The 72089-nt window shown below is 38.1% G+C and overlaps 1 protein-coding gene across 2 annotated transcripts; it reads left to right on the top strand.

The window, feature by feature from the left end:
• Window positions 1-12790: 12790 nt before the first annotated feature.
• On the top strand, window positions 12791-37186 carry lrrc38b (leucine rich repeat containing 38b). Of its 2 annotated transcripts, XM_036152033.1 has the most exons (3): window positions 12791-13178; window positions 13705-14342; window positions 36756-37186. In XM_036152033.1, the coding sequence occupies exons 1-3, from the start codon at window positions 13123-13125 to the stop codon at window positions 37001-37003; spliced, it is 942 nt and encodes a 313-aa protein (XP_036007926.1). In that variant the 5' UTR covers window positions 12791-13122; the 3' UTR covers window positions 37004-37186. The 2 variants fall into 2 exon arrangements, with proteins under 2 accessions (XP_036007926.1, XP_036007925.1); XM_036152032.1 differs by having other exon boundaries at window positions 12791-14342.
• The last annotated feature ends 34903 nt before the right edge of the window (window positions 37187-72089 follow it).

Consider the following 72089-nt stretch of genomic DNA (forward strand, 5'->3'; position numbering starts at 1 on the left):
CCTTGCCAAAAGTTGAGTTATTGCATCTCTCCTGATTGAGCTTTACCGGAGAAACAGATGTTTTGTTAATCTTAACGTCATGGGTCAGACCATCTGTGTGTCCTGAAGTATCGTCTGCTGTCATGAGCTGCACTTCTATACACACAGTCTCCAACATACTAACACGAGCCAGACTGGGGGCAAAGACAGAGACTTCCCTTGGAAAGCCATTTACATTGCCCTTTTCACTCACACTGTCCTGCACAGCCGGAGGGCTGATGGGTGTTAGAGGCTGTCCTTGGGTTCTGCTCTTCCTCCAAATCCATTGTGCTTGTATCTCAGTGAAAGTGTGTGTGTAGCACAGAGACAGAGATGATGAATGACTGATAATGATGTCACTCTTGACCTCTGAGCTTTGGTTCAAAAATTAAAAGGATTGCACTGATAAATACAGTAAGGGAGATGAGCGAGAGATTAAGTGTGTGTCAGGTGTGTGTGTATGTGTGTGTAAGTGGGAGGTTACCAAACACACATTTTAATCACATTGTGCCAAATGTAATGAGCAGTGAGATGATAATTCCTACCATGTCCTCGCTTAAAGCTCCCTGTGAGTGAGGTCAAGCTGCAGTCAAATTATCTGGTTTTAGTACCTGTTAAGTCCGACTCCAAATCAACATCTGCTACTTTTTAGCATCGGAATTATATTTTTCATACTTTTCCTTAATATTTAACATACAGTATTGTAGTACTAGGGAGTTTTCTGTAGACTTAAAAATAAATTTGTCTTCCTTCTGCATTTCATTCTCTTAATATTATCTATGTAATGCCTCTTCACAACATACACACTTTTTTATAATTTACTTTGCAAGACAAATCAAATTCATTTTAATGTATATAGACTAAATTTTTGTGAAAATTCTATTAGTATTTATACATTTTATTTTGATTTAATTCAGTTGTACAGTGCCTTAAACAAATACACATTTTTCACATTTTATCTGATTACAATAACAAACATCTAAAAGTTTTTAATTTGGATTTTTTTATGACACAAGACAAACAAAAGGTCAACAACAGAGTGCAGTTATAAGGGGAGGGTAGTAACACAGGGAACAAGAGAGCCAAATATAAATACCTCTTAAATACCAAAATAAAGCTGAACACACAGATCATGACAAGAATAGCTCAAGCCTGGAATAGCAGAACTAAAGACATCTGGAGGACCAGGAGAGTTAATAAAAAATAAATACAACCATTTCCAATTTAAGACTTAAATCACAGAATTAGAAAGTCAATTTGAAAAGCATTTTGTAATTGCACATTTTAAATTGAATTATAGAGAAAATGTACATTTATTCATTATTAAATGTATTTTCAAATCCTATTTCTAAATGGACATTTAATATCCAGAGTTCATAAATCTGATTATAAATTCCTTTCCTGATCAAACATTTAAAAAGTGAATTTCTTTTTCCATTTCCTTTTTCACCTTGCATTCTCTTTTCACTTTACCCTCTGCATTTAGCTTTTCTATGACCCTTCTGGTCCCTGTGTCTTCTCTTAACGGTTTCCCTTTTCCGTTTAGCTTTTGGGTGACCCTTCTGGCGTACATGGAACAATTTTGGTGCGTGCACGGTAGCTGTCGTGTTGTGATCCGAGTGTGGCTGGCTAACCAATGAGAGAGCTGGCTACATCCGAGGAGCAGCTGTGATTGGTTTAAGTTGGTTTTCAGTGTGCTCAGGGACCAGAAAGGTCACCCAAAAGCTAAATGGAAAAGGGAAACCGTGTAAAGTTAGATCTTGATATGAAGTTTGATTAGTTAGAGCTTTATGGAAAGTTAAAATACTGATTTGAACTCAATAGGAAAAAGGTATGAATAGCAATGCTGGCACCTTAATACCTTGCTGATTACATACACTTTTCCCATACATTATTTAATCAGTAGGTTTCTTTCCATAAGACAAGACAATTTGATCTATAAAGCACTTTCCAGTAACAAGATGATTAATAAGTCCTTAAATTGTTATTAGCTAAATTAAATCCTTCCAATCACAAATGTGTTAGTAAAAAAAATTAACAATAGGGATGCTATGCACTTTACAAAAATCCTGTGTGAAGCCTCATTTTCCAGGTAGAACACAATTTTCTAATCTAATCAGCTGTTTGAACATTTTTGGGTTACTGTGATGCCATTTAGTCCCCCGTTAGTTCAACGTAGGTTGCGTTTCTTGGTCGTTGTAAACCGTTGCTGTCATCTTTGAATGCAGCCATGGCCAGTATGCCCGGTGTCATATGACAGATCCAAGGGATTTTAAACAAAATACAGTGGATGATACTCTGGGAATGACAGCAGGCCGGCTAACATGGTACACACCGAGGCTAAATCAAGTGGCTACAGGGTTACACTATACAAATGTAGGCAAGACAGGGCACAGCTAAACCCCAGTTGACACATAAACACTTCCCAATAGCGCAGCTGACGGAGAAGCTTTTAAGATCCTGGGAGGAAATTGAAACCTTCTGTGAGATCAGCCGACTACCTCATTCGCCCTGGCAGCTGGCATGGCCACAGAGGTGTGCGCTGGAAGTTGAGTTGGGGGAGAGTTGTGGTTTGACAGGTTGCAATCTCAGTCCAGAGGGAAACAGCTTGAACGGAAAGAAACAGCGACAAATTTCTAAATCACAGTTTTTTTCCCCCCAGTGTATGAAGCTACAGCTTCAAACAAAATTGCATCTTCCATTTTTACTCCTGATCGTTCTTAAGTCACGATTTTGCACTTCCTCTTCGCCCCTTATTTTTGCTGTGTTTCCTCGCTTTCTCACCTGCTTGCTCTCACGCTGCGATGTGACACAGTTAGGAGGACATGGTAAATCAGAGCTCTCACCCGTAGTACTGAAGGTCGTTTCTCTTGTTTTCATATGGCGGCTTTTCTTCACACTATTTTAATTCTGCAGCGTTTGCATCACCTTAAAATAGCTTACTGCCAAGAGACGAGGAATAAAGTTCTTTTATGTATTGGTGGTAAAGAATGAGGGTATACCTGTGTCTTTGGGGTTAAAAACAAGTTTTAGAATTAATTCTTTATAATAATTTATAATACTTGACATGTTGAGTCTGAATGCTGTTGCCAGATGTCCTATTTTTAAGCGGCGGTGTGTATTTTTGTTCTCATGACGTCAGATTAAGATAATTATTATCTTTAGAATATTTATTATTTAAAACCATAAAATTAATGAAGAGTGCGATTTCTTTTTACTATGACTGTTTCAGCCCAGTGAGATGACAGATATCTCAGAACATGTGTAGGATGCATTATTTTCATGTTCAAAAGTCCCCAAGAATTGGCGATTTATTCAAAATCATTATCCAGATTTTAGATCCCCCCCCCTTTTACTTCTTTAAACATTAAACAGAATAATAATTACATTTAAAAATGGAATGAGAATTAATGATTATAAAACACCCTAGATCTATGTTCCCAGGAGAGAAGCTATTAAAGGCTGCATGTCAGCAATGCTTTGCACAGTTACTGTGAGTTCTAAGAGACAATACTATTTTTATATCACAACGGTGCTGCAAATGTCTCTACCTAGTGAGCGTCAATGACTGTGGGATTTTACTGTACAAAGAGAGGTTCTAAAACAATAAACAAGTCTGACTAATCTCTTCTCCCTATGGGTGACAAAATTTGCAAAAGGAGTCCTTCTAACAGAGATTAAAAAGATAATAGTGATCCCAGATTTGATCATTTGGGCACCACTTTAAAAAAACACAGCTTTATGCGAGTCCTGGGGACTCATATCCGTTAAGGACATGACATGCCAGGGATCATGGTGCTAAGCTGCTCTTTACTATAACTTTTTTTGGGATATGGGCTTTGTACCTAGTTGCACCATATTGAATTACTCTGATGCTGCACTGATTGCCTTGAGCCATTTCTTCAACTCTGTCCTTGTGTGATAGAAACATAATTCTTTACCCCATCTTCCTATCATGGCATAAGGCAAGATGCCTAGAATCCCAAATGTCAGTGAATGGCTTAGGAAATAACAGCTGCTGCTCCATCTTGAATGTCCACCACCACATGGTGAGAGGTATTGAAAGGGACACAGTGACATTTGGAACAGGGTCTTCTCAACTTCCTCTAGTCTCCTATCTCTGTTTCCACCATGCCACCAGTTGTTTCCTGCCCTGCTGTGACCATTAATCTACATACTGTTGGAGACTAGGCTTCTTACCAGGTCAAACATCGTGCTGTGTTTGACATTCATCATTTATTGATGGCCCGTTCTTTAATTGCAGTAGGAAAGAGGTTAGCTTTTCTGCTCTCCCACTGGCTGATCCACGGGGGAAGGCCCTCCCACTGATTGTGCTCACACAGCCATAGTGTTGACTTATAATGGTTGTGACATGCGGGACATTTTCATGCAGCTTAAACTTTCTACGTTTTATATAGCATAGTTTAACTCCAGTCATAATGCCTTAGAACTGTGATCAAGTCAACCGTGAATTTTAAACTTAACAGACTAATGCAGAAAGTACCAGAAGTAAAGCCCAAATTAAAATAAAATTACATGAACACATCAAAGAAGAAATAAAGAGGGGGTGGATTGTTTTGTATACCAGTCATTTGAAAGCTCACTTCATTTGGATCGTGTTCACTTTCACGACCATACATAATATGTGATAATGCAGTATTTCTCTTTGCATTAGCTGTCATGCCTGTTATGAGTGCAAATGCCGTCTCTCTAAACTGTAGACACAAATTGCAACATTTCATTTTCATGCTGGCAAACATGTTTTAGCTGTGAGACTGCATTTGTTATGCAAGTGCAATGAACTTTTCACAGCGCCCTGTGAAGATTAGTTTTCTGAACACTTCCTGTGAAACGTAAAGTAATCCTCCCATGTGGGTTTACCCTGCCACCGCAGTGCTCTTTCATTTACAACCACTCGCACAGGACAATCCGATTTCAATCTATATCAGGCATGCGATTAATTTGACTTCATTGCAGCTGCAGTTGGTCAGTTAGTTAATTTTAGCAACAAGCAGCGACTGTTTCAAAGGAAATGCTTAGTATGCAACAGATCAAAATGTAGCTGCAGAAGGCATTTTTGCAGGTGTGGATACTGCGCATATGTGAGCATGCTCCTGGTATTTTGATAAACGCAAGCTCAAAATTCATAGAATCTTACCTTAATAGATAAAGCTAAAAAGCTAAAATATTATGAAGGTTTCATCCCATGACATGACAACCTATCTTCTACAATGAGTCTACATTTAATTTTCTGTTGTGTATTTTTATATTTACATCATTAAATTAACAAGAAAAAAATAAAAGAATTTTTCTTCTACATGTTTGCTCATTCCTTGTAGTACTTTAAATTTGGCAAGGATGTTCTTTAAGTCCTTCTTCATAATGGTAACCTGCGAGACAACCTGAGAACACACAAAAAAGGTAAATCGAGACTGATGCTGTTTCGCCGTTGACAAGGTCACGTGACCTTCAAGCAGGTTACACGTTTTCTGCTATGAACACCTATAGCTGAGAGTCATTGCTACAGACTGTAAAATCAATTTGTGCACACAGCTGTTAAAAAAACACTCTGTTCATTCCTCATGTTGACACAAATGATTTCCCCTAGGCTTTCAGGGGAAAATAACAACAAAGTAGGCTGAAGGAAGTTTTACCAATTATGGTGGGTTTATCTGTAAAACATGGATTATAAACAACGATACAGTAAATAGATTTTTGTCAGAGTAATTCGTCCCTGAATTACTGCAGCAGGGACATCCAGTGCTGCCTGGGAGATGCTTTCATGTTTCAGTTACTGAAACTCAACATTACTTGAAGGTATCCAACAAAGTTTAGATTGAAAGGTATAACTTTAAAACATCAAATCTACTATATATATATATATATATATATATATATATATATATATATATATATATATATATATATATATATATATATATATTTCATAAAAAGACATTATAACTATCATTAGCCAAACTTAGTCTTTGTCTGACACAAAACCAGCACTAGTCTAATAGACAAAATTAATGATGATTATAAATATGCGTCTGTTACAAGGAACTATTTTACCCATTTAGGAATTTAATGGGGTATAATGATTTAAATGCAGATCATTTCAAGTCAGTTTATTTATATTGCACTGCAAGTATAATCATAATGCACATTACAAGAAAGGCAAGTCGGATGAATTTCCAATTATATAGAATTACGTAATAAATCAAAACCATAGATTTTGAGACACAGTCTGATTTTATGTGTAACACACAGCACAACCTACTACAAAAGCATTAATTAACAACTATTGAGGAATCCCAACCAATTCCAATGACTCCTTGCTTGACAGCAATCCCTCCTCATTACATCACCATGTCACCAGGTGACTATATGAACCCATTCAAGTGCTGAGTAAAGGCATAGATGAAATCAATGCATGGATGTGGCAAAATTCTCTACAGTTGAATAAAAACATAAGTAATAATTATTGGACCAATGGAGGAGCCCTCAAGAGTTAGCCCACAGCTCAGCTACTTCAGCTAGTAACCACTGATCCGGTCTGAAATATGGGTGTAGTGATGGACTCAGACCGGAACATTTACAGGATGTTTGTCTGTCCAGTTAATGTCTTAACAGGATTAAAAAAAAAAAAAAAAAAAAAAAAAAAACTAATCCATGTGTTTATCTTTAGTAGAATTGATTACTGCAACAGTGTTTTCACAGGTCTGCTAAAAAAGTCGATCAGACAGCTGCAGCTGATCCAGAACGCTGCTGCCCGCATCCTCACTAAGACTAAGAAAGTAGAGCACATCACCCCAGTTCTAAAGTCCTTACACTGGCTCCCTGTAACTCAGAGAATAGACTTTATAAATCACTGAATGGCTTAGCACCTTAATCCATCACAGACTTGTTATCAGTGCCTCAACCCTCCAGGTCACTAAGGTCTTCTGGCTCCAGCCTACTCTGCATACCTAGAACCAGAACTAAACATGGAGAGGTAGCATTTAGTTCTTATGCTCCACTTATCTGGAACAAACTTCCAGAGGACTGTAAAAGTGCTGAAACCCTGAGTTAATTTAAATCAAGATTAACATCCTATTTGTTTAGCGTTGCCTTTGAATATTAATGTTTATGTTTATAGTCCAACGGATCTTGACCTACTGCTACTATTCCACTGCAATGTACTTTGCTCTGCAATGTTTCCTTCTCTGTGTTCTCATCATGTACCGCACTTAGAATTGTCTTGTTATGGAAATGTGCTACACAAATAAACTTGCCTTGCATTTGAAAGCAAGTGACATAGCTGGATATCTGTACCACCAGCAAACTTGGACTTATTTTATGTGATGATTCTCTTTATCAAACTTAAAGACATAATTGTTTCATAGTATATTAATGAAATAGCCCCTAAAATTAGTTTAACATGAATAAAATCTTCCTAACATAAAACAATTTGAGTTTAGCATGGTAGATTTGAGCAGATTTTCAGCTTAAATGCATGACAGCTACAAATCTGCTTTCAACATCTATGCAGCATAAGAGATAGGGAGGGGGTTAATTCATGCATGTGTAATGCTTATCTGAGCTTGTAGAACTATTGTACAGCATGTTGCATATAGCATGTTTTTAATGTTTTTTCAGTTTCTTGAAGAATTAAATATTCAAAATCATGATAAAACATAGTAAACATTGCAGGTGTGAATTTTTGTACATGTTTAATAACTGATTATCATCCTTGGATTAATTGGCAAACTTTTTTTGGGGAAACCAGATCGAATACAGAGAGATGGCACCCATCCTGCATTTTATTCATTCTCCAAAATGCTGACAAGCCAGGTTCCAGACCAGGAAGCAGATCCATTGTTTAAAACAACTCTCTGTAGCTTCTGTACTGTTACCTACCCATTACTCCATTGAGACAGTGTCCTTCCCAAGGCCAAAATCAAATAGACTAAAAACTGATCTAAAAGGAGCAAATCATGAAGTTCTCGAAAAAAAATATAACTCCAACTGAAGGAAAAATGACATCAATGAAATATGGTTTATTGAACATAGGATCTCTCCAAAAACCTTCTTAGTTAATGACTTATGGTAATCAGATTGATTTATTTTGTTTTACAGAAGCTTGGTTGCCGGAGGATTACGTCAGCATAAATGACTCAACTCTGTCTGATTATTTAAATTTTCACATTCCCAGAAACACAAGGTGAGGAGAAGTAGAAATCAACTTTCAGTCAGAGTTATTAATTAGTCCAAGGCCAATTAATAGCTACATTATTTTGAACATTTAACCCTTCGATTCCCTCATCCAAATTGTAAAGCACTAAAAGTCACTTTTGTTTGTTGTTTTGTATCGTCCACCAGACCCTTACTCTCAGTTCTTGGATCAGTTCTCGGACTTCTTATCAGATTTAGTGTTAAATACTAACAAGGTTATTATAGTGGGGGATTTGAACATTCATTTACCACAGTAAGGGACAGTAAGGTTATGTGTAGCGTAGAGGTGCCTGGGATTACATTTTACTAGTCACTTGGTAAATCTTCTTTGAGAATGTTTCTTTCTGAATCTGACCTGGTACTGAATCCAAATGATGGAACTACCAAGACATCCATTAAAAGGGCAGTCTCAGAGTGACTGTTGGTCCAAAACCCAGCTGTTGTGAGGTCCTGGCGGGTCCAAGTTGTAAATCTTAGGTTTTAATCTGTTCAAATTCTAATATCTTGAACATGCAATTCGCTAGATATAAATCAACCCTCCTCGTAGTTCCAGTCTGTAGATTAGAATTGTCATTATCTTAATATAAGTCACACTTTTTTATAGTTTGGCCGGTCCTGCAACTTATGGTCAGGTGCGACTTACATATCAATACTAAATGGTAAATCATACTGACCACCTTGAACCAAGGAGCAAACATTACCATCTATATCCACAAGAGGGTGCTCAGGGCTTGTGAAAACTTTATGCTGCTCCACTTAAACATTTATAGAAACATTAATTTATAAACAACAAAGACTGAACATATGTCTGTATGTTGTTTCACTGTGTCAGTATGCATTCATGCAGGGGAGCATTGTGTGGTGCAGCTTGAAGGGCCCAGACCGAGACAGAACCCCATTATCGGGCTGTCCATGAAGCTAATAACAGCTGGCGCTAATTTACAGGTCTGTTGTCCGGACGGTTTACAACGTCACCAATGCACGCAAGCTTTATGTTGCTCTGAAACATCCGTGTTGTTATCTTAGCACATAGCACCGCTACACTCAGTCTAATTTCAGAGTAATTCTTACCACTTTCAACCCGTTATGCTGAAATGCGCTGAGGAGAACTTGCCAGGTTGGAGGCTTGTTATGCCAAATTACCCAAATCAACCTCCCTGGTTTGTTTCATATCATTCTGCCAGTTGTGGATGCAGCTGTGTAATTGAATAAATTGCCTTACCAGATTAGATGTTAGTTTTTAGTCTTGGATGTTGTGAAATTAATTTCAAAATAATTGTGATTCATAGTCTGGTGCAACTTATAAATGTATTGTTTTCTCTTTATGATGCACTTGAAGGTGCAAAATTCTGGACCAACGGACGTACAACTAAATAGCTGACAGCAACAGGATTCTAAAAATGTGTTGCTTGGCTTTCTTTTTCCTCTAAGGGAAGCCTGTTCTGTGGTTATGTCCTTGCAGTTGTAAAGTTATACCACAACAATGAATAAAAAAGGCCTACTACGAGTGAATGACTAATACAGGTTCAGGCATTAGTCACTTAGTGCAATCTACAGTGGCAAAATGACATGAACCAAAGAATTTGAAAGCAGCACAAACTGGATGCCAGGAATCGTGTATATTATGTCATTCAGAAGTGGATTCATGTGAAAAACATGGCCTACATTGGTGGCAACCTCTTAACAGGGTTGTCTGCACCACAGGGTATGTAGACAAAGGGATAAGATTGGAATAAGAAGCGTTTGATGGCAGGTGGACACCCTAATTCAAAGCCAGAACAAAAGCAATCGAGAAAGTCAACAAGGTAATAGTGCCCTGCTGAACTTCCCCCAGAAAAAAAAAATAGCGTGCATTAATATATATGTACATATTTGTCTTTTTATAATTTATTTTCTTCCACCTTAAGTTCACTTGTTTATGCTTGATGTTTATACACTGCAAGCACTTGAAACCAAAGTTAAAATTTGCGCACACAAACTTGGCCAGTGAAGCTGATTCTGAGTCTGAACTAAGAAGAGACAGCTGATCCCAGCAGGACTATAAAGAAAAAAGTAAAAGGCAGACATCTAAATGTTTTTTTTTTTTAAAAAAAAACACACAATCCCTTCAAACCATTAGTGTCATATTTGGTTGTTTGTAAGGCCCCAAATGTAGGGAAGCTGCTAGACTAATAGCAAAAGAGAAAGAAATGAAACTCAGAGGAACAACCTCAGAAGTCAACTGAAACTATAGGAGTGTGGCAGACAATCCAGAGAGGGATAACAGCAAACAAAATGGTTAAAAGCGATGAATGGAATGCTTCACATAAAGATTAATTAAATAAATGAATGGCATACTGTATGTGATTAGAGGGAGACCAAAGACTAACTTGAAGCATAAGAACCAGAAAACAGCACTTGGATTAAAACAGACATAAGGTCTATGGGATCATGTGAAGACAACACCAATCACTTTCTTCATAAAAGCAGCAGTGAGATAAGGACAGCAATAAAAAGAGTGAAGACAGTTAATTATATTGAATATAATTATGCTCATCATTGGTCTTACTAAAGAGCTCAGCAACGCATTCTTTTAGATACAAATCATATTGCAGAAAAAAAGTAGTTTCCTACAGTAAACAGCGCTCCATTATAAATGGAATTCTGATTGAGATAAATGAAGTTGGAATAAGAATTGTATTTGAAAAGCTGTTATGTAAGAAAAGCAAATGAAGCAGTCTAGACTTTTGTTTTAAGATTATACTCTGCCTGAGCCACTTCAGTTGGTTGCACATTTTTCATGTTTGAAAATTTAAACTGAAATAGCTGCCACTGAATTTTACCCTTTTCAGCTCTAAAGCAATTCCCCAAACTAACAAAGAGTGTTTTTTTGAAAATGTAATAAAACAAGGTCTGTAAAATGTTGTGTTCTTGAAACTCAAAAACTACTGTGCATGACATTACTTTTTCTACAGAAGATTTAATGAAAACTTGTTTTTCAATGTCCTTTCTCGCTGTTCAGTTGAAACAGCTTTGTTAAAGAAAATTAGGCAAGGAAAGTTTATTTATACAGCACCTTTCAGAAACAAGACGATTCAAAGTGCTGTACGTGAATAGAAAAACATTACAGACATAGGATAAATGAAGAATAAGCTAAATAAATCCTTGACAAGGCTTATTTCATAAATTAAAAAATACACAGAAAGACTCAATTGTTTCTATGAATAATAAGAAAAAAGCTAAGTATATTCTTGGGGACTTCTGATCTAATATAATTTTGTCCAACCATTCCAAAGCTACAAATAGAATAATTAGGATAGTTAAAGAACATTCTAAATAAAATTTTCTCTGTTCTTCAGAATTGCAATTTACAATACATTTATTTCGATGTTAAGATATTTTTAATTAGAAAAGCAGAATGGTAAAGTAATTATAATTTTTTGAGATAATTATATGATGGAATAATGCATGAGGACCATTTTTTTTTTCATAGTTGGTGCACCTAGTCTGGCGTTCTGTTAGCTTTGACATCATCCAAGGAAGACAGATCATCTGCTATTACCATTTAATGTAGAACAGATTCCTGGATCAATGTTTGCTTCTGTGCTTTTTTGTCTCTCTTGTGTCTCTGCTCTGTCTTCTCTAACCCCCAGTCGGTCGAGGGAGATGACCGTTCATACTGAGCCTGGTTCTGCTGGAGGTTTTCCTTCCCGTTAATGGGGAGTTTTCCTTTCCACTGTCGCTTCATGCTTGTTTGTTAAGAATGAGGGATTGCTGCAAAGCTATGGACAATGCAGACAACTCTCCCTGTGGCTCTACGCTCCTTCAGGAGGAGTGAATGCTGCTTATCAAGACTTGATGCAATCTGCTGGGTTTCCTTAGAGAGGAGGTTGTTTGACCAAACTGTATAAACTGATCCAATCTGTATAATCTGATTGAATTTGACTTTGGAAAGTGCATTGAGATGACATGTTTCATGAATTGGTGCTATATAAATAAAATTTAATTGAATTGAAATAATTTTAAATGTTGTACAATTGTAAGGGCGTGTATGGGAAAGAAAATAAGAAATATTAGCTTCAAATCTTGCACCATGCACCTTTAAACAAGTTAGTAATTTATTTTCAGAAGGAAAGTGATGTTAGATCACCATAGATCCAAAGTTAAAATCCAAAGCTCATTTTCTTTATCAATAAATGGTCACCCACTTTGGAAATCATGTAAAACTCGATTGAAGAAAACTGAATTCTTGATGAGAACAGGATTTGGGCCAGTATTTCTTTGAAAACACTGGCTGTATTTAGCTAATTTTAATAAATTAATTCAAAACAGCCTTTAATAAACAAATATTTACATTTGAGTCAATGTCCTCAGATAGATGTGGTCCTGAAGCTAAAGAGAATGTAAAAAAAAGTGGTTATTGAAATATTAATGCATTGTGTTGTACCAAAGAATTTCCGTCGTAAGATCTTAACCTTTTATCTTAGATTTTGTAAAAATATGGCCAATGATTTCTTCTCACTATAGGAAGTGACATCACATGTTGACAGAGACTTGATGTATCAGACACGCCCCCCTGGAAAAAGGAGAGGGGAGAGGGCATGAGATAAACCGTGGTGGATTCAGAGGCAGACATTGGATTGGCATGGCTGTGTGCAGCTCAGTAATTCAACCTACATCCACAAGGCTCGTGCCTGGACATTTGGATTGTCTCTCAAACAGCTTAGAGATGGTGGTGAACAGAACAGCGCTGAGCTGGGCTTTGTTTTTACAGCATGTTGCAGGGCACTGGGAGATAGGGAGAGAGAATTAAGAGCGAGCGGGGGCAACATCACCACACATCTGAGCGATGCTCCGTGAGCTCTGTTTTTTTCACACCGCCGGGCTTTTCTGCACAAAGACTTCGGACTAATGGACGAATGCAGCAATGCAACTCTTTGCTTGTCATGCTTGAATTACTGTTTCATATATCCTTTTTTGTCACAGCAATCATTGTCTTTGTCTATCACTGCTGCCAGACGAGCTGTGGGGTAGTGTGGCGGACACAGCTTTCTCTTCTACCCCCCTCTCCCTTGTCTGTTTCCCTCACTTCTCTTCTCTCCCAGCTCGCTCGTGTTAATTTACCTCTTCTGAGCTACGCTCCCCTCTGTGTTCTCCTCTGTTGTTCTCACTGGTTACTGTCAGGATCTCGTTGCACATTTGAATCAGACAGACCGCTGTTCTATCTTAGCAGCTTGTTACACAATCTACTAGAAAACTGTTTTCCTCTGCTGTTCTGCTGTCACACAATCCCTAAGCTCTGTCAGGTATCTCTCTTCATAACGTCAGGATGCTCATTCAAGACGATTGATCCCTTTCATTCCCTTCACTCGTCCCTCCCCCTCCCTTCTCCCAATCCTCTGCCCTCTGACCCCTGCCTTTTTGTTCTTAACCCCCATCCATTTCCTCCGTTTTGTCCTTAACCTAAACCTCCTCACCCCTAATTCATTTGACCCTCTCGACCATGTTGCCATGGGTCTACTGGCTTCAACCTATCCTCATCTTGCTGTCCTCCGTCTTTTGGACCTGGGGCGAAAACTGCCCAGCAACCTGCCTGTGCCCAGATCCTCACACTGTGGACTGTAGTGGCAGGGGGTTAACCCGTCTTCCTGAAGAGATCCCTTTGGATGTCCGGAGGCTTTTGCTGGCTGACAACTGGATACCCCGCATTCCCTCGGATTTTCTGGTTCTGTACAGTGACTTGGTCTACTTGGACCTCCGGAACAATTCCCTGTCTTACATAGAACCTGGGACCCTAAGCACTTCCTCCAGGTTGGTCTTCCTCGACCTAGGTAGCAACAATCTGACCGAAATCCCAAAGGGGACTTTTGGGGAGTCCCGGAGCTTGATCAAACTGCGACTGGGGAACAACCCGTATTTGAGCATGGTGAACGAGGACGCCTTCCTGGGCCTCACCTCTCTGCGAGAACTTGAACTGGAACGTAATGCACTATCTACCCTAAAGGTGGGCGCTTTGAGTCAGTTGCCCTCCTTGCGGGTGGTGAGACTAGAAGGCAACCCATGGGTGTGCAACTGCAACTTTACCAACCTGTTTGAATGGTTGATGGAAAATCGACACAAGCTTCCAAATGGTAAGTAATATTCTAGAATCGGTTCTCTGTTGTCGTGCACGACCCAGATAACGTGCATCTGGGTGAAACGCTCTGCCGTAATATGGTAAATCCAACGCCATCACACGTCCCCGATCTATTTATTTATTTATTTTTCCCAGTAGAAGAGGAAACCCCCCCTCCCCCTCCCTTGTTCTAATTTTGTCTGTTTTTTCCTCCACCCCCACAGCGCTTGATGTAGGAGACTCAGTGCGTAACATGAGACAATAGCACTTGTTTTTGAAAGTGACAATCGTGTTTTATTTACAAATGTAATGGTGCTATGAAATTCTCAGTATTTCCAATATAAATGAAGAAAAAAAAACAAAACGCTGCTTTGATTCTGGATGTGAGCATGCATGTGAACCAAACACTGACCTAAATATTGAGCATTCATGAGATTAATCAATTTGTGTTTCTCTTTTTTTTAACAAGATGCTTCATTAACTCACCTTTTTATGCATGCAGCAATTCAGCAGTGAGCAGATGCAAATATCTACGCATTATTATTTCTACAGAGAGAATAAAGACTGTTTTACCATCATGTGTATATTGCTTTATCCATGTGGATTTTTAGAATCACAGATTCCATCCACCAATGTGCTTTAGCCACAAGGGCTAAGTTACATAACAGGATGGACATTTTGGTATTTTTACAAAGCAGACTCAACGTGTGCACGCCTTTTTGAGAGGAACGCAGGACAAATGGAATCCCCATGTTTCCCATTAAACATTAACTGCTTTTTGGGGGAGATTTCAACATGGTTGACTAGTTTTCTGTATTCAAAAAGGTGCTGCCAGTCTTTTCCTAAATAAAGAGGAGTGATATGAAATCCTTACGTCTATGCTATTTCAGCTCAGTCCGAAATTATATAGAAGATCAAAAAAGCCATTTGTGTCCTAACACACCGTAAGGGTTTGTGTTTTGTTACAAACATTATTTTGGAGATAAATCATTTGTAGAATACAGATTAGGCCTTTCCAAATGTAACAGACAACAGTTATCTCATGAGAGTGGGGTAAGACGTGGGAGCAAAGAAGCAAAAATAAACAGATCTGACAGCTGAGCCTCACAAGAATTGTACCACGTGTGATCATTTTCACATCAGGTTACATAGATGTGATAAAATGTATTTTTTTTTTTTTTTACCTAAAGTTTATTCTGAAAACTGTGCATCTATTTGATTTAACAAAACCGATGAAGCAATGACTTGAAAGCCTAAGGTGTTATTGAGGAAAATGCCGGTTTTGTCTCACAAAGATCGGCTTTTGTTCAAAGTTTGGTCACCCTTGACCCAGATTATCCAACTCAAGAAATGTGTGCTTGTTTTTTTTAAATGTGGGAAAGAATTACAGGCATCAGATGTTAAAATTACAAAGGGAAAATAAAATGTTGGAAGAGATCAGAACAATTTTGAAACTGATAAATGTTTTGAAGATTTACAAAACTATAGGTGCATATAATCAAATGTTTTACAAACATCTAAATGTTAATGAACATGTTTTCTGAGCTAAAACTGGAACCCTGGCTAAATGCTAACTGTGGCCTTGCTAAACTTTATTTCATTATTCATCTAAAAACTGGTTCGGCAGCTCTCAGCCATTGAATACTGCTGACAACCCAAAAATATCAAACTACTTACACACAAATAGGCCATGCTGTTCTGTACTATTGATTCTGCCCTTACTCTGCTCTAAACATCGCTCACCCTTTGTCACCGAAGGAAGAAAAGTTTGAGGTTTGTACCCAAACAAAGTTTAGAATTTCTCAGGAGGCTGTGCAACTACCTTGGTAACAGGTTCTTGGTATGTTCCAACTCCAAATATTTATCAATTGCATTAAGTGGACATAAAATAAGCTTTGACACTCATACATAGGCTCTGTTTTTGATGGAATCTATCATTACTAGCAAAACATTATGCTATCCTGAAACTCATGCTATTAAGATTCAGAAATGTAAGACAAATTTAGTTTGAAATTTGGTTGAAATATGTCAGAAGGTGAGACACAATAAAAGTGCCTGATAGTGAGCTGGATCTGAAAACATGGGGAAGGTCACAAATACAGGCATCGTACTGCCAGACCTAATAAACATAATGACTAAGCTCTTAACAGTGGAAAAAAAAATAAGAGACATGGTTATACAATAACAGATGGCTACTCATTAGTGGAAGAGCTTGACTTGATAAGCTTTGCAGTGTGTATCGTCTCTAACAACCATCATAGGTCGGTGGAAGTTTGCAACATGAAATCTAGTAAAAAAGAAATCTTGGAAATGTATCTATGAGATGCCGTTTTTATTGTTGCACCATCACATCCCCTTTTTTAGTTCTAGCAGCCCCAATAAATTTTTTTTCTTATCAGATTTTACGTCATATTGGAACATTTCACATCCAGCATTATGGTGTCTTTAAAATTACCTCTCAAAGTATCTGAAGCTGGAATATTAATGATGTTCCAATGGTTTAATTGTGTTTACCATCTTAAAAGACTAAAACCAAGTTGATGGAGATGTGTGCATATATGCGAGTGGTTAGTGAGCTTCTCACTGCTGACACTTTGGGTTAGAAATTGAAAAGCTAATGCGTTGACAGAACTTAACATGACATGATATGCTTTTAAAATCAAGGCATTGCCTTTTGGTTCTTTCTTTACCATTCGTTTAGGATTCAAAGGTTTTCCATTTTACATTAGGGACTCAAGTTTGCAATTTAATGTTTTAACACTATGTGGCAACAAAAGGAGCTACCACATCTTACAGGTTCACCAGTTTGTATTTAGTGACACCATCAAGCAAGCTATTACACTTTGTAAGCTGCCGGCCTCAGCTTCAACAGAGATATTGTTATTTTCCTGTTAAAGGAGAAAAGCCAGGGAGCTTTGTGGACTGTAAGCATCATAACAAGGTTCATAACAAGCTGTTCGTTTTAATTTTATTAGAATGTGCACAGAGTTGTCTTTCAAACTAAACACTTCAGCTTATTTTGCAACAAATTATACTCAACTTATCGGTGCCATTTTAAAATCTCGCTGTTAAGCTGGTGTTAACCTGTTATTGTGAAATAAAAGCTCTTCCTACTACATTCATTTAGAAATTGATATTTAACCAATTTCTACTCTTTTTAAATAAATGAATATTCATGTTTCAGTGAAATGTTTTTTTAAAAAAAACCTCACAGCAGTTAATAGTTTTTAGCTTGTTGAATTGAAGGCTCAGATGTTCTTTCAGCTTATGCAGAAGCATAAACAGTTGAGAAGTCTAGTTTCATGTGTTTCCAGAGATTGCTTTTTAGTATCATAGTAAATTCTTAATAAACTTTTAATCAACTTTTGTGTACATTTTCCTGAAGCAAATCTAATAAAAAAAACATTACAATTCATACTGAAACTCTGGCTAAAACCAGTTAGTTTTGTCTTTGTATGAGTAACGTGTGCCATTTGGTGACATCTTAAGGAGAAGCATAGGGGAATAATTTTATTGACAGACTTTGTCTCTATTTATTTCATGTCGATTTATTTTACAGGTGATGCTATAAGATGTGTGTATTTCAGAGTCTTTCCTTTACAGTTTCCCTGAATCAGGAAAGCTGCCATAACATCTGCAGCTGATGATACCACCTGTTAGACTGGTATAAAGCTAAATCCAAATGTCAATATACAACATGCTTGACTGACCTTCATGTAGGATTTTGTTTTTGGCACCCATCGGCCAAAATGTTTTGAAAATATAAAGTAAGAACATTTTGCAAGCATTGATTAAAAATGCTCCCCACACAAGCATACAAACTTATTTTAAAGAATATTTTTATGCAATTTTCATTTCACCCTTTTTTTTTTGCAGCATGTGCATTTTTATATATTTTTTTGATTTGGCAACAATTTTTTCCGTGTATAAACAGGAGATGCTTTAGCCCTTCATTTTATCCACCCTTGACAGTGTACAACTTCAAGTACATTATTTCTACTAATAGTTCTTCATTTACATTTTTACTTTATGGGGACTTTACTAAAAATCCTTTATGTAACCACCAGGTCCATTTTAGGGACATTATTTCTGATAATTCATGAATTTACTTTTTCAAATCTGGATCAGGAGCACAATTAACAAAAATTGGAGGTTGCATGAAATCTTCAGAAAAATATTATACAATTAAATAATAATTATGATTTAGGCACTTTAATAAATATTTATTTGTGTAATTACTCAAAATACTTTGGTAGCAATATAATTCTGATCTGCAATGGTTTAGAACAATTAAGTGCAACTCAATTTTATTTATGTAGCACCAATTCACAACATGTCATCTCAAGGCACTATAACAGATTCGTTAAAAAGTTTTCTATCTAAGGAAACCCAGCAGATTGCATCTAGTCACTGACAAGAGGCATTCACTACTCCTGAAAGAGCATAGAGCCACAGTAGATAGTTGCCTTTTATTGTGCCATTGACTTAGCAGCAATCCCTCATACCAAGCAAGCATGTAGCGACAGTGGAGAGGAAAACTCCCTGTTAAAAGGAAGAAACCTCCAGCAGAACCAGGCTCAGTATGGACGGCCATCTGCCACGATGAGAAGACAGAGCAGAGACACAAAAAGAACACAAAAGCACTGATCCAGGAACGCTTTCTATGTTAGTGACAGAACATAGACAGACCATGACAGACTAACTCCATAGGTGGCTGTGTCTAGGAAAGGAAAAAGCAGTTAAACAGATAAGCTCTGAGCCAGTTTTTTGGTAAAGACGTTGAAACAGAGCACATACCTATGTCTAAGAGAGAAGCAGGATTAAACTCTGAGAGACAGGGCCAGCTGTATCATTTATAAAATGAAGTTGTTGACATTGGCACAAATGATATGTTTACAGATATATGATAGAAGCAAATTTGGACAAAATGACAATTTGTAGGTATCTAAGTCGGGATAAAGATAGGCAAAGAGGTGACCCAGGCTATTTTTATTAGGTGTTAAAGATTGATGTCTAATCCTGCATGAGAACAAAGTAGAAGCTGTGAAGTGATTGTTGTGCAGCCGGAAACTAGGCATTCTAACATCAGAATTTAAGTGTTATACTTTGATAAAAGTCTCTAAAAATACAGAATCTTGAAACTCATCTAAAGATCTTCTTCTTTCCAAAATATTTATAGCATCCTCCCTGAATGCCTGTATATAGCAGCTGCACAGTCCATGCGGTAAATCCAATTCCCATTTCATTTTTCACTTCTTGATTTCCCTAATGATTTTATCTTCACAGCACAGCATCCTTTTCTGTTTGTCACCACACTTTAAAATGATTGGTGATAGGAGGATGCTTGAAATTCAAGACCTTCAAACTGAAGACAAACAGAATAAACAGAGAGCGCGGCACCTTTTATGTAACTGTGGTTAGTTTCTTCCTTGCAGTACTGGATATAACGGTTTCTCAACAAAAAGCTGACCTTCAAGTCAATTAATCTTTTTGTGTTTCTTTCTGGGTCGTCATGTAAAAGTTTCTTTTAGCCACCAATCAGGTTCATAAATGTTTTAGCGGAGGAATGAGTGTAAACATGATCCACTGCTGTCTCCGGTGCTCTTGGGTTAAGGATGAACAAAGGCCATGTATAATTCAGACTGACACAGTTCTACAGCACATTGGCCAGGGTAATTGGAGCTACAGCTGCCTATAGGGCAGGGCAGGCCAATTTCTTATGGGAGATGGCAGATAGGGACTTAGGCCCATCATGGTGTTGCTATCATCACTAGTCATGACCCCAACAGTTTCTCTGCAAAGTAGCAGTTCATGTGACAGCTGGGGTCAGAGTCTGATTTTCCTTCACAGCCTATTGAATTGCTCCTTTGAGACCCGTTATCACGCTGCACAAACAGCTCTGAAGATATGATGCCAATGACCAGCGCTCCATGGCACAAACATTAAGCTGCAATGCTCAGTGCGACATCTCTGGCTATCTTTATCACCCATGGGCATGAGATGTGAAAATATCTGTGCCATTAACGCAACCTGACAGCTTGTTTTATCTTGGCCTAATTCAATGTTTATTTAAAGTTTGGATGTGAGAGAGCGCGCCGGCAAGGGAGAGCTGAGTAGGAAAAGGTGGACAGATTTACAGAATGAGATAGCGTCGTGTGATCCGTGCTGAAAAGCAGAGGAGAATAATATGCCGTTTTCAAAAATAAAACAAATTATTTCCAGAGAAGCCTGTGGTTATACTTTATTTTTCTTTGCTGTCTGTCAAAATTAAAACCTTACTAACGAGCATCTGTATTTGTGATTTAATCAGGATGAATTATAGCATTTGAAAACTAAACAAAAAAGTTACAAGTTTTGTACTTCTGAAAAAAGTATGCGCAGTTGGCATGCTTTGCTTTTTTTATGGTGACTTAATTGTGTATGCTTGGTATAAGGTTACTGAATCTCTCCACAGACGGAGTTCCCCGATGAATAATTCACTCTTTGCCCCGAGTCGCATTAATGCTTCTCTCTCTGTGCAGATGTTCCAAATATTACTCACTGTGTTATCCAACCCTTTGTTTTATTTTGAATGAATCTCACAATTCTTCCAATGATTTAAAAAAATTATGATTTCCTTATAACTCAATGATTGTTTTCATTGCGACTGCAATCATGTCTGAATGATTTACAGCTAAATTGGCACTGACACCTTCAGGAAGTTTAATTAGGTATCATGGTTGTATGGTCTGAATATTTAGCGACAAAGGATTCTAGGCACGCGTGTTTTAGGTGTTATCAATGTAAACTATACCAAATGAACAGAGATGTATGACAACAGTGAACTGACTGGTTCAGAGATCAATCTGGAGTGTTTGCATGGTGGTATGGGGAAGGGATTCTCAACAAGGTAGCATGGTAGATCAATCACAGCTGAGACAGGAGATAGCCTATCCTGTTGACTGGCTGCAATCCTAAATGTAATCTATCAACTCATCATGCCAAGACTGAAACGTATCTGTGTGGGCAGACAAACCTGAGAGTGTAAGGGTGTGATTTATATTACATCACTAAACAGTAGCCTGCTCCAGAGTAATAATATTTGCCACGTCAAAGGTTTAGGGGGTATTTTGAATACTGTGTCAGCATGTTAAGTACTTAAACACTTAAGAGTGCATCATCAGTTTGACAATGTTTTTCCCTTTCAACTGTGGTTAGGCTTGACGCCTATCATAGTTGTGTCAAGTCAAGAAATATGTAAAATCAGCATAAATGAAAAATGCAAGACAGCAGAAAGCATTTATGTTTACACTTAAAGAAACAATAAGCAAAATTCCACCACTAGGTGGGCTGTTGAGCGTTGGCTGCGGACCAAAACAAAATTCCCCTCCCCTTCTCACATGTCGCCTCGTATGCGCATATTTGCAATGGATTAATTCACAGCAAAACAGCCTCTCCTTTCAGAGGAACATGTCTAGTTAAGAACTAAGTAACTCATAACTGTATAATGCGGTTAGCAAAAGACCGTTTTGATCTCTTTGACCGTTTGCGCTCTCCGCCATTTTGCTGCTATGCTACACTGCTCTGATGGTGGCATTTCATGGACAGGGAGCTTTGTAAACAAGAGACTGGAAAACAACGCAGAGAGAGGGTGTATGTCATACCATATTCCATCTAATAATATACCTTTAGTTCTTCACATCCCTATTTTTTAGTCCTTTTTATCTAAAAAATAATGAAATTTATCTCATTCCTCCTTTGAGTACAACATGATTCATATCCCTCGCAGATTTAGATTTTAAGAATTTTTCTGTTTACTTGACCTGCATGTTTCCACTGATTGAAAAGGAAAAAAAAATAGATACGAGTCAAAGCATGTTCCTACAATGTGCCATGAATTTCTGTGAAAACAGGTTATTTCTGTTTTGACATTTTATAGCCGTTTTATAGTATTTCTTTACATCTTAAAGTCTATTTTATAAGAACATATTCAAAGTCATTCATACTATTGCAATTTGTGAGTCTGTGGAAAAATTCAAGGTTCTGAACTATTCCAACAAGCAGATGCTGTTCGAAAGCATCTTATTTACCCTGATTAATTGTAACTGCTGCTTTTATTAACTAAACAGATGGAAAGCTGCTTTCTGCAGTTGATGTGACAAGTCATAGGGTAAGGAAAAATATATCAGGGAGGACCAGAGGGTAAACATTGTGACTGCCCATAATCTAGGAAAGAGTTACAAGGTTATGTCTAGATGTCATAAAATTACAGTGGCCAAATTACAAACTAATCTAAAGAAAATACAAGGTTTTCTCAGGGGTTAGGGTTAGGGGGACTCAGGGGACTTTGTATGAGCCCATGAAAGGCTGATGGTTTAAGAAAAGAAAAAAAATTCAATGATCACCAACAGGTCTATCCTAAAGAACATGAGCCTTTCCAGTGGCCCTATCTCAAGATGCTCCACTGCGCCCATTGAATCCATTCAGGGAAAGGAGGGGCATTCAGCAGAACCTTCTGAGCTTATTGGGTGACGTGACACCTGGTGCCTGCCTACCAAAGCTTGGTTTTAGCCAATCATGGTATAAAATGAAAATGTCATAAGCAGCATGCGCCATGAGAAACCACAAGTTAAGCTAGTCAAGGCATGCTTATTTGGATAGTGACACTGACAAAACAATCATGACAGCAGCAGCTACGCATGCATCCTCCAGTGCTACCATGTTTATTTTGGTTCGGCTGTGGGCTCAGAACCTCTTGGTTTAGTCAGAATTGTCTGTCCCATCTTAAACCATAATACTGCAACGTGATTGGCCCAACCGCTTTCGGATCGATTTTGAATGGTCGAGGCTGAACAAGATGCCAGTCCAACAGAAATTGCACATTGCTGGGATCCATGGATCTAGACAAAGGGGGAGGCCACGTCTTCATCAAGGGCATATGAAAGCCCCCTTGGCTTTTGTCACAATTAATCCAGGCGAGGAAGACCATCGGTCTTCTGTGAGATGTTTGGTGTGACCTTAATTTGGTATAAAAAAATTAAAAATTCAATTCTAAAACCACCATCCTTATAGTGAAGCATGATAGTGTGAACATAACTCTTTGTTTTTAAGCCAATGCGACAGGGAACCTATGGAATGTAAATGGCATCATGAAAAGAAAAAGACTTGATAAATATTTTCAACACTGCTAGGTAGTCTTTGGTGAAAGATGCAACACTGTTCATTTCAGCATTAGATTGGCCCAAAAAATACAAAAAAAACATGGTCAAGATATATAGTGGTGTGCTAAATGAATTAAGAACGACTAAGAAAGATGCTCTGTTGCCTCGCTGTTAAGCGCGTAATAACTACAATGGAAACCTACGGAGTGTCATAAATGCGACAATTTCAACATCCTGCACAATTTCAAGTGTCCTGTCATGTGATGAGATATCGAACAATACATAATTCTGTTCCAGTAAGTTACATGATAGTCCTCCCCCTAACGGCATCTGATAACTGATGCAACGAACCTTGTTCAGTGTTAGCTAACAAACAAACTAACCGTCTCTGCAGGGTGGAGAGAGAAGCAGACTACACTGCCCTGTTTCTAACACAACAGCAAAATAAAATTCACTGTTATATTTATTTAACCTACCAGATGATAAAGATGATATTACTATTATTATTTTGAGGTCATGCTTACTCAAGAATTGTCTCCACCTGGTAATACTAGCTAGGCGGCTGAATACTCCAATTTTCTCCTGGTTATTACTTCTTTGTCTTTTCTTGGTTAATTTTTCTTCCCTCTTGCTGGACAAAGAGTATGGATGGTCCTCCATTTCAACAGGAACGGAGGACCATCCATTTCAGCTACTATAATCATAAATGGCGATGCAACATGGCATCTTTCATTGGGTGCATCGCCACCTACGTATTTATAAACTGCTCATTCGAAGCTATGAGAACGCTTAAATTTTTGGATGCGATTGCTTTAAACTTTGGCAGAATATGTATTTGCAATACTTGATTTTTGCTAATAAAAAGCCAACTTAGTTACACACTGTCCCTTTAAGGACTTGTAGTTCATTCCAAAAGATGCATGGTTTAACATACAAGTGGAGACATGCAAAAAGTTTGTCAGCAATTATCAGAAGTATCTGGTCGCTGTATTAGCTGTTTTTGATGTACACTACTTATTTGTTGAATGAAGATAACTTTCAATCTGCCTCAGTTATGAATAATTTTGGGCTGAACTGGAGTTCCACAACAACATGCTGTTTTGATATTAGAAGTCACTTCAGTTAAATGCAACACGAGGTGCATGGAAGGGAAATTAAAATGCTGAAACAATCAAACTGCTGGTACTGTCAAACAATCTCTCCTTGTGACATAGTCACAAAGAATTGAAATGTACTCTTTTCATTTTTAAAACTGAATTTTGGTCAACAGACATCCATTTGATGCTTTTGGACAAGTGGAAGCAAAATATCACCCTGCTTTTTTATTTTTATTTTACTATAAGACAATGCTAGCTAGGCCTAAACCTAGAACTACAGCACCCTATAGTTAAAATATTGTATTTTTGCTATACTACTGCTGCACAATGTCAGGTTCATATAAAAAGAAAATCTAACAATGTAATTCCAGAAATTAAGAGTGCATGAATTTTAGTCTTATTCTTTCAGCTGCAACCTAGTTTTATGGCAAATAAAGGCAAGTAGACAACATTTTAACCTGAACTAAGTTCTACAAACAGCTTACATTGGGGTTCGGACTCAACTACTGGCCTTCCCTCCATGTTATTATATTATTATCTATAAGTGAAATGTAAATGATGCAGCATATTTTAACAAAGACAAACTGCATGTAGAATCTGAGTTCTTGTAAAGAAAGCTTTCATAAACAATCTCTAAGAGAATGAATTTTAATTACTGGTGAATAAGTAGAGTTTATCCCAAGAATATTCATCCTCCTGGCAGACTAAGGCCATGTTCACACAGCAGGGAAATGTGACCCAGATCTAATCTCTTTACCCATATGTGACCCATATTCGTCTTTTTCATGCCGGTGTGAACAGCCCTATTCGGATCTTTTCACCCTAACAAAAAATCAGTTTTGATCCACATTTTTCAAAGCATCCACAGTCTGAGCGATCATGTCACATTTCATCCGTGTTTCACGTCACTCCCCTGACTCTCACCACACATCCACACACAGTAGTAGCAGTTAGTGCTCCATAGAAGACCTCTTCCTCTTGCTATGACGTGGTCTTAATATTGTCTGCTCTCATTGCTCAACAGCTTTCTAATAAAGTCAAGTAGAAATGCCGGCCAGTATCAGCATCTTTTAATCTTTTTCTTTTTTTAACAAAACATTATTGAACACTTCTAGAAACAATTACATTCACCATTACTTCTGTAAACAGTCCACTGCTATGTGACATCTCCCTCTGTTATCTGCGCACGCAGGTCGCTTTGCGGTCTTGAACCGTTCAGACAGAAGTCTAATGGCGGTCGCATTTACTCGTATTATGAACGACCCCCTCAAAAAAAAATCTGATTTCATCAAAAAAATCGTAAATTGAGCATCGAGACCTGCAGTGTGAACATAGCCTTAGATTTAAAATAATTTTCATTCAACAGAGAAGCTTATGTCTGATAAGGATTAAGACAAACATCTCTCAAACGATAATAGAATTATGCAAAAGGAGTATTCATGTGGGGAAATATTGTGTTTGCATTTTAATAAAAAGTAGCATGTCAAAACCTATTCATACCTTCCTTAAAGATAGAGTCCGCAAATTTTCTGAAGCTTCCCCAAATCCCTTTTTGAATAAATGCACGCATGTGCAAGGCCGTCTTACCTGCTTGTCCGCTCCTCAGGCGGATTGTGCGAAAAAAAATCTCCAAAATCCACTCTGGTCTTATTTCTGTCTACTGAGGCCTTCCTCTTCTTCTCATAAACTTGTACACGAGATCTCATGTTTTAACCTCTTTTTTTCTGAATACATAACATATTTACTACTGTTAGGATGGAAGGACAATTTCAACCAGTATAACAAAATGTGTTTCTGAACAGGATTACCATATTTAGCCTTTTTCTTAGCTGAAATAATTATAGAGGTTTGCTTTCTGAATATACAGATATAAATGCAGTATGTTTTTTTAACCAGATTTCTCTCATTTATGTGTGAGCTGCCATCAAATATCCTCTGCCCTATGGTGCAGCAGCTCTGTTGATTGTATGTCAGCCTTGCTTTTCTTTTCCTGAGATAGAGAGATATACGAGCTGCTTAAAGGTGTTCAAAGTTGGGTTTCACTTTCCGCTTTGGCTCTGTTTTTCACAGAGATTCTGCTACTCAAGTGTGACAGCCAATACCTTTCTAAGGTGTGTAATCCCTAAAGTGGTGGGTAAATAAGATGAACTCTAAGTGGAAGTGTTTTAGAGTCTGGGAATGGTCATTTTTATTTTATCTTAAGTTTTTTTTTTTTTTTGTAGAAGTCCAGGTTGTTATACATTCACATTTTAGATGAAAACTGCAATCATCCACTTAAAACCGTTAAAATACAAAATATGGAGTGATGGAGAATTCTGGTGTTATGTTTGAGCTCTCTGAGATATTTCTTCACTTTTTCCTTTCTTAACACATTGAACTATACAAGTGGGATTTTTTTGGTATTATGTAGGCGGCTCTGTTTGAACTAGGCTAGATTCAATGGTAACTGAAGTTCAAGTAACAAACTTCACAGTAGTTCATGTTAAGTTTACATTTGGACTATATGAAATCTTTTTCTGTTTTATTTCCTAAATGAATCCGACTACAACATGTATGTCATCAGCCACAAGCCCTGTATGCTTATGGTTTGATAATGTAGTCATACTAAAAGCAACTGATTGTTAAACAAACTGGCAAAAAAATTTAAAACTTAAAAAGGTGCCATGACATTGCTGTATAAAGCATTGAATGTAGTTGATATTGCTGCATATGTAAAACCTCTAAAGAATTTAATTTAAAAAATAACGTCAGCCTGTTGTTTTGTCAGGCCAAATGTCCCTCCTCTGCTGTAGAGAAACTTTTAGGTGTCGTTGAGCCACCCTAATACCGACTCCCAATGATGTTTTGCTATAAATTATTTTTTTAATAAAAAATATTATCAATTCCTTAGCATGGACAATAAATAACTTGATCACGTTTGGGTCTCATGGATTTGCACAACTCGCGCAACATAGAGCAGGCAAAAATGCCAGTCAAGGTGTGGTAAACTGAAAGACTTTTACTGTACCAAAGAAGACTAAATGCTAAAATGAAATCAAAAGATGCTTCAACAGATTATTAGTTTGAAGGTGTAAAGCAACTAATTTTTTTCTCAGGTGAGCTGTACAAGATGAACACCACTTTAAATGGGGGTGGGGGAAGAATTATTTACAGCTCAAGTGTTTCTTTCCTTGGTGCCATTTAAAACAGCAATCCCTTTGGTTGTTCATAGCTTTAAACTTTGTTCTGGAATACACATCGTTGATGGTGTATGTAAACATTTTTCAAGTTTTTCAGTTTTGTTGCTGTTACTGCAGTTTCTTTTCACAGAGAAAAAAATCTAAATGAAGTCAAGCTTGTGAAAATAAACCTCCTGATGATGTTCAGTCTATGGATCAAATGTGTCCGAGACAGGAGTGCCAAATTTAAATATGGGACGCAGTTGATGTATTTACATCTGAGCAAGTAGAAAACGCTGAGAATTTAATCACATCATTACTGGGTTTCTGGGTTCTATCTTATCTCATCAAAGTCCAAAAAACTATCGTAAAATAATTTGACTGGAACAAAAATAATAACCAAAAATATATATAATTCTAACTGGAGCTCATAGCATTGTTAATTAATCATAAAATATAGATGAGAAATGTAAAGAAGATAATTCTGGGAGAAATATGCATGTAAAGTCCACATAAAAACCCATATTTCAACTTATTGGCCCAGGAGTACTTGCTAAATCATTACCACTCACTACCATCCTCCACTGCATCAAGAAATGTAACCTAAAGCTGTATTCAATAATGAAGAAACTATGCATCACGTCTGCCCAGAAACACGACTAGGATCTCCAGGCACAAGCTTATTTAATATGAATAGACAGGGCCATGTATCACAGATGAGATATTTAGTTAGCTGTTAGAATGAGCAAATACAATACAAATAACACATGTAACGTAGGTGTTAGGCAGTGTGCGAAATACCTGTCAATATTTGGGGGGGGTCCCCATCTCCCGATTGTTGCGCAATAACGATGTAAATTTTCTCAATATGCAGTAGGCCTATAACATTACAATGTCAAAGTCAAAGTTAGCTTTAATGTCAATTCTTCACATTCACCAGACATACAAGGTCTCGAGAGGACTTTCTCATTCATCAACAGTGAAACAGATAAAGTGCACAGGCACAACAGATAAGATCAGTTCCTAATACTAAAATTTAAACATTTTTAGTATTAATTGTTGTCAACGTTACGTTATTCTTCTGTTTGGCGTGCACGTGCCTAATTTGCATCCGCGAATAGGATTGGCTGGCTCCACTTGGCATAAAAAAGAACATATTTCCCCCTGGGATCAATAAAGTATGTCTGATTCTAATTCTGATATTTGTGAATAAATGTTTTGAATTTTAAATACTGGACATGTTGAGCTTAAAAAAATTTTAGTGACCATTAGTGACAAAAAATATTTAATTTTTAATTTTTTTTGACACAATTTAAGACCCCCTTTAAATTTTGCTTTTGAGGCTTTCAGGGGGTCTCATGGGTTAATCGGGGGGGTCGAGCCCCCCCGAACCCCCCCGTATTTCGCACTCTGGTGTTAGGAATTGATTTTAATATACCACACAGAGGCACAGCTTGTAAACTTTAGATTAGCATCTGCTACCATGAACATAAAATTCTGTCCTCAAAGATTTTTGTTTTTCACCAGGACAACACCAGAAACACAAATTTGTTTCATAAGCATGGATTGTACATGCTTTACAAACCTGCCTTCACTAAACATTGGTAGCTTTCTGAAAGTGCTGGGAATATGATGAAAACAATGACAAAAAAACAAAGATCATGAGCTGTCTAGCATCTCCGACCTAGTGTTAAAAAATGTACTCTTACAAGACTTAGGGCCCTTCTTTCCTTAATTTACAAAGGTAAACTAGGGTGAATGATGCAAAGGGAACATGTGAAGATTTGGAAACACTTACTGACTTACACATTACAGAAGTTGCAATATTTCTTATTTGTCCATATACACAAACAGGCAATGCAAGAGTTAAGATGCTTAGGAGGTCAGCATTATTAATTCTGGGAATTTACTTTGTTTTATTGTGAAGTTGATTACATGGCTTAGATTAATGCTTTGGCAATAACAGGAACAACTCTGAAATATGATGATAAAAATAAAACGATGAGGACAGACAGACAGACAGACAGACAGACAGACAGACAGACAGACAGACAGACAGACAGACAGATAGATAGATAGATAGATAGATAGATAGATAGATAGATAGATAGATAGATAGATAGATAGATAGATAGATAGATAGATAGATAGATAACCTGATAAACCAGCCAGACAAGGTGGAAAACCAGATTACTAGTGCAGGAGCAAGCAGAAGCCTGACAATGCTGAGAGCAGGCTGCTTGCAGGAGGAGATGATTGGCATGTTGACTGATTTATGCAAATCACTCTATAGAGAATCAAATCCAGAAATCAGGTTTGTGGCAAAACCAGGCAAGCAACGGCAGGCAAACAGACTAATGGGTCTTGGCAAGGTCCGAGGTCGAGATAACAGTCCAGGTGGAGTCCAGAAAACAAAAGGCTCAGAGTAAAGGTTTGTCAAGGAATAAGCAAGTCAGGAAAATCTGTGGAATGTGGTTGAGGCCAAAGCGTGAGCTCAGATAAGAAAAAAAAAAAAACACTGGACATCTGCTGGCTCAAGGCTTTTAATAATCTGGCACTGCCTGTCTGCTGAAGTCCAGCAGGTTGGGGAGAGTAGGGTGATTTGGACCAGTGGGTAAATTGTGCCACCCCCTGTTTCTAGGTAACCATAAAATAAACTGGTCATATGACCACACATTTTTGAAGAGTCAGACATTTCATTCATCCTGCAAAGAGTAGAGCCTCATTGCATGAGAGGTTACTTTCATGAGGTTGCATTTCAAAGTAAAATTTTAATGATCAAGGTTTTTTGATTATTATTGTTATTTTGTCTGAACAGTTATAGACCTGTTTAAAAACATTTCACATACGTTTTAGTGCTTTGTTAAGCTACACTATGAGTCTATACAGCTACCATAATGTTAGCTGAGAACTGCTGGATAATGCATTCTTCCAAAATTGTAGGGTTGGTTTGGGTTTAGGCAGGGTGTGAAGTGGCTCCTTTACATTTATGCTGCGTCTATACCACACGCCTTTTGAGCATCAAGAGCATCGGGTTTACATGCAAAGTCTAGGATACATGTGCCTCGGGGGACATCTTGTGCATTTTGAGGCTGTCAGCACGTTTTGTGCTGCAAATTTGGTTTGACGAGCGTTAAGCAGTGCAAAAGTTGGAAAATCTGAGCTTTTGCAGCTGGATGTGGGGTGTCAACCTATCGGAGAGACTCCAACTCCGCTTTGTGATGTAGTGGGGGATTTTGCGACGGGAATCTTTTTTTTTTTACTTTGTCTGGATCACCTGATAAACGTTAACGTGGAGATGCCTACAAACCTGACACAGATGAACAGATACTCTTCAGCTGAAATGGGGCGCCTGTAGTTGGTGTCCTGGCAGGAGAGGCAGGCTCCATTGCTGGTCAGCAGGTTGTCAAATTGGGCTCGGGTGAGACATCAATAGCCTCTCCAGCTCCTGCATTAAGTGTTGAATGTCACCAAACTCAAAACGCCTCTGAATTATCTGTGAATTCAGACATGGCACATATTATATTGTTTAGTAAATAAAGCCAAACCACTCTCGATTTCGTCTGCAATTTTACAAATAGGAAAAGAACAGGGTAGCTCCTTCCAACAGGACCAACTTCACCTGACGCGGCGTCACAGCGTTGAGGTTCTAGGCAGCGCGTGAGACTTTTATGTGCACAAGCGTCCAAGTTGAGTCATTGGGCGCCTTTTTGACGCTCAAAAGGAGTTTGGTCTGGAAACAGTATTAAAGAGATGATCACCAAAAAGAGTTGCCCTCAGAAAAACTTGACATCAGCGGTAAAAAGAGGGAACGTAGAGCTATATACACACGTATCTCTCTCTCTCTCTCTCTCTCTCTCTCTCTCTCTCTCTCTCTCTCTATATATATATATATATATATATATATATATATATATATATATATATATATATATATATATATTAGTGATGTTACGTTATGTGCCGAGGCTTCGAGGCGTGTGTCGAGTAATGGAGGGGGCGTTTCCGTGAAGCGCGTATCGAGGCTTGCTTCATTTAGGGGAGGAGCCGAAAACGATGACGTCCGAAGCCTCGCTGGCCGGCTGTACCACGTGACTGCTTGGGGAAGTGGTTCAGATGTTGGCGCGGCTTCGACAGCTTTTAGAAACCCCACAGGCTCCATTCAAAATGTGGGTTGTTGTAGGCGAGTTGCGGTCAGTTGAGAGAGTGGATAGAGTTTTGATAGTTTGGATAGCAGAGTTTGGATAGTGGTTATTTAGTTTGAGACAGTTAGTTTGGTGTTTGGAGAGTTTAGGAGAGAGATAGATAGATAGGAGATCAGTGCTCTCAACTATCACGCATTGACCGTCACTGACTTCACACGGTCACACGCAAACATGGCATTTCACACGCATAAAAATCCCAATGCCCATCTGGGCAGCGGACGATAAAAACTCCGCCTTCTGCTGAGATGTTTCAGCTTCTTTCACAGCTTGTGGCCATCAGTAATTCCTGCTGCAGTTCATGTTAACAGAGCAGCAGGAAGAGCGATCAGAGTTATGAATAATTTTAGTCTTAACCAGCGGTTGAAAGTAAGCCGGTAAGGTCCTGTACTACGTACGCAGGAGGGGAGGGGGCGGGGGAAGAGAGCTGCTGCCAGATATTGCCTTCATTCAGAACCAGTGATGGCTGCACTCATAAAACAGTTCTGCTCACCAGATGCAGTTTAAAACGCTACGTCTGGTTATAAGTTGTTTTTATTAATTCTGCATTTTTTAACTACATGCACCGTATTTCTGTGCCTCAGCGCTTCGATGCGCTTCTGCCGTGCGCTTTTTTCAGGTGCGCAAAATTACGTTACTTGTAATTTGGGTGCGCGCTTTCATTTTAAAGAACTTGTAACATCAGGAGGTTGATCTCAGACCGGTCAGCTCCTATGATCACTGTATAGGAGCCCTTTACAGTTTTTATTTATGCATTTCCACCCTGTTTATCCCTCGCACGCAGCGCACCATCGGGTAAAATCCTCCCACCTCACCGCCCAGAGCGCACTGAGGAGAGCAATAGAGATTTGTCTGGTCGACTGAGATGAGAAACCAGTTGCTGTGAAAGGTGATATAGGTTATAAACTGTTACTGTCTAGAATTGCATTGAGCTGAAAAGAGAGGAGACATCAGCAGCTGGATCGTGCGTAAAGACGCAGCGGGAACCTCTGTGCGCTTCAGTGTTGCTGCTGAAGGGAAACTGTGGGACCGTATAGTACTGGGCTAATCATTGGTCACAGTACCCCAATCTGTACATACTTGCACTTATTTATTTATGCACCCCGGCATCATCTGTGCCATGTGAGCGTGTCTTTTCAAAGGTTGGAGAAGTAGTATCAAAAAAGAGAAATCATTTGAAACCAAAAACTGTGGAGAAATTATTGTTTCTTAATAAAAATGCATGAAATCATCCAAGTTACACAAGCATTAGCCTATTTACTACCCCCCCCCCCTGCCTAGTTCCACAAGCACTTTCATTGTCCTCTGCCTGATTAAGCCCGTGCCATTTTTCTAGAGTCACAGAAAAACATTATTACACAACATGCCATATCATGTCACTACTATTTTGGGAATAATTACACACAGAGAATACATTCAAACAATATTTTATTGTACACATGTGTTTACAAAATTTATGTAGACAAATGATTTCGTCCTACACCTTCTGTGAAGTCATTCCCAAGAGCCATAATATACAAAAATGATATGCATCACACGTGTTAAGATACAGCTGGCTGTGATTATACAACTTGCCAGTAGGTGGTGTTGTGTGCACATGAACCGTCAAGAAATGAACCTTTTCTCGAACCAGTTGGCTGAGTGGTTCAATGCCTCATGAGGCTTCATCTCGCCATCACTAATATATATATATATATATATATATATACACACAGTCCACAACTGAGTAATTTACATGGGAAAAAGAATTATGTTATAACATCAAATGCCCCCTTTAAAATAAAGAGCTTTGAGGAGCTCTTTTGGCACAATAGGCTTGTAGAAATGTTGATGTTGTAATATAACTATAATTAAGCCTTAAATTAGCAATTTTGGACTGAAGCTGTCTAGCCTTTATATGAAATCACAGTTTCTGGGTTTAAAATATATTTATTTTACTTTAATAATCAAACGGACAATTTGCCTTAATTGATTCTCTCCAAAGTCACAACTTACCCCGCCTTGGGGGCAAGTTGTGCCACAACACTTTTTCTTCAGAAAGCTGTTTCTTAATTCTGTATTTCATATCCAGAGTGATTGATCCCATAGATGCACCGCATCCTGAAAGATGTGTGCATATTTTAGTTGGAAGTTTACCCATGGTCTCACTTTAAAATGTCTTTTTGAATGAAAACTGGCCCGACTCGCCCCACTCTCCCCTATATATAGGCAGATTAACAGGTAAAGGGGATGAGCTTGATTGAGCTGCCAGGATGCGGATCACAGGTGCATCAGATTGTCTTGATTGCAATGGTGCAGAATGACTGTGGCAGCAAGCAGACAGACAGACAAGAACATGACATCCTGTGTTCTCCAGAGACTGATGTGGTTTGGTGTCACTAAATACTAGAACAAAATAAAATGTTGCTGTATGAAGCTATGACGGTAGAAAGATAGGGAAATTATCCACAGCAGTCCTGTACGAACATTGGCTAAAAGTCCACTTAGTGAAGAAAACACCCTCACTCAAAAATCAGCATAAGTCACACTGCAGCACCAGACTGGGGTCCAGTGTTTTGTACCATCCTGTTGTTTTTCATGCTATGAATGACAATAAACACTACATAAATGGTTGTTCCAAATGGACAACGGCCCTAAGCACTCAACCAAATTGTTTGACAAACCTTTTCTGAAGTGGCAATTAAAAATTCCTGATCTCAGAGTTGAAAAGTTGTATTTCTACTTGTTATCTAGGGAAAGCCAGATCTTAACTGGTTCTGTTAAAGAACCAGTTTGCTTTAACACCACCCCACAGCCATGTTGGAGTAACGGTATTACATGATTACAAATTTATGTACATCTAATTAATTTATTTTTGAAAGGAGTTACTCATTGTTTTGCAAAGGATTGTAGTGCATAGATACAGTGTTGCCACATAATAATTTTATTTATCCAAACATCCCTGGAAATAGATGTCTCAATTCCACCTCTTTTGAGTTTATTATTGTGGCCTGCCACTGTGGGTCCCCGAGCAAGACCCTTAGCCCCAGATTGCTCCCCGGGCGCTTTAATAGCTGCCTACTGCTCCCTAAGGGATGGCTTAAATGCAGAAGACATTTCGTTGTAATGTACAATGGTGATGGTAAATAAAGATTTTGTTTATTTCTTCAGCAGACATATAAATATTAACTAACTACCCTACAACAACAAAGGTTTAGGTTGCTTTAATACCAGACAGTAAGAAAAAAGGTTGTCAGTTTATGCAGTATATGTAAACCTCTGGTCTTAACTGTATGCATGAGGCATGTAAAAAGTGTCTGTGTTTTTGCTTTGCAATTATGTATTGGTGTCTGTTGTCTACTAATTGAATGTTAGATGAGATGTGAGAATCTATTTTGTATAAGGGGATTGGTATCACCAACTTCTATCAAGCTCCTAAAGAGTTCAGTTACAAACCTTATTAATACTGTAGTAAGTCAATCAGAGGACCATGCACACCAATTCCATAGTATCACAAATTTCCACTATGTCTTTCTCTATTGTCCCAACTTGTAGATGTTAAATGTGCATATACTATGCTCTAAAGATTAAAGATACAATTTATTCCATTGTCGTCTGATTTTTGTTGAGCTGTTTCATTAGGGCTCACCTTCCTAACACGTATATTAGACGCTGACTAGCAGCAAAACCTGTTAATGAGAAGTATTGCAAGTGAATGGATGAAGACTACTGTAAACAGTTACTTGTGTTATAACGAAGAAAGGTTTAAAGTGAAGACATATGTTTTACAAAATCTATCTATTTGCATGCACAGCAACAGTGAAAAATAGCCACCCACATTGCAAACCTTCATATCTCTGCCCACATATCTACAGCACATATCTTTCTTATAGTACAATACATGGCCAAAAGTCTTCTCCATGCTGCAAAGAGCATTCTGTTTGCAATGTTCAGAGTGCATCAATCAAAGTCTGTTAGTCTGCATTACATGTCTAATTACCACTTGTATTAATTCTAGCTCAAAGGTCAACAAAGCTGTCAGTCAAACCAGTTGAATAATTAACTTTGTAAGTGTGTGACGGTTATTCCTTTATTGTCTGTTTCCTTGACTTAAACTGACCATAATTATCATGTTTTTGTTTTTTGTTTTTTATTGATGAGTTGAAAATGGACACAAAGTAGATTAATTACAACCCTGAATGTATTAAAACCCAAAGAAAAACACACACAATTTTCATTAGCATCTTCAGGTTTCATGTTCAGGTTCCATATCACAGGTGGATTTCTTTGGAATGCACCAACCAAATTAGTATATTTTCTAGGCAGTTTTAGTTATAGTCAAACTCATTCAAAGTGCATTTTAATCACACACTGGAAAATCACAAAATGGGCTCAGTTAAAGCTACTTACCTACATAAAATCTTCAGTTTATTTCACAATATGCAACAACACATTACACTCTTCCAGTGAGAGGAAGTGTGCCTGCTGCCATGCTGTGGGTGGATGCACTGTAAACACAAAACAACATTAACTCATAATGTCAGAGGGACTTTTGATCTACCTGGCAGTTATTAAATCAGCTCCCAGTTCCAAGATAGTGAATTATTTTTCCAAAACTGAGATATTTATAACCCAAATCTGGAATCAAAGCGTTTTGCACAAACAAGAAAACTGAAACCACACATATAATTTCTTTCCTTTTCTGCTCCATGCAGATGTTAACTGCTCAAGCTGAAGTCTTAATGGCAAATATGAGCAATGCTTAAATCCAAATCTTTGCAGAGGCCATCCTTTTGATGACTATTCGGCACATCTATTGAATTAATCTGATTCCGTTTCCTGTTTTGTTTCAGGGGTGGAAGGCATGGAGTGCTCCCTTCCTATGGATGGCAGACGCGTTTCTCTGACGCAGCTTTCAAAGGACAGCTTTCGTGAGTGCCAGGCCACCTTGACTCTAACAGACCTGCTCATCATTATTTTCTCTGGCATCTCTGTGTCTGTGGTGGCCATCATGACTAGCTTCTTTTTGGCTTCCACTGTTCATTGCTTCCAGCGCTGGAGTAAAGGCACCAAGGGAGATGAAGAGGAGAGCGAGGAGTGAAAAGAATTTCGTTTTAAGGATGTATGTTGTCCTGGTACTCCAAGCTTGTTGACACTCGAGACAAGAGAGTGTGGTCAGTGCTGTCTCCTACTTGGTGAAGCTTCAGAACCCTTGGATCATGGATTGGTACAGTTGCAGTCAAAATATGGATATACATATTATACTAATAAATGACATCTCAAAGAAATGAGGCTTGTAAGTATACCACTCCATGTGCAAAAATGCTATAACAGAGATCATATTTTTGTCTGTGAAAAGTCAAAGATTTTGGCTTAGTGTCAAATAATGTAAAGAAATACGAGGCCAAGACTTGTAATGACAGAGAAGCAGATTTTGCTGGAATGCATAGCAAAGATTTTATTGTAGTGCAGTCGTTTTCGTCTCAGAAAAACCAAAAAAAATCAAACAAAATCTACTCATGCTGAACATTCAGCTTTGGAATCTGATATTCTGTAAAGGAAAAGTCAAAGTTATTGGGAATTTTAGAATCACATTCACTGGAACTTTATCCACATAAAGCAGGACACTTCACTGACCTAAAATCCATTCTAAAAGGATGTCATTATGACCAGTGACCTCAATAGTTAACTGCTTGTACCGTGATATGCTGGCATATCGTACCATTCAACAGTGTTCCTTCTGGATTACCTCATTTGCTTAAATTGAAAAGTTTTTCTCTCAAGAACCGAAAAAGGTTAATATTGTTACTCTTTCTGAATTATCCATAGACATAAATCTTAACAGGAAGGGTTTGGCCGACAGGAACAGATTCCAGTGGGTCTTCTCAAACTTTCAGCAGTATTCATTATATTACTAACTACAAATTTAGTATGTACAAAAGTAAACGGTGTGTAATCAAAAATAGAAATCAAGAGGATACTATATTCCTTAGCTTTATGACTGTAAAAAATGTAGAGAAAGATATTTCTAAAATATATACAGTATAGTCTTGAAAATTATTGAAGACAAAGGTATTGAATTGAATCTATTTAGTTACTCTGTCAAGGCACTTTAAACAGTAAACCTAATTTTGGCAGGTATCTCACGTAGACTAACACTGTCTTTGTTTGCCAAAGATTAGGTTTTGGGAGAGGAGAGCTGTCATGGGGGGTACTTTGTTGTGGATGATGTTCTCCATAGAAAGACAGAAGTAGCTTCGTCACAGAAACAAACTTGCACTTTGTAGAAACTCTTTGTACTCAAACAATTACCATCTCCAAAGATTTACAATTTCTTCCTTTCAGTCATTAGCATCTTTCAGATCAGAATTCTGTGACAAGCACGTAACCAGAGACATGGCTTTATAGCTCACTCTGCCATTCAGATCTATCAGATATAAGTTGATCTGGTGAGCTCGCTGGGGGCCATGTCCCTTCAAAACAGACAGGCAAGAACATGAAGGTGAAGGGGCCAGGTGTATAACTTGGCGGCATTCACTTGAGCAATCTGCGTTAATTGTGTGTTGAGCATTTCTCCGGTACCCAATCATTGGATTACCTCTTCATCAGGATTTACACTGCAAAAATGGAACTAAAGATAAATAAAATTTTCTTAAAATTAGTGTATCTGTTCTTGATTTGAGCAGGTAAATAAGATGATCTGCCAATAGAATAAGATGTTTGCACTTAAAATAGGTACAATTAATCGCCATCTTCTTTTTTCAAGTGCAGGATGTCGAATTATCTTAATTTAAGGGTCAAAATACTCATTCTATTGGCAGATTATATTATTTATCTGCTCAAATCAAGGATAAAAACACTATGTTTAAGAAGATTTTGCTGATTTTTAGATCCAATTTTGCAGCGTACACGCTGACCATCCAAATACATTCAGTGCTACATGTAAAAACGAAATTGGTGTGCATCATCGCAGTCAACAACTTTTTTCTCCAGATTGAATAAAAACACAAGCATCTTCACAGTATTCTGCAGCTGCCCCTTTTATCTCATGTCTGTCTCAGCTCTGTGACTATACCTTCCGAAGTGGATCATAGACAAAACCAGCAGTGGGTCACCTTTGACACACTTCCACTGAGTCACACGCTGAAAGTCTGATCTGAAAGGAGCTTCTGACCAAATCAGCAGTCTTCACACATTGCAGTGTTTAACCCTGATTTTAACAGAGGCCACTTAGCAATGTATAGCTATTTATTTTGTGAGAGACAAAAGATTGATCATTTGAAAAATGGGTTGTCTTGAGATTATCTTCAACATAGCTGCTATTGCGTTGTTGTTTTTTTAACTACATGCGCTACTTGTATTTTTTAGTTGTTTTGTGGATTATCATATAAAACAGCTGAGTTGATATACATAAAAAATCCAATTTAAACATTTTCTCAACAGGTTATGCAGTCATGATGGTATAACACACTTCTTAGCCAATAAAGCAGTGTCCAAAACACTACAGGGTTTATTTTTGGAATTTGCATTAAGTGCTTCCAAATCCTGAGAGATAAGGACTTGGAATACACAAAAGCTGATATATAATTGTTTGCTTCTCATGTTCTTGTAAATCATTAGTAATTCAGCAAACTGAGATGTAGCAAAAAAGAATGTCAACCAGTGGATATAAAAAGAGCCATTCGTATATAGTGATCATTTCTGTGCGAGCGATAAAAGATGAAAAAAGGACACACAAGGATTCTCTATCCTCTTTAGAATGAGCTCAAACCCTAAATGTGCAGCAGTCAAAAGCACATTTTGCAGAAATGACAAAATATAAATGTGGCCTTATTCATTGTTGTCGTTTTTCAACAGGCATTACAAAAGAAAATCACCATTCACAGTACACTCTTTCAAAGGATGTCTGATATCATATAACAATTGTTGTAACCTACCTGTAATTTTGATGTATGTATTCATATATGCGTCATCTATGTCCCACTTTTTAACAAAAATGACACTGTATAAATGTGATAAAATTTAAACTTTTGGATGTTGTGTATTGCCTAATCATGGTACACACTGATTTCCCATGCCGAACGAAAATCATAGAAATTGACCTTTCCCGAACCCCGGCTTCTGAAATGTCCATCAAGGTAACAGACTTGTCAGCTTTGTGAATTTTTCAGATGTAGAAGCAATGCTCCTTTTCAAAGACTAGGAGATTAAAATAGTGAAGGATAAGGCTAATTAGCTTCTTTTACCTCACTAATTTATTACATTTAAAAAATCCCCCTTTACTCACTTCGTCTACAGGAAGACGGACAACTTTTTAATCTTTCCTAAGACTGAAAAAACATGGTTCGGTCACATTCTAATAAATTATTTGGGCAGTCAGACAAGTTGAAAAGTGAATCCAATTTTAACTTAGTAACAATTGGTTACCAAAACAAAAGGCTTTGGAGGATTAATTAATGAAGACCAGCCCCAGTTGACACTATCAATACTTATAGACAAAATATAACCTGCAAGGAAATGTTGGTAAAATCAGAAGCAAGTCTGCTGCACTGCATTTGACATTATAATCAAAATCAGACTATTACTTATAGCCAGAGCAAGAGTTCTCCAAGTTCTTAGTTTAAGCAGAAAAATCTTACCATAAATCTTACCACAGCATTAAAGACTCCTAGTGAATGAAATTTCTTTCCTTAAATGGAAAATTTAATGACAGGTCAAGCAAAAAATATTATTTTATTTACTCAAATAATTTAAGTTGAATTTATTTACCCATTATAACTTTTTTTTTTTATATCCGGATGCACAAACCTATATGAAGGGATCACAGGGAGAATTTTTTATACATATCATTATTATTTGCAACTACTGTGTAGTTACTGTATATTGAAAATACTTTGTTAGATTACTTGTTAGAATGAAAATCTATTAGCATGACATTTTACTTTCTCTTACTTATTTTATTGCCAATATCAGTGGCAGTGTCTTTTAACTCCAGTCCTTAAGGCACATTGTCCCGCAGGTTTTAGATCTTTCTACCGCTTTCACACCGGTCATTCAGATGTTTCCTGTCCCACAAAATCCTGCTAATCAGCCATCAATTGAAAACAGGCGTATCAAACCAAGGAAATATCTAAAACATACAGGGCAGTAAGCCTTTAGGACGAGGATTGAAGAACACGCCATTAAAGCATGCATTGTTAAGTTACCAACTAGACAATTTTCAGATTCATGTCTATTTTTCTATTACGGCTTCCAAAATGAATCATTTACTTACATCGTTTGTCCCCTGCATAACTTTCTGGCATCGCACAGCCCTGAGAGGGAGAAAAAGTGGTGACTGCTTTTGTGTAGCTTGTCTTGCATAAAATACCAAAAGTCTTTTTTGTGATTTGTCAGACAAATGTCAGAATGGGTCAAATTGAAATTATTTTGACGGAAAAGTGAACCCCGATGCGGTTGCTGCTGAATGCATTTCCAAATGTCAAACTGACACTGTCAAACAGACTGTATGTGTAGCTGTATATTGATGTTTGGTTAAAAACTATGATAGTAATAAAATCCTTCCTTCTGTCCTCATCTGTGTTTGCTCCAAGTAAAATCCATTTACACAGTGCATACATGGAAAATCTAGGTAGCATTTGGCAAAATGTAGCACTGAAAGAGAGACAATGCATTTTGTGTTAGCTTTTTATGTTGTGTTTATTAAACTCCCTTCCAGCAGAAATCAAATTAAAAAGGATCAGTATGTTTCCTTTAACCTACTGTCTTGGACAACAGTAGGAATGACGATTTTAATAAAGTGTCAGTGGGAAAACTTGAAAAAGAACTCTGTAATATATGTGAATTTCTTGCTATTATTTTTCTGGGGTTTACACATTTTTCTTGTCTCGGCGGCAGATATCCCTCATCTCTAAATAGCACAAGTCATTTCATATCTGCACTGTGATAACAGTGCAGATATGCAAATAGCAGTAATATATTTGGAAAAGGTGCTAGGAAAAAACATTATTTTTAGAAAGAAAGTCTAATGTCAACTTGCAAAATAAGCGTCGGGAGTCTTCGTGCAAATATCCTTGATTCAATCAGATTTGATGCAATGCAGTGTAGCAAATGAATATAAGTCAACATCTGATGCCATTACATCCAAGCTTTGTAATTGGTTGTCCATTTTCTGTTTGGTAGCTCGCCTATGTACAAAACTGCACACAAATGATGGCAGATGTTTATGTGTATTTTTTTTAAGTCATTAGGATAATGCATTTCTTGATACCATCCAAGCAGGTGCCCTGTCTCATTAATGAGGGATGCTGCAACAATTTATGAAGCCATATGACGTTGTAGTCTTCTTTTCTAAAGAAGTTTAAAGTTAAGAGACTGAAGGACAAAAATAACTCTCTCCCTAAGGAGATGTAATGTTGGCTTGACACTGAGCAAAATGACAGTACTATGCTGAACAGAATCATTTATCGGAATTCCATCCAAGGAATTACAACACTGGATAAGGATTATCGTGCACGAAAGACATCATCGCACTATGCTCATGCACCACTGAAGAGAGAGCTGAGGATGGTGGTCGTGATGAGGATTCTCCTGCAACCATTTACCTCATTTGGTTGTCATGGCTACACAGCCAGAGGCTCGTGCTCTTGGACGCCGAGGCAGGAAGAGAAAGAGTGAGGGATGAGGGATGCAGGGAAGCACAACCCTGCAGAGTGGCTGCCTTGCCTCACTCTGCACATCAACTAACTAGACTTGGCAACTAAATGAGGTACATACATTTAACAATACTGTGTGTGTGTGTGTGTGTGTGTGTGTGTGTGTGTGTGTGTGTGTGTGTGTGTGTGTGTGTGTGTGTGTGCTTTTCCAAGAGAGGATTACATTTCCATTTTCAAACATGAATTAACTCTGGTTAACAAGAGATGGCTCCTGCCACGGATGAGATGCTGTGGCAGGGTCTTAACCAGGCTGTTCAGGTTAAAAAAAAAAAAACTAAAAACTAAAGTGTGGCTAAATTAGGATAAATACACAAAGAAAACTGGCTCATAATTCCTCCACGGTGCTGCAAAAGACAGTGTTTTGCTAAAGTTTGATGGCATTTTTTGTTGTTAAGAGTGGTACAGCCATGGGGTCAGGTTCCTATGGAAAGCTTTTTCCTCCCAATATTTCACATTTTATTTGTCTTGTACTAAAGAATTATTTTTTAACTAATTTGGCTTTTATAAATACATATTCTGGCAAAGTCTAATAACATCACATCAAAATCGTACTCATAACTTAGAATTAGTAGTCTATAAATACATAGGTGTCGGTGTACCTACTGGGAGGCGACAGGTTGTGTCGCTATTTCTGATTTCAGAAGCCAAAAGGGGCCAAACTTGTCAGCCAAACGTGTTTTCCCTATCTGTCTTCTAAATGAAAACGTGCTGTCGATGGAGGAGGGGTGGAAAACAAGCAAAGACGACCATAGATCATTCTATTTGCCGCTTTCTGTTGAAATAGAGGACCATCCATACTCTTTGCCCAGCCAGCGGAAAGAGAAAGCAACAAAAGAAAAGAAAAATAAGTAATACTGGGAGGAAATGGGAGTCAGCTATAATTACCAGGTGGAGATAATTCATGAGGGAGCAGAGGTTGCAGGCTTTCTGCTGGACAGGTAAGTTAATTCAATATATACATGACGTTTACTTTGAAAACAGGGCAGTGTAGTTCAAAACCTACTCCGTCCTCCCATTAGAGATGGCTTGTTTCTCCCTCTCCCACCCAGGGAGTGTGTACACGGAGGGGAGGAGGGATATCAGCCCCATTTGCTGTCTGTTATGCAGCAGCAAGACCAGGTCTCTTTACTCGTGTTTATAGTCGCATTTTTAGAGACAAAAAAAGAGACTGCACATCCAGAAACAAGCCCAAAAAAAACGCAAGTCACAGAATTTCACAGAGAAGTTTGGCAAAAATATGGTTTGACTGCAGTGACTGAACATGGGTAGCATGACTGAAAATTGTTCAACCACCTATCAGCTCTATCTACTTAGTCTTTAAATTAATACATTAACTGAAAACAACATGTATGAAACTGAAAGACATTTTTGATAGATGTTTAATTGTTTAGTTATTTTTTGGCTGACTGCAAGTTTATTTATTTAGGTAGTTAAATTGAATAGTTTCCAGTGTGATTTTGGCAATATGTTAATTGAGCAAGGGCAATTTAAACTAAATCGGAAAATGCACACACACTATATATATATGTGTGTGTATATGGCATAATTTTTACAGCGTTTAGTATAGTTTTTGACATTTCTGATCTTCAATTCTGGCCCTCAAGGGCCAGTGTCCTGCAACTTTTATTTGTTACGCTACTTTAACACACCTGGATCAAATAATCAGCTCATTAGCAGGACTCTGGATAACCTGACTGCATCCTGAGGAGGTAATTAAACCATTTGATTCAGGTGTGTTGGATCAGGGACACATCTAATATTTCCAGGAGAAACTCATCTATGTGTTTATCTTTAGTCGCATTAATTACTGCAACAGAGTCTTCACAGGTCCACCCGAAAAATCAATCAATCAATGAATGAATCAAACAACTGCAGCTGAATGCTAAAACCAGGAAGATAAAGCACATCACCCAAGTTCTAAAGTCTGTATACTGGCTCCTTGTCGCTCAGAGAATAGACTTTAAAATACTTCTGTTAGTTTATAAATCACTAAATGGCTTAGCACCAAAATACATTAAAGAACTCTTTGTTTAATCTGCATACCCAGAACCAGAACCAAGCAAGAAGCAGCATTTAGTTCCTATATTCCACGAATCTGGAACAAACTTCCAGAAAACTGCTAAATAGCCAAAATACTAAGTTCCCTTAAATCAAGACTGACAACCTACATGTTTAGAGATGCTTTCAGCCCATAATAACAGGACCATTGACCAACATATTTGATGTGTATTGATGTCACTTGATCCAATTCAATTTTTGTTCATGGTCTCACAACCATGACCGTTTTGATGTGTGTGATGTTTTTATGTTGTCATGATGTAAATCACTTTGAACCACCGTGCTACTGAAATGTACTATACAAATAAACTTGCCTTGACTGGACGCTACTTTAGAAAGATCTCTGATAATTAAGAAATCTTAACCCGGCAAAAATATGTAATGAAATAAAAAGCCCTTTTTTGCAACAGCATTTATATCAGCTGAGAGTTACTCAACGTGATGAGAGATTCACCTAAAAAAATCTGTAAGGTGTGCTGTTAAAATCCAGGTCCATTAAAAGTGCAATCCCTTTTAAGAGTATTGTGGTTTACGGTAAAACAGTGGAAGCCCAAATGCAGTACTACAGGTTTTGTATGCTCCAACACACCGAGATCACATGATGAATCCCCTCATCAGCATGTCATTCAGCCCTGCAGGTGTCTGGTAATGAGCCACTCATTTGATTCAGGTGTGTTGTAGAAGAGATGCATCTGAAAACTGCAGGTCAGCAGCTTTCGAGGACTGGATTTGGGCACCTCTGCAGTAAAATGTGCCATGTTTTTAGCAGTGTGACTAACCTCAATGTGTTTATTCTCACCAACCCAAAACAGAAAAATTAATTCCACTTGACTCTTTGATCTCTACACAGAGGAATGAAGATTTGCATTAAACAAAATCGTACTCTTCCTTTCCCTTTGAAATGTCGTTTCAAACTAAGAGTGCTAGAGGTGAATCGGGGACAGTACAGCTGTGGGCAGCCATGGGCATCAGTGCATATTCCCGTAAAAAGTGTTCATTCACTGCATCTAAAGAGACAGACTGGCAGTTTGGCAGATCCTGTTACCCTCAAAATGTATTCTTCATTAAAAAAAGAAAGCATATTGTCTATTGTCAGGTTAATATTAAAAGAAAATTAAATTGAATAAATGGAATCTATGGCTACTCAGGGATTGTTTTGTTTTTGTAAAAAAAAAAATGTGTTGAATTTGGTTGCAACAAATCAGTACTCTGAAATTACATATCACTATGGCTCAGATTTGCCTATCTAAAGTTGCTACTTGTTAAAAGCCAAATGCCAACAGATTTTCTATATCTATGTATCTTTGTTACAGTTAAAAGGAGTATCTTGCAATGATGCTTAAACTTGAGTTTGGTCAATTAAGAACAATCTATCTCGTGTCCGCCTTTGATGCGGGGAAGTTTAAAAAAATGGTGCAGCATATGACGCTATCAAATGGGGGTAGCAATAAGACATCAGGGTTTATGCAGTGGTCAGTCTACAACCTCACATGAGCAGAAAATATGCAAAAGGTGAGGGTCCATGAAGTACCATTTTCACGTTTTCAATGAAGAACGTACAACGCAGCAAGAGGTTCTTCTTTCCTTCGTGAAATCCATTTGGTCACACATTCTAAACGGACACATTTTCTAAATGGACAAAATGCTAGTTCTTATAGGTTAACAGGAGCTGACAAGACCCATACCATGTTGGGAACAAGGGAGCAGCAGCCAGGTGTGATTTCCCCCCCTCAGAAGTGTGTGAGGTTTTTAATCTGGTCAGTGCCAAAAATGATGATGATGGGACTACAGTGTTAGCATGTCCTATCTGGAAATTTACAATGAAAAGGTTTGGTACACCAATAATGTCGGTATCTGTCTGTAATTTGTAATTTTTTGTCATTTTTATTAAGGATCCACATTAGCTGTTGCCATGGCAAACAGCAAGTCCTCCTGGAGGAGAGTGATGCCATCACCCTGTTTCTCTTTCTGCTCAGCAAAAGGGTGGACACTCTCAACTCTGTCTATACCCCTTACAGAGACACTAAACCAAAGCCTGAGTTCTTTTAAATCAAGATTAAATATTTTTTGGGGAATTTGCCTTTGACTGTTCTAGTTAAACTGTTTTACTGAAACATCATTAGTTGAAATTTGTAGTCCAACTGTTTTTAAAATCATTAATATTTGCTTTTAGTTTCCATTTTCACACTCCCACTTTGCCTGCTGTCCCATCACAGTGTTGAGGCTCTAGATAGCGCGTCTGACTTTTATGTGCACAGGCATCCAAGTTGAGCCATTTGACGCTCAAAAGGCATTTGGTCTGGACGCAGCATTATGGTTTTAAGTGTACAATGGACACCATATATTGTGTCAGCTGGTGGTGAGGGGGGAACACACGGATAAAAAGAGAGTGAAACTCTGTATTCTGACATTTTACTGAGCTTTGGCTGCCAATTTAGCCCAGTGGTCTGTTTGGATGTGAGGACGCAGCCAGGAATGATGGCGCAGGGATGTCAACAACTTCAGAGACCAATTTCATTTAGAACTTTAGGATGTCAAGGGACACTTAATTAGATATGTCAATGCCTCTCCTCTTGTCTCCTAAGGAAGGACACTTACTGAAATCCCTTGTATGGCATTGCAACGGGGGGACATTACAACATGCTCCTCCCGTTGAAATGTGATACAATAGAATGTAATAAGTGAAAATCTCTTCGGCATTGCAAAGTCAACAGGATTGTACACAAATTTTGCACGTCCATACACTATGTTTCTCATCCAAATGGTTCCTATACGAGTAGTCCAATTTGGCTTGAATAGAGGTTTTGCTTCATATCTTACTGAGCTCTAATATCTCGCTGTCTCCACTAAGCAGTGCTGTGGCAGGCAGCTGTCGTCTGTCGTGGCTAATGCTAACCGCTATCACTTCCAGTCAGTACAAAGTTGCGACAAATGTCGATGGAATGGTAAATGGCTTGTACTTGTATAGCGCTTTACCAAGTCCGACAATCCCAAAGCGCTTTAAACTAGTCAGCCATTCACCCATTCGCACACACATTCACACCCTGACGGTAGTGAGCTATGTTAGTAGCTACAGCTGGCCGGGGTCCGACTGACAGAAGCGAGGCTGCCATGCATCGGCGGCACTGGGCCTTCTGGCCACCGCCAGCAGGCAATGCGGGTGACATGACTTGCCCAAGGACACATACGGCTGAGCGGGGCAACCCGCCAGTTACAGGATGAACTCCCTAACTCTTGTGCCACTGTCGATGGAAAATGACTTTAAAGTTCCATCAAATCCGCCTTCTTTATTCCCAATGGAGCCACACTCAAAAAGATCAGACACAAGTTGGGTTCAGGACAACATATTAAAGTGGCTCAAATCTGACTTGAAAAAATCCAGTATGGGCCAGATCTGAACATTCACACTTGTTCTAAAAAGTCTGACCTGATGACTTGACCCAAAATAAAAATTAGATATGGCCCACCTTTGCCTGCAGTAGGCTCACGCTGTCATGAACACAAACATTGTACCAGAGTATAAATGTTATTCTCAAACCTTTAGCGAACTGAACTTTGTAGCCAAATATATGCTCATATTTAACAAGCCCATCTAGCAAGAAACTGTGGTTGTGTCTGTACCGCAAAGGAAGCTGTCCCGAGAGGAGCACAAAGCTGGAAGTTCTGGCAGACACAGAAAGATGAGAATAAATCAAATTTGTCTGAGTGATTTCATTACTTGCATCTTTTTAAATTATTTAGCATATTAAACATTGTGACACTTGTATTGTGACAATACAAATCTTGTATTGTCATTCTGTGCTGGTTTTTGCATATGTGCCAAACGGTTTCTCTTGTAAAGGAGAGCTCATGTCTCAATCAGACTACCTGTATATTTAGAGAATTTATTTTAAACAATTACACAGTATAGGGTAGGGTTGCGTTTACTGCAATTATCCACTGGGTAGTGATATCACTCTGACAGAAATGTGTTCGGAGAAACGAATCTGGTGTGCTAAACATATTAAAATTGAATGAAGGAAGGGTTAGCTACTTGCTCCAAGTGGAAGGAGGAAATGAATCTTTGCATCTCTCTACTACAGACTTTCCCCTAATGAGGTCGATATGTACCATATCAATAAGGTTGTCTGCAAAAAAAAAAAAAAAAAAAACACATTTATATGCAGTGCCACCAGTGACAGCAGCTTTGACTTGGACTTAAATCATGACTTTAGGAAACAGTGAAGGAAGCAATGGATCTAAATTATTGTCCAGTTAAAATGAAATGCAGCTTCAGAGATATATTTTACAAGTTTCTGTTTAAGCACTTATCTTGGTCAGAAATTCCAGAGGCAATTCTTATGCTCTGCTTGACAGATCATTAAAATTAGATACATTATTGTAAGTACTTAAGGATTAAGTCACTTAAAGCTCAGTCCTTAGGAGCTACTATCCTGGAACGTTTAGATGCATTTTTTATCAACACACCTGAACAAAATGAATGGCCCTCCAGCAGAGCTAAATGACATGCTGATGACGGAATTCAGCCATTTGATTCAGGTGTGTTGGAGCAGGGTATCTATCAAGGACTGGATTTGGGCAAGTATATTAATATCTTTTCTGAAGTATTTATAAATTCAGTTCCAGAATTTTTCCATCTTTAAAATTTGTAGCTCATCAAAAAAAAAAAAAAAAAAAAAAAAAAAGTCTAAAGACTAAAGTAAACAACAACAAATAGTATCAAATTTATTAAATAAAATAAATTTCTGGTGGTTAGTATTAATTTATAATACTAAACATTAAATAATGTAAGTTGAAGAAAAATACCTGCAAGCACACCATTTGTAACATTAATTGTAGTGATTTATTATAATATTTCACAGCTGTCTATGTGACCTACATAGAGTTTGAAGATGGATTGGGCTGAGTAAAAGAAAAAGAGCAGACATTTAATTATGGATAAAAACAAGAGAGTGGGAGAGACTGCGTATATCTTGCTCACACCTGCATTTAGTGAAACATCCACAGTTTTTACAAATTATTTCACCATGACATAAATGCCAAGGCAAAGCCTTTGGTCTAAAGGGTTTCAAAGATGTGTATGCATAACAGCAGTCCAATCTTTCAAAACCCTGTTTCCATTATATCATTGCTTGCTGAAAGATGTTTCCTCATGTTTCCTTTATCTGCAATCTTGTCCTTCCATTGTCTATGTACATATTAGTTAATGTGGACCCAAGAAGAATTTATGCACGTGGAAGATCTATAGACAACAAAGTCTAAATCATCCATTAAGTTGTCTAAATGTCTATCTTGAGTGTGCCTAGAGGGGATAAAGCAGATTAATGGCTTAATCAATATCTAACTCAATGGACTTCTCCAGTATGCCGTTGAAGGTGTCAAAAAAGCGTACAGTATATTGACTTTTTGTACTTCAAACAAATATATCACTCCATTTTATTAGTAACAGCATCTAACAAATGGCTTTTTGGGCTTTAATTATACCATACTTTGATAAATGGATCACAACAGTAAATTGTAATTAACTCAGAAAACAGGCAACGTTTTGATGAACAAAAGGATCATTTTGAGTTATTAAGGATGCTTTTTTTTAAATTAGAAACATGAAGTTAAAATGTGCTTTTTTCTGAATATTTAAGACTGAAAACAATCTAAGTTTAAGAAAAAAATAATTTCCGTCAAGATTAAAATCCTGTTGTCAGAACACTATGCACACTATGCATTTTAAAGATACATTTGAAGGCTGCATAAGTTTGAATTTGTTTTTAATTTACTATAATCAACGCAGAATCAAAATTACACATACCTGTTCAAATTCTCACAGCCTGAAGGTCTTTCTGCATGGGTTGTTCTCCTTGTTCATGCGTGGGTTATCACCAGGTACTCTGGCTTCCTTCCACAGTCCAAACATTAAGTTAATTGATATCTCTAAATCGCCCTTAGGTGTGAGTATGTGTGTGCATGTTTTTTGTCCTGTGTGTCTCTGTGTTGCAAAGTGATGGACTGGTTACCTGTACACCTTGCTTCTTGCCCAATGGCTGCTGAAGATTGACACCAGCCCTGCTGTGAGTAAGTACAGAGGATGAAGGGATGGATGGATGTTCAAACACTGTGTGCTGTTATTTCGATAAATGGTCCTCAAAGCAGCACAGTGTAACATTTTAGCCACTAGGGGTGGTAGACCTGTAACTTCCAGGTTTAGTACCCCTGAAGGCCACAGGCAACACTGTGCTGTCGCAAAATTAAACAGTCCCCCCCCACATTTTGGAATCTGATAGGAGACCAGATTGAGAAGTCATTGACTTAACTTGTAAAGACAAGGCTATAAAACTGTGCTTTACGTCACATGACCCATTCAGTGACGGATCCTATGCTCTCAAGTTACATTTTTTGTTTTTGCGAAGGGCAGCCGCACGGAAACACCAAGTGCATTGTTAAATGGCAAGTGCTGAAAACTGACCTGACAAATCAATTAATATAGCTCAAATTAACCTAATACTCATGACTATTGATAGTCAAGCACAGTCAAGCTATATCAGCAATGAAAGCATCATCTTGTCTCTAAACATTCTTTTTTCATTTTGGTTATCTACGAGCTTTGTCCCATCTGACCATGCATATTGTGTTCTCTAGAAGGAACTATGATAGTCCTTGTGGACAGCTTTAAATGTCAGTCTTGAGGATTCAATTCTGGTTGACACCATAAATTCATGTTGATTTGTCGGCACTATGTAGGGTGACCCAACTGTTTCAGAATCTTCCAGTTCATGACAATACTGCAACTCAATTGTTGTCATATTGCTCCTAATTATTCTGACCACTTTTATTCTTCTTATGGTTGAGTCTGGGTTTGTTTGTTGATACTTGATGAGAGGTAGGTGTTTTAGTGGGACAACAAGCCAAGATACACATCAATTTAGTTTTGTAATGGACAGAGTAGAGTAATATTTAGCTTCTGGAACCCCAACCTTAACCCTATTGGAAATCAATTAATCATGTTTCTCTAGTTTTGTGTGAGGAAACCAACACATTTTAAAGAGCCCTTCCGATTCTGATAAGAGGATTGTAAAATATACTGCCTAAATTACAAAAAGGAAATACCAAATACCACATGGTTTATCCCAAAGAACATTTAACCAAATACTAGAGGGTAGCTAAATTTGTGTCTGTATGTATATTTTTGACTGTGTTGATTAGAGGAAATTTACATTAAATTCAAACTTCTATGCACAGTTATTTTTCAGAATTGTAGAGTTGTTTGATTTAGAATATCCCACACAAAAAAATCAACAGTTCAAAAATGCCTTTAAAAGCTCTAATTTAACGTGATGTCCATGCCAATGGTGAATGTATGTTCACTTCTCACTGCCTCACAATAAACCTTTTTCTGCATGCCACACTAATGACTCAAGGAGGATGTCTAATATTTCCTGACATGGCATCCTTTAGCAGTTGCACTGGGATTGTTTGTTTACAGTTCAGAATTAATCTGCAGGCTCAGTCTGCATTGCTGGCATCAAACTGAATATCTCATTTACAGCACTAACAGCAGATCATCAGTGGTTCATCCTCTGATCACCACAGCATGATAACTGTAACTTATGAACACTTCCAAGCTTCTCTGAACATCTATAATGTCGGTGTTCATCTCATTTCTAATTTGTTAGTCATCCTATAGTGACAGCTGACAGGACAATCTGTCTATTAAACATACAAGGGGGGGGGGGGGGTTAAGTTTAAAATGTATTGACAGGAAAATGTGAGAATACAAATCTTGAATAATCTCTTTTCCTTCTATTTTTGTAGTTTTCATGTGGGAACCTGACTTTGCTCAAGTCCTGATATTGAACATATTTCCCAACATCTTTTACTATTTGACACTCAAAAGCAGAGAAGATGTCTAAATTAAAACATTATTCATTGTGCAAATTGAGTTCCCTAAGGAAAAGAAAAATTACTTGGCCACCATTTAATTATTACAACTTTAACATTTGGTGCTGGTGCAGTGATCAAGGTAACAGAAGGTACATAAAATGTAAAATAATGTTATTTGTGCACTTCTAATTATATCTAATTGTCTTATTTGTGTGAAAACAAGTCCATACACTGAACACAACTCTAATTTAACCCATGATCAGTAGCTGTTAAAAGAAAATAATATCAAGTGTGAATGTTTAGTAAAAAAGTGATATTTAATATTACATTGTAACAAAAACGTGTTTTTTTTTCTTTTTACAAATAGCTGTACACATGACTTTATATTAACATCTGCTAGATCCCTGACTGTGACGCTGGTTTATTAAGACTATAAAGCCTGATGAGGTTTTAAATCCTTGTTGCATTCTGAGTGAGTGGTGGAGACTGTATATAGCGAGGATAATAAGTAGAAAACAGGATGGGCAGGCAGTAGTCCAGATGTGGAGGTCTGCCCATCTCAAAGAGCGTTCGAGCACAGCAGATGGCACTCTGCGCTATCACAGCCACGGGTCGGATTAGTTTATGTGAGAGGGGGCACAGAGTTGATGGGGGACTTTGAGGGAAGTCCACATCTGTTTGGATTATCCAAGCAGGGAGAGTGATGGGAGGACCATAGGAGAAATGATGCGTCACTTTTCTAGGAGGGCTGACAAGCATAACAAAATCAAACTTCTGATTTTATTCTATTTATTTATTGCAAAGCTGACAAAGAGACTGCAATGATTTGGGACAGGGTTACTTTGAATTTAACCTTATTCAGATGACTCTGTTTTGTGATCTTATTGACATTATTTTATATATTTTTTTATGTATGCAATTCAATTCAATTCAATTTTATTTATATAGCGCCAAATCATGAAACATGTCATCTCAAGGCACTTTACAAAGTCAAGTTCAATCATATTATACAGATTGGGTCAGATTATACAGATTGGTCAAAAATGTCCTATATAAGGAAACCAGTTGATTGCATCAAAGTCCCGACAAGCAGCATTCACTCCTGGGGAAGCGTAGAGCCACAGGAAGAGTCATCTGCATTGTACATGGCTTTGCTGCAATCCCTCATACTGAGCAAGCATGAAGCGACAGTGGGAAGAAAAACCACCCATTAACGGGAAGGAAAAACCTCCGGCAGAACCGGGCTCAGTATGAACGGTCATCTGCCTCGACCGACTGGGGTTACAGAAGACAGAACAGAGACACAACAAGAGAAACAAAAAAGCACAGAAGCACACATTGATCTAGTAATCTGTTCTACATTAGATGGTAGTAGCGGGGAGCCGTCTTCTCTGGATGATGTCACAGTTAACAGAACGCCAGACCAGGTGTACCTACTATGAAGAAAAAGAGAGAGAGCAAAAAGTTAAAAGCTGAAATGACGACAGTCATTTCAATGTAATACAATGCAAAACTGGAGAACAGTAGACTGAAGAACAGTAGAAATCAGTAGAGTGAGAAAATTAGACCCACATTTCTTTGGATGCGGACCTATTAAAATACAGGAATATTGAGAATAAAGTTTGCAACAAAAACAAGGAAGAACTTGCGTGACTCATTTGCTTAAAATAAAGACAAGACTTTTTTTGTTAAACTGTCAAGTTCACAACCTTTGATCTTCAACACTTATTTTAGGGAATAATTTCAGCTTTGGGGGAATGTTGAGCTAATTGTGACCAGTTAGTGTGAGGCAGGGCATGCATGCTCAGCGATCACTGACAGTTTTCCTAAAGGAAAGATGACTTGATGCCCTTCAGGAACAGACAGGTTGTCACTATGAACAAAAGCCCCCATTTATGATCTTACTGAAAACGGAATTGACATTCTGCACAGTTTTTGCTATTGTAATCATAAAATATGTGTAGAGCATCAGTAACAATGATTCAGTAAAAGCCATGACAGTGATAAGTACTTGTCTCATTTGTGAACGTAAATTATTACATTGGAAATCTGAAACATTTTCCCAAAATGACATACACAAAACTGCTCCTAAATGTCTTACTTGTCTTTTACTATCCACAATTTTTTATTGATGTATTACAAGCTTATTTCATAATTTATTCATGTGTTGGGTGGTATACATGCATAAATAAACAGCAAAGCAGCAGCCCTTGGCATTCCCAGCCTTAATCCTGAGCCATCATTGCTAATTAGAGAACAAATCTGAATGCCATTTTCTCTTGTGAGCACATGCTTTTCATCAGAATACAACACTGACTAAACAACAAGCTTAGAAAATATGGAATTATAGATGTAAGTAAAATGTATTTATAATGCGGTTTTCACAGACACAATGTCACAAAGCACTGTACATGGAAATCACAATAAGTTAAAACACAGAAAGCACAATAAAATCTTTACATAAAAGCTTGGTGGAACAAAACAGTTTTTTAATTGTTTTTGTTTTTTAAATCTCTACAGAGTCAGCAAAATGAAGATGTGCCAAATAAATGGACAAAAACTAAAAAATAATATTTTTTGTTTGTTTTTTCATTGTGTTTTTAAACAAGCATTTTTGGACCGCTATTTTTTTTTAGTTTGTAACATATCTCACCCTCTTATAATATTGAATTTGGGTTTTTTCAGCTTTGATTACATTTTCTTTCCAAAACTCTTTATGGTCAAACCACAGTTAGGTCCTGTTCCAAAACTCTAACCCAACTAAGCTTGAGCATGAACTGTTGGCACCTCTTCTATTGCCTCTAAATAAATATGACACTACTGCATTTTTGCAGGTTTTTCCTTGAAAGTAACATGTGTGCATAGAAGAACACAACCGCTTCTTTAAAAATCGTAAAAATATTTCTGAGTGATGGAGGAGACAGAGGACGTTTTATCATTCTCTTCCTTTTATCTCTTCTTTCTTTCACCTCTTCTTTCTTTTTTTCTCTTCTTGTTTTTCTTTTACTCTCCTACTTTCCCATTGTAGTGTCCATATAATTTGAAATTCTCCCTGCAGGAATCACAATAAAGCTATTTACATGCACAAATCAAGCAGAGCATTATGGCGAAAGCTGTTTGCTCCACTTGTGAGAGCAAAATCTGTCGAGCTCTATTTGGCATTAAGATATCAATTCTTATTGCCACATTGCTAGACAGGACACTGGGGAAAAAAAAAAATTCTGAGCCATAATATGAGTTAAGAATGCACATAATTTACAAAAAGGGTTCCATTCTGTGGGCTCACCTCAACGCATGGCTCTGGCTCTGGAACCAGTCTCCTTGAGAGGGGTTGGACATTCTTCCACTCTGGAGTTGCCCCTGGTGAGAGGTGCCGAGCTGGGGTGGGCATACTTATTGCCCCTCATCTTGGTGCCTGCACGTTGGGGTTCACCCCGGTGAACGAGAGGGTGGCCTCCCTCCGCATTCATGTAGGGGGATGGGTTCTGACTGTTGTTTGTGCTTATGCGGCAAACAGCAGTCCAGATTACCCACCCTTTTTTGGAGTCCTTGGAGGGGGTACTGGAGAGTGCCCCTCCTGGGGACTCCCTCGTTTTGCAGGGGGACTTCAACGCTCACGTGGGCAATGACAGTGGAACCTGGAGGGGCGTGGTTGGGAGGAATGGCCCACCTGATCTAAACTCAAATGGTGTTCTGTTGTTGGGCTTTTGTGCTTGTTGTTCGGAGAGACCGGGGAGAAAGACTTCCATACGGCTTCGAAGCGATTCTGGTCCACTATCCAGTGTCTCAGGAGGGGGAAGCAGTGCTGTACTAACACTGTTTATAGTGGGGGTGTTGTGCTGCTTACCTCGACTAGGGACGTTGTCGAAGACCTCCTTAATCCCACCAACACGTCTTTCATTGCGGAAGCAGAGCTTGAGGACTCTGGGTCGGGTTCTCCCATCTCTGGTGCTGAGGGTGCTGAGGTTGCCGAGGTTGTTAAAAAGCTCCTTGGTGGCAAGGCCCCGGGGGTGGATGAGATTTGCCCTGAGTACCTTAAGGCTCTGGATGTTGTGGGGCTGTGTTGGTTAATGCGGCTCTGCAGCATTGCGTGGACATCGGGGGCAGTTCCCCTGGATTGGCAGGCTGGGTGGTGGTCCCCCTATTTAATAAGGGGGACCGGAGGGTGTGTCCCAAGAACAGAGGAATCTATTCCAGGCTTCTGCAAAGGAGGGTCCGTTGGATAGTCGAATCTCGGATTCAGGAAGAGCAGTGTGGTTTTCGTCCTGGCCGTGGAACACTGGATCAGATCTACACCCTCAGCAGGATCCTGGAACGGGCATGGGAGTTTGCCCAACCAGTCTACATGTGCTTTGTGGATCTGGAGAAGGCATTCGACCGTGTCGATCCTGTGGGGGGGGTACTCCAGGAGTATGGAGTACTGGGCTCTTTAATAAGGGCTGTCAGGTCTCTGTAGGACCGGTATCAGAGTCTGGTCCGCATTGCCGGCAGTAAGTCGGACTCGTTTCCGGTGAGAGTTGGACTCCGCTAAGGTTGCCTTTTGTCACCAATTCTGTTCATAACTTTTATGGACAGAATTTCTAGGCGCAGCCAAGGTGTTGAGGGGATCCGTTTTGGGTGGCCTTATGATTGCGTCTCTGCTATTCGCAGATGACGTGGTCCTATTGGCTTCATCAGAGCGTGATCTACAGCTCTCACTAGAGCGGTTCGCAGCAGAGTGCGATGCGGCCGGGATGAGAATCAGTGCCTCCAAATCCGAGACCATGGTCTTGAGCCGGAAAATGGTAGAGTGTCTTCTCTGGGTTGGGGAGGATGTGCTGCCCCTAGTGGAGGAGTTCAAGTATCTTGGGGTCTTGTTCACGAATGAGGGGAAGATGGAGCGGGAGATCAACAGGCGGATTGGTGCAACGTCTGCTGTGAAGCGGGCGCTGTACCAATCCGTTTTTGGTGAAGAGAGAGCTGAGCTAAAAGGCGAAGCTCTCGATTTACCGGTCGATCTACGTTCCTACCTTCATCTATGGTCACAAGCTTTGTGTCGTGACCGAAAGAATGAGATCCCGGATACAAGCGGCTTAAATTAGTTTTCTCCATAGTGTGTCTGGACTCTCCCTTAGAGATAGGGTGAGGAGCTCAGTCAACTGAGGAGGACTCAGAGAAGAGCCGCTGCTCCTCCACGTCAAGAGGAGCCAGTTGAGGTGGCTCGGGCATCTGGTTAGGATGCCTCCTGGACGCCTCCCTGGTGAGGTGTTCCGGGCACGTCCCACCAGGAGGAGGCCCAGGGGAAGACCCAGGACACGCTGGAGGGACTATGTCTCTCGGCTGGCCTGGGAACGCCTTGGGATTCCCCCGGAGAAGCTGGCCCAAGTGGCTGGGAAGATGGACGTCTGGGCCTCCCTACTGAAGCTGCTACCCCCGACCCGACCCCAGATAAGCGGAAGACGACGGATGGACGGACTGTAAGGGTAGTATCATGTAATTCCCGTGTACGAAAATTTTCAAAATATAACACATGAATTTGAAGCCTTTTGGATAGGATTGCAATTGACTTAAGATTTGAATGAAATCAAGGTCAGGCTGCAAAAACCTGACAGCTAAAGGGTCATTCTTTCATTTTTCTATTAAAAGATGCCAAATAACCAGTAGTGTAACTGACTCACGACAGATAGGGTTTACCACAAGCAGGGGACTAATCACTCTCAAATCCAACTGGTTCAGAACAAACTCTCTTGCAATAACATATCGCAAATAAATCTCTCTTTTAAAATTAAAGAATTTTAGGCAAAATAAAGAAATTATAATGATTTTAACATGTTTTGGCTGTCATGTCTTTTCATTTTCTAAATATAACACCATATCTATATTCCATTTTACCATTATTATTATTATATTTTTTTTCTCAACATCTTCTGGTATTCTTCTTGTTGCAAATAAAGAAAACAAAAACATATGACAACTGCATTATTGAGTTGTTGCAATGGGGAAACAAGGCGCTCTCTAGTAATTGCTTTATTAACATTAACAAGCGCCACCTGAGAGATTAGACTTAATGATTTCATCTAGCAGTGAAACCGATCTACTTGCTGTGACAAAGAATCCTGCCTGGGCACACAGATTCACTTTACTAATTAAATGCGTATTATGTCTATGTAAAGAAAAAAAAAACAATAGTACTGAAACAGATCCTAAGCTGGGCCAGAGTATGTTTTATTAGAATGCTTAGAGAGAGATTTGTGAGGCTTTCAGCAGTGCTTCATCAGGCAGGACACTTTGTCAAAAGGTATTACATCTAAAGTAATAGTGCTGCGCTGCACAATCAAAATCTGACTCACTGACTCTACTGAAGCAGTAGTCTAAACTCATCAAAAATAATATGTGACAAACTTTAAAAGATGTGTCGTAACAAGCTGATCGCTTTGTCTGGGTTTTGTTTGTTTTATATATTTTAATTTAGATTCAACTGTAAAAATAAAATAAAATAAAAAAATAAGGCTAAGAATAGGGTCACTGTATGGAGATTTTGAACTAATCAACACAGTCACTGTGACTCCAAGCTCAATTGTAAATTGACCCATTTTGGGATTCCCCATGAAGGCCTTCTTCACACAAAGGAATTGTTTACCTTCTCAACTTAGAAATAAGTTATTGACATAGAAGTTGTTTTCCTTCCTTGCTCACAATCCACTGTTTTTAGATTGTTATCAGTGCCTGTTAGTTATTGGAATTATTATGGAAACTAACAGCATCAAATTTCAGCTTCACTTAAGAAAGGTATCCTTGCATTTACAGTGCCTTGCAAAGTATTTGTACTCCCTGTATTTTTCCCCCCAGTTTTGTCACATTGCAACCACAAACTTCAACGTATTTTACTGGAATTCTATGCAACCAATGAAATGTTGTGGATAATTGTGAAGTGAAAAGGAAAGATTTATGGTTATCAATTTTCTTTTAATTGGAAAACAGTGGAGTGCATATGTATTCAGACCCTTTTACAAAATAAAATTCGGTGTGAGTTCAAAAGTTCACTCACTATAGTGTATAATGTCTGCCCATTATAAATACAACTGTTCTATGAAGGGCCCAGAGGTTTGTTAAAGAACACTGATGAACCACGAGCACATTGAAAGCCATGGAACACACCAGACAGGTAACTGATAGGGTTGTGAAGAGGTTTAGAATAGGGTTAGGTAATAGGACAAGTTTAAGTTCATGGGCTGGTTCTTTACCAAAATCCTTCATTCTTATTGCGGAGGAAAAAGACAAGGTTTGCTCAGTTAAAAACAAAAAAACAAGCCCTCAAATAAGATTCATTAAGCTATTTACTAGAACTATTCAGAAGACATTATTATTATTATTATTATTATTATTATTATTATTATTATTATTATTTTACATAAAGTCAAGTAAGAATTTACATGCCAAATAAAACACCTCCAACTCAGTCATTTATATGGTTATTCAGAAAACAAAAATCTTAAAGGTCATACAAATTGGCAAGGTCAAAATTGATTAAATTTTGTTTTACGATCAAAAGAATTACTATAGACTAAATACTATAATTTATTTTAACATGCAACGCTATTTAAAATAAAATTGTTTAACAAATGTTTTAGTAAAAAAACAAATCTCAAAAATAATGTACATATTTCTATATGATCTCTGTTTTTACCAGCAGATGTATTTCACGGCCAAATCAAACGAATAAATTATCTTTCATGTAAAACAGTCAAGCAAAGATTAATGGAGTTAGTCGTGGACTGCCATCTGGTGCTCAGTCAGTGTCATTGCATCTGACCGGCAGAATACAGTGTTTGGCTTCTGGATTAGAACAATGCAAGGACTGTTATGCCATTTTAAGGCGTGTGGAGACTAAATGGGAATTTTAAAGGTGTGTAGGGTAGCCTTCCCCAGTTGGGCCGTGATAAGTACTCTCTGAAAAAGTTGTTACAAGTAACAGAATAGAGGGGAATTTAAAGATTTTCCATTAAATTCAAGCAGAAGTTGTGAAATCATGTGACTTTTGCAGCAAAAACAGAAAGCGTGTGTGCTTGTGTGTATGTATCATTACCTTTGAACAAGAGACCAAGTCTTTCTAAGTTTTTCTTTGTCACAAGTAGGTTCACATGAAACAAACAAAAAAAAGCAACTCAATAACAGTCAATATCCAACCAAAATTAAATTGATCAAATCAAACTAACAAACAGATCTTGTGTAATGTTTTTCAGACTATTTCTACAGACATATAGAATATGCACTTAACTGACCTACATATTTTCTGGAGGCTCTGCAGCAGTTCCTATTTCTGTACATGCTTTTGGTACCCATTTGTTGGCAGGCAAATTTTAGTCACTTTGTTGTGGAGAGTAACAAGTAAGAAAACTCTTTCTAGCTGGAATGGGGCACATTGGCACCTTCTGCTTACAAGTCTCTTTCTGTGCTTCTTACACTGGGACACGAGCTAATGAAATAGTCTAATCAAACCATAACCATACATGTGCAGATATGTGTTCTAATGAGTTTTGCTGCTGCAGAACTTGGACCTGGTGGCCTAAGAAAATAAAATTATACCAAAGACTTGACAAACGTACACACAATCTGGCTGCAAACATTAAAGCACCTGAGTTTCTTCAAGGCATGGAGTCTGCTCTGTCATTGTAAACTGTTTGCATCTCCCTGGTTGTAGCCTTTATGTTGCATGTTAAATCCCACGTTATCTGTGATTCTGACCTATATAAAATAAAGAAAAATGTTGAGAGTACACCTCTATGCAGCGCCAGTGACACAAACTGTAGTCTGCCTAGAAGTAAAAAAAAAAAAAATTGACAACTGTAAAGGAATCCACCTATTTTTGATCTGTGACATAATACTGAAGGTTTTTTATTGTTTAACACGCTCAATGCTCCAAACAGCATATCTGTAGGCTTTCATGTCTTTGAGGGCAGACTCCATTTTGAGGTGCAGCCTAAATTCCATGAGTAGCTGTGATGCATTAGGGCAAAATATACTAAAACACACAGATTCATGAAGTATCAAGAATCTTTCTTATCGACCAGAGTGTTGAATATTTTTACCTCCACACCAAGTTAAGAGATATTTTTAATAGAAGAAGAAGAGGTTCCTTTATTTTCTTAAGACATCTATATCAAAAGGGAAAAACATGCATGGAAAACAAAACCATTAAAAGTTAGAGGAAAAATCATAAGGAACACACCCAAGAAAAAAAATGTAACACTTATTTTACTTAACAAACTGAAGAAAAGAAAAATAAAGTAGGCTCTTCGAGCAATTTATTCAAACAATGGACAGCTAGGTGTGGTACATGACGCAAGTGAATATTTATCAGAGCTACAGTCTGCAAAGATTGATTAGGCCTTATGACTGAATGAGTCCAGGTTTTTTGATAGATAAACCTTTTCTTTAGAGTTTGGTTGGGTTTTGGTGTTTTTGAACACGCCACAGCTTCTTTGCAGTCAAAGCTTCCAGATGATGGACAACAGTTTGCTTGGTCAGAAAAAAAATACAACACAATACAATCACAATCCAGCTGATGTATTATTTTGAGAGAGTCTTTATAAGAGGAAAGCTCAAAATAAAGAGGTGTTTGTCACTATATAGTGAAGCTGTAGGTCCAGAAATGGTTTAATTTCTGTGTGATCAGGGAAAAGAGAATTGAGCATTGAACTTTATTTCAGACACGTTCATCCTGTCGGCTCTGTCCATATTTGTATCCATCTTTTTTCACTATGCTGGTGAAGATTCTCAGTCATCCAGGTCATGGTCATTCCAAAAAAAGTAAAAAACAAAGCAACTGGACTTGTTTTCCGTAGTTGAAGACGTTTCGCTTCCTCTCCAGGAAGCTTTCTCAATTCAAAAACTCTGGAGTAATGTGGAGTAACAAGCTTTATACCATTGCCCAACAAAGGCCTTGCAATGGCTTAGATAACATGCAAATTCAATCGAAACAGGTCCACCCCTTAGTAATGGGCGGTCGTTAAAGCCATTAAGCCAGCAGATTGGACCGAAACTGGTCCACTCCTCTGTAACGAGGAGTCGTTAGGGTTGTTATTGGTCTGGCTTAAAGGAACAATGTTTTGATCACCCATATGAGGGTGAGAATTGAGGTGATGACTGGCCGGAATTAATCCTATAGCTGTGTTGTAAGTTTTTGAGAGTTGGAACCTAAGGCCTCCTCCTTAGGTGAAAAATCTTTTTTCACCTTTAAGTCAGTGGATTTTCACATGTTGTTCTACTGGAAGTGGCTCTGCAGCCTTTCCTTGTACATGCGCCTGATATCTTCTGTTTTATTGCTCCCCTGCACTCTCTCTCTCTGCACATTTTTCAGTATTAATAATTTAGGTTTGAGCTACTTTTTTAACCTTCAGGTGAAAAGTACCTTTCATGTAAGAGCTTTAAATTTTTATGGAGACCTTTAGTTTATAAGAAAACACTTATTGATACTTTTTCACGTCAGAAGTTTCAGTGTTTAAATGAAAATGTATAAGAAGAATAGCCTAGGCCCTTCACTACAAGGCAAGTCTGAACATACTTCTATAATTCTTATCCTATTCTATCTAATAAAATAAGAATAAAGTAATTAACCAGGTATTTGAGATATGGAAAGAGACAAACAAGAAATCATGCATTTTTACACATGCTTCAAAAGAAATTAAATCAGAAACGTCAAAAATATTGCAAGGTCAAATGACCCTCACATTCCAAGAACTATCTGAAGTGTTCCATTTTTTTTTCTAGAATGTGTTTTTTTTTATCTTTGATTGATACATTAAATGTCAAGATTCTAAGATTTCTTTTCTATTTTGTTTATGGAAGTAAGAGTTATGAAGTGAACTAACAATTCATTAGTGCTCTGAATACATATTTCATGCTTGGATGGGGGATAAAATAGTACAAAAGTATACTGGGTCATACAAATGTGGGAACACAAATGCTTTAAACACAGTCATTGAAAACACAGACACACACACACACACACACACACACACACACACAAATATAAATATATATATATATATATATATATATATATATATATAGACTGACAGCAGAGATATTTGAAGTGTAGAAGTATTATTTTCTCTACAGTGGTGTTTAGTAGAGTGACCACAGTAGGTGATATTCAGAAGTGTCAACAATCAGTCCATGATGATGCTACATCTCAAAGCCACTGTGCGAATAAGTATTCCATAAACCAGTGACTTTTAATCAAAGATAGAATTAAGCAATTTTTTTATAGAATTAACATTGAAACTTTTTTTAAACTTGAACTTTTTGCAGCAGCTTTCTGAGATTGCAGAGAGAAGGGAAGCAATGCAAGCTAAATTCAGTTAAGTAAGTCAGACTGGATATTGTGATACATGTGGATAAAAGTTATAACTCCTGTCTTATTTTGTGTGTGTTCCATTTCATTTTTAAGCTGCTCTGCAGCTGGATGAAGATGAGGGGCTGGATGAACTAATAAACCTAAGTTGAAAGAAGTATAAGTAAGGCAAACTCCTGGCTTGAAGCTTGTATGAAAGAGTGGAAAAACTGGATACTTTGTAGATTTGTTGGTTTACTGAGTTTGGGGAATTAAGTCTGGACTTTATCTTAGGAGGACCTTCTCTCACAATCAGGAATAGAAATACTTTAATAATCCCAGAGGGATTGGTCTCTCTGCTTGGTCTCTCTCTCTCTGGTCTCTCTGCTTAGACCAGATGAGGTCACTATTCTGGTTGGCTTTATATAACAAAAGACCAAATTTAGAGGTAATAAGCTGGTCTTGTAATATTACTGTAGCCAAAATAACCTTATACAAATATATTATCTAGTTGTTTACTTTTCAGATATATTTCTTTCATGGGGCAATTTAAACAACAAGAGTCAATTTTTTTATTATTATTATTTGCTTATTTTTGCTAAATAGTAAGGCTAAAAATCAACACGAGTGCTTGAAAATGTCTTTAATTGTGTGAACTAATAGTTAAACATCACAAGTCTGTCTAGGCTGAAGATAAATAATATAAGTATGTATTTTCTTTGGCGACGTAACCATATTAAAATTAATACAGCCCAACCCTGATGCAAACTGAGACGCATCACTTTCTACTGTCATCACTTGCTAGCAAAGTGAAGAGGATCAAATTGAAAACTATATGACTGATATATATATATATATATATAATATATATATATTATTTCTTGTTTTCAATGTGCATTCAGTGAATCTGTCTGGTATTTCAGATTCTTAATTTTGATCTGAATTCTCTTTACTGTGACATCTCTGTGTTTTTCTATTGCCGGTTGTCATACTTTACACACGTTTGTTTTTTTTGGCATGGTAAGGGGTCGCTAGCTACATAACTACTATGGCTTCCCTTTCTGTCTCTCCTGTTGTTTCTTAATTTCTGTCTGAGTCTCCTTCTCCCTCCTGCTTTTTGTCTGAGATGCTATTCCTGTTCTCCTGCAGTGATAATGGTGCATGTAATAGATGTAGTATTTTTGTAGCTCCCAGGTTTAGCCCGTGAAGCAGATGCCCTGTCTCATGGAACCATAATAAAGCCTAAAATGTTCCCTTTTGACAAAGCTTATAGTTAGAGTAGCTTAGGTTATCCTGAGCTATCTCTGTAGTTATACTGCTATAGGTTTATGCTGCAGGAGGATATAAAGGCCATGTTCCCATACTCCCATTCTCCCACTGCGCTCTGATTTTGCATTATTTGCTGTTATTTAAACTTTTTTAGTTTATGTTCTCTCTGTGTTTTTATTTCTTTCATAGTAGCAACATCTGGCCTGGAATTCTGTTTAATTGTGACATTGTCCTGAAGGGGGGCTCAGCAGAGGTACTCCTGCACGCAATGTCTGGTATAATAAATTACACACTCTGCCCAGTCTTTCTATGCTTAGCCCTGTTTCTCTCATAAGCTATTGTCTGAGCTTATATTGCAAATAACTGCCTATGCTCGCTTTCATTCTCTAGACTTGAAAACCAGCTCAGCTTATCTGCTTAGCTGTGTTTATTTCCTAGATAAAGCCACCAACGGAGCTAATACTGCCATTACCCTTTTACTTTTCTCTCGCATAGAAAGTTCTCCTACATAAGTGCTCCAGTGTTTTTGTGTGTATGCTCTGTCATATCCATCCCCCAGTCGGTCCAGGAGGATGGCCATTCACACTGAGCCTGGTTCCGCTGTGGGTTTTTTCCTGTTAAGGGAGAGTTTTACTTTTCGTTGTTGCGACATGCATGCTCATTATGAGGGATTGCTTCAAACACAAGGGCTCAATGCCAGCAACTGTCTACAGTTGCTACATGCTCTCCGGGAGGAGTTCCTAAGGACTACCTTAAGGAAGATCAACACCAACAAGGCTGCAGGTTCTGACATAGTGTCCAGTCGGAGGCTAAAATCTTATACCGACCAACTTGCAGGGATTTTTCAGGACATCTTTAACCTGTCACTGCAGCTCTCCGTGGGAGAATCGTTCTACAAATGACGTTGTCTTGTTAGCACTTCACATGCCTCTCACTCATCTGCGGCATCCTGGCACCAATGTTAGGATGCTATTTGTGGGCTTCAGCTCAGCCTTCAACACACTGCTACCGGATATGCTGGCCCTGAAGCAGTCCAATTTGGGATTATCTGCCCTGCCCAATTCACCCTCTTCACACACGATTGCTCTGCTATTTCACCCACAAACATGGTTGTGAAGTTTGCAGACGACACCACTGTAGTGGGTCTCGTATCCAACAATGTTGAGACCTACTGCAAAGAAGAGGTCCACAATATGACACCAGCAATAGCCTCATCCTGAACACCAGCAAGACAAAGGAGGTCATAATAGAGGAGGTCAAGGAACAACATGCTCCTCTCTGCATACATGGGGAGGTGGTGGAGCATGTGTACATCATCAAGTTCCTGTAAATAAGGCCCAACAATGGCTCTTCTTTCCCAGGAAATTGAAACAAACTAGATTTACTACTCAGTGGCTCATAAAAGTTTATAGAGCCACAACTGAAAGCATTCTATGTCTCAGTGTGACAGTGTGGTATGGGACAGGAAAGGAAGAATGTAGCCCAGGTGGTAAGGTCAGCACAGGGGATGGTGGGATGATGTCCACAAGATCTAGAAACAATTTATGCTATAAGAATTGAGAAAAGGGCCAGACATATTGGCACAGATCCCACCAACTTGGGCAATGCATTGTTTGTCCCAATTCCTGAAACAAACAATAAAACAATGAACATTAAATCAAAAACTAACAGACTTAATATAGCTTATTTTCCCAAAGCTATGAAGACTATCACCCCCCTCTGAAAATCAAAAGAACACCCGCCCAGTTCATAGTTTACTGGTTCCACAGGTTCTTTATTGGGATGATAATTATTTAAATTATCTTTCACATGCTAATGTCTATTCGCACACTTTTAGCTCCTCAGGGAGTGTTTGTTTGGACGTTGATGCAAATTGCAAAATGCATGGTGTTTTACATCATCCTGTAAACTGACAGCTACCTGTCTTTTTTGAATTGCACACCCAATAACTTGCACATATAAATCTTTGCTAATAACTATATGCACATTTTTTAACTTCCCCAGGAATGTTTTTCTGGTACATTCATGCAATTGTATAGTATTTTACATTGTTCTGTAAAGTTACTGGTATTTGTCTTTTTTGACTTGAATATTGAAGTAAAAAAAGATCTTATCAGATACCAAAGATTATTTGCACACTTTTAGCTTTTCAAGAAGTGTTGACAGCGCATTCAATTTAAGCATTATGTGTTTGATTTGTGTCTGTGTTATATGTGAATTTCAATATGGTTACATAATATTGTATTGTATAGTATTACATGGTTGCATGCTCCTTTACATGAACTTGATCTGTTTAAAATGCAATAAGATGACATTTGAAAACGTGTGTGTGTGTGTATATATATATATATATATATATATATATATATATATATATATATATATATATATATATATATATATATATATATATATATAGGTGTGTGTGTGTGCAGTTATTACAAATGCCTGACTTAGATTAACAGAAATATGCAACTGTTTAGGGTGATTTGAAAGTGCACATTTACAATTATGCATAAAAACAGCAACAGGCTACAAAAAATAGAAAAACAAAAAAACTGCTGCAACTAACAGTAGGGATGTTAATAAGTTAAGTTTGTTGGAAGTAGTTACAAAAAAAATAAACTGAATATGGAACCTGAGTTTCATTGCTTTATTGTCGAGCACATATTCAGGGAATTTTGTTCAGTCAAGCATGCTAATATCACCCAAAAAACATGCTGTTTATTTTTAAACCCACATACTTGCAGTCCCAAAACTATGTGTTGCTTTGAAAAAAAATGTCTTTAACTTAGGAAGTTTAAAAAAAAATGTGTTCAATCTTTTGTAGCATATATTCTAAAGATGATTTCTCTGAGAGCACACAATGACAACAAAAGGACAGCCTGCAAAGCTGTATTTTCCTGTTCACTGAAGCAAGCAGATGTTGAATGAAATTTGTTCTGTAATAAAAGCTCAAACATGTTCCCAGTCTATAAAAAGAGCCTCCCAGCTATTGTTAATGTAGTGGTTCTGAACATTTTCCAGACAGCTTAATCACAGGGCTATTTGTTTTGCTTCCTGAGCTTTAGCTTTCAATAGAGGTTACTCTTCACAGATAAATTGTGAAACAGTTTAAACTATTTTTAACATAAGGTTTTTATCTCACAACATGATTGCTGTATGGAAAATAATCAGATGGCATTAGAGTATATACTTTTGAGGGAATCAAAAATAAAGATTACTTTAAATATACACACATAAAACAAAAGAATCAACATTTGTTTCCTTTTGACAAAGATGTAGTTTTAAATTTGCACCACAAGGGGGTGGAAAGGCATAATTTTTCTATGTGGCTATCACATTCTCAATATGGTTGTACTAGGTGGTGCTCTTTACAGATATTTACCATATATGCCCCTTGTTTTCATAGTGATTTTTTTATTTTTTTTGAAGAAATATATCTGCATAGCATGTGAGACGTTATACATCCTATGGAAAAGCTTTCAGTTTCTTACCTTCACATTTTCACCTTTCAAGTGGAAAACTGAAAAGACCCTGCCAACAAATTAGCTTGTTAAAATTCCTTCTCTTAGCATTTAATAGAAATCCAATTTTCTGGGGGACATTTTAATAACTATAAATCCACCAGGCCCCCTCAATGGTGTCATAAATGGTAGACAACTAAGGTGAGGATATTGAGTGTAATGGACTTTATTAGGCAAAATACATGAGGGAAGGCTTGCCAGAGCCTCTGGAGTCCTGTCTGTCTCTAAGCCTTTATATTACCACTGCTGATGTCTGGTTCTTTGCCAGCAGCTCTGCTCTGAGCTCACAGAAGCACTCAGGGTAAATGGGAAAGGTCCAGCAATGTTAGATCCTGAGAAGTAGTTTAGAGTTAGGTCAGGGAAAAATGACTTCATTTCTCTGTGACATTAACCTAGACTTGGTGACTTATTCACACAGATTTCTGAGGAACAAACAGCATAATAGACTCATTCTCCAGATATTACTGCTTTTGACTTTTGCAGATTGAAACTGATAATTAAGGGAATGGGAGTACATTCAACCATGAAATCTGTTTCAGTTCCGATCAACACAATTATATTGCATAAATTCACAACAAAAGTCATCTCAAGGTGCTTTGAAGAAAAACTCATATGTGATTTAATGTTCTATCTATATCATTCCTAGGCAGTGTGATTATTATATAGTCTTCGTTAACATGCCACATCTAGTATAGGCCTAATAGTTATCCTAAAATGTCAGTTGGTAACATGTCTATGCTACAGGTAACATCATCATTGCCCACAAGGGCATTAAAGTCCCCCAGGAGGGCCCAGATAGCACTCCTTCTCTTTTGCAACTCAAAGCCACAAAGAGGTGATCCTACACAGGGGTGAACTCCAAAATAATTTCATTCAGCTGGAGGCTTGTGAGTATCTTCACAGTTGACCTATGTCTCTCTTTTTGGGTAATTTTGGAATAAGCGAGTCCAGCCCCTCTCCAGGAGTTGGGTGCTACAACCCAAGCTGTGAGTAGAGTTGAGTCTGAGTATATCTAGCTGGTATTTCTCATTCTCTCACATCCGCTCCGGTTCCTTTATCCTTGTAGCAGTTCAGTCACAGCACCATGGGCAGTGCTGTTTGTAGGTGCTGCATGATCGATATAGATACAGAAACCTTGTCACTCAATTTAATCTTGTAAATAAAACTTTTCAGCCATAAAAAGAGAGAGAGAGAGAGAGAGAGAGAGAGAGAGAGAGAGAGATGAGATATATAGTATAGAGATGATCTAATGACGCTAGATAGAGAGAGAGATATGAGATCTATAGCGAGATGAGGCTAGTCTCTGAGCTATATTATCTCGCTATACTCTATCTCTCTCTCCTCACTCTCTTATCTCTCTCTCTCTCTCTCTCTCTTCTCGCTGCTCTCGGCTCTCTCTCTCTCGTATAGAGAGAGAGATACACACACATTTTGTGATTCCAGCTTGTTCTCTTCTCCCAGATCCATTGCAATTCTCTCCTGCCTAGCTCTGACTGAACTCTTGGATCCATTTACTAAGGATTGATTAATCATGTCTAAAAATAGGGACATTAATCAAAGGGAATACCTCCTTAAATAACTTGGTTGGGATTGAGTCTAACATAAACGTTGAAGGTTTAGATGAAGCAAAAAGATTAGATAACTCAGAAAGCTCTACTGTGTCTAACCAGTCCAAACACGATCAGGTTCTAAAGATTCCTCCAACAATGCCTCACTTAATCATGTTTGGGAGGATGCCTATGATTTTAATATAATGAATTTTATTTATGAAGAATCCCATAAAGTCATTATTGCTGAGAGCAGATGGAATGGATGTATCAACAGAATTATGACTCTGGGTGAGTTTGGCAACTGTACTAAAGAGAAACCTAGGAGGATTTTTATTCTCCTTTTATTATTGATGAAAATATGTAGCTCTACCTCTAAGAAGGGTCTTTTTATACAACAGTAAACTTTTTCCAGATCAGGTAGGATTCCTCTAGATGTGTAGAGCGCCATGTTCTCTCCAATGTCCTATCGTGCTTCAAAGAACGCAGCTCTAAATTAAACCAGGGATCCAACTTTCTGTGAATAATCTCTTTCTTTTTCAAGAGGGCCATGTTGTCTAATGCAAAACGTAATGAGGAAGTGACACTGTCAACAAAGGTGTCAATTTGTGAATGGAAAGAAACAACATTGTTGCCATCTACAGGGTCTTTCTGTGATATTGAGGAAATTAAAAGGGGGACAGACTCTTTAAAGTTTGATACAGCGTTATCTGATAAATATCTACTATATTGAAACTTCTTTTGTGGGTGGAGAACTCAGTTAAATACAACTTAAAGGTTATTAAAAAATGGTCAGATAGGACAGGGTTGTGAGAAAATACTGTTAATTTTTCACAAGTAATGCCATATGTCACCACAAGGTCCAAAGTATGAAGGCAAGAGTGTGTCGGTTTATGCACATTTTGAGCAAAATGAATTGAATCTAGGATAGTTTTAAAGGCTACACAATCAGTGTGTAAGGTTATCACATTCAGTGTCAACATGAATGTTAAAATCCCCCACTAAAATAACCCTGTCAGTGTTTAAAACTAAATCAGATAAGAAGTCTGAGCACTGATTTAAAAACCGAGAGTAACGGCCTGGTGTATGATACAAAACAACAAACAGAAGAGGTGTTATTGTTTTGTATTTTGGATGAGGGAAACTAAGGGTTAAGTACGCAAAAGAATTGTCGTTATTATTTGGCCTGGGACTAATTAATAAATCAGATTGAAAAATGTTGTTGCTACTCCTTCTTGTCTTGTAGTTCTTGGATTGTAGAACTTTAAATAATTAGAGGGAGTTGACTCATTCATACTAATCTAAATACTAGTCCTCTTCCAGCCAGGTTTCTGTGAGACAAAAAAAAATCAATCTGATTTTCAGGAATCAGATTGGGAAAATACACTGTCTCAATGGGGTAATGGGTGGGTAACAGTATAGAAGATGCAGAGAGGTGTGTTAAACTATGACTTTGCTTCCTGGTATGGACCCTAGGTTGTCAGCATTTTGGAGAACTAATAAATCCAGCCAGATTCCTAGAAAGAAGAGCTGCACCATCCAAAGTAGAATGAACACTGTCTCTCCAGATCAGACCAGATTTTCCCCTATGGGTTTTTGATCTAGAGCTATGCTTCCTACGTATTGTCATCAAGCCGGCCTGGTAGCCCTACTGGAGGAAAGCTACATGAAGCTAATCTCGGGGGCTACACACTAGCTATCTGCTAGTTCTCCAACAGCACGGAGCCAGGCCTTCAATGCTGACACCCTCGCCTTTAAAGCTACAAAAACACTACATTTATTACATGTACCATTTTCACTGAAGGACACAGAGGAATAACTAAACATCAGACACAGGAGAGAGGGCGAGGCTTGGATAGAGATGGAGAGGATATGTGAGGAA

The sequence above is a fragment of the Fundulus heteroclitus genome, chromosome 20 (genome assembly GCF_011125445.2).
Source record: "Fundulus heteroclitus isolate FHET01 chromosome 20, MU-UCD_Fhet_4.1, whole genome shotgun sequence".
In the NCBI taxonomy this organism is placed as follows: Eukaryota; Metazoa; Chordata; class Actinopteri; order Cyprinodontiformes; family Fundulidae; genus Fundulus; species Fundulus heteroclitus.

Excerpts from the sequence above, each read along its gene's own strand:
- lrrc38b (XM_036152033.1), top strand. The coding sequence starts at position 13,123 with ATGGACGAATGCAGCAATGCAACTCTTTGCTTGTCATGCTTGAATTAC. Across the intron at positions 13,179-13,704 it reads TGCTTGAATTACTGTTTCAT|CCTCTCGACCATGTTGCCAT; the intron begins ATATCCTTTTTT and ends AATTCATTTGAC. Across the intron at positions 14,343-36,755 it reads TCGACACAAGCTTCCAAATG|GGGTGGAAGGCATGGAGTGC; the intron begins GTAAGTAATATT and ends GTTTTGTTTCAG.